This window comes from Arachis hypogaea, chromosome 17 (assembly GCF_003086295.3).
Source record: "Arachis hypogaea cultivar Tifrunner chromosome 17, arahy.Tifrunner.gnm2.J5K5, whole genome shotgun sequence".
Classification (NCBI taxonomy): Eukaryota; Viridiplantae; Streptophyta; class Magnoliopsida; order Fabales; family Fabaceae; genus Arachis; species Arachis hypogaea.
Window position 1 is genome coordinate 123,443,879 of NC_092052.1, and position 71,845 is coordinate 123,515,723.

General features: G+C 38.5%; 4 protein-coding genes across 5 annotated transcripts; all 4 read right to left on the reverse strand.

Moving 5' to 3' along the window:
- Nucleotides 1-492: 492 nt before the first annotated feature.
- Nucleotides 493-11,134, reverse strand: LOC140181058 (uncharacterized). Its single transcript, XM_072223521.1, has 2 exons — nt 2,242-11,134; nt 493-1,169 (listed from the first exon to the last, which is right to left on the reverse strand). Exon 1 carries the CDS (start codon nt 4,749-4,751, stop codon nt 3,234-3,236), a length of 1,518 nt encoding a protein of 505 aa, XP_072079622.1. The 5' UTR covers nt 4,752-11,134; the 3' UTR covers nt 493-1,169; nt 2,242-3,233.
- A 670-nt stretch (nt 11,135-11,804) lies between these two features.
- On the reverse strand, nt 11,805-29,718 carry LOC114925660 (disease resistance-like protein DSC1). 2 transcript variants are annotated; one of them, XR_011875654.1, is made up of 6 exons: nt 29,247-29,718; nt 28,868-29,143; nt 27,934-28,737; nt 26,290-27,813; nt 22,112-22,457; nt 11,805-12,424 (listed from the first exon to the last, which is right to left on the reverse strand). XR_011875654.1 is itself a non-coding variant. In XM_029294307.2 (4 exons), exons 1-3 carry the CDS (start codon nt 29,367-29,369, stop codon nt 27,940-27,942), a joined length of 1,197 nt encoding a protein of 398 aa, XP_029150140.1. In that variant the 5' UTR covers nt 29,370-29,718; the 3' UTR covers nt 25,910-27,813; nt 27,934-27,939. The 2 variants fall into 2 exon arrangements, 1 of the variants encoding a protein (XP_029150140.1); XM_029294307.2 differs by lacking the exons at nt 11,805-12,424; nt 22,112-22,457 and having other exon boundaries at nt 25,910-27,813.
- Nucleotides 29,719-30,166: 448 nt separating this feature from the next.
- Nucleotides 30,167-49,561, reverse strand: LOC140181059 (toll/interleukin-1 receptor-like protein). Its single transcript, XM_072223522.1, has 2 exons — nt 48,936-49,561; nt 30,167-36,394 (listed from the first exon to the last, which is right to left on the reverse strand). The coding sequence occupies exons 1-2, from the start codon at nt 49,382-49,384 to the stop codon at nt 36,352-36,354; spliced, it is 492 nt and encodes a 163-aa protein (XP_072079623.1). The 5' UTR covers nt 49,385-49,561; the 3' UTR covers nt 30,167-36,351.
- On the reverse strand, nt 35,471-36,016 carry LOC114925661 (disease resistance-like protein DSC1). The gene has a single exon (XM_029294308.1). The coding sequence runs from the start codon at nt 36,014-36,016 to the stop codon at nt 35,471-35,473; it is 546 nt and encodes a 181-aa protein (XP_029150141.1).
- Nucleotides 49,562-71,845: the final 22,284 nt, after the last annotated feature.

Genomic DNA, 71,845 nt, shown 5'->3' on the forward strand with positions numbered 1-71,845 from the left:
ATCTTCACCCAATCAGTCTTACTCCTTTCCATGGCTGGCTTTATGCAAGGGCATCACCGTTGTCAGTGGCTACATCCCCTCCTCTCAGTGAAAAATATGCTCACATGCTCTGTCACAGCACGGCTAATCATCTGTCGGTTCTCGATCATGCTGGAATAGGATTCACCCTCCTTTTGCGTCTGTCACTAACGCCCAGCACTCGCGAGTTTGAAGCTCGTCACAGTCATTCAATCACTGAATCCTACTCGGAATACCACAGACAAGGTTTAGACTTTCCGGATTCTCTTGAATGCCACCATCATTCTAGCTTTCGCTACGAAGATTCTGGTTAGGAGATCTAAGAGATACTCATTCAAGCTTATTTCATGTAGAACGGAAGTGTTTGTCAGGCACGTGTTCATAGGGGAGAATGGTGATGAGCGTCACACATAATCATCACCTTCATCACGTTCTTGGGTGCAAATGGATATCTTAGAAGCAAAATAAGATGAATTGAATAGAAAACAGAAGTACTTTGCATTAATCTTTGAGGAACAGCAGAGCTCCACACCTTAATCTATGGAATGTAGAAACTCTGCCGTTGAAAATACATAAGTGAAAGGTCCAGGCATGGCCGAGATGGCCAGCCCCCTAAAACATGATCAATAGTCTCCTCAGATGAACAATAGATTAAAACTGAGACCAAAGATACCTAATACAATAGTAAAAGGTCCTATTTATAATAAACTAGTCACTAGGGTTTACATGAGTAAGTAATTGATGCATAAATCCACTTCCGGGGCCCACTTGGTGTGTGTTTGGGCTGAGCTTGAGTGTTGCACGTGCAGAGGCCATTTGTGGAGTTGAACGCCAGGTTTTGATCCATTTCTGGCGTTCAACTCTGGTTTTGGATCCTTTTCTGGCGCTGGACGCCAGATTTGGGCAGAGAGCTGGCGTTGAACGCCAGTTTACGTCATCTATTCTTGGCCAAAGTATGGACTATTATATATTTCTGGAAAGCCCTGGATGTCTACTTTCCAACACAATTGGAAGCGCGCCATTTCGAGTTCTGTAGCTCTAGAAAATCCACTTTGAGTGCAGGGAGGTCAGAATCCAACAACATCAGTAGTCCTTTTTCAACCTCTGAATCTGATTTCTGCTCAAGTCCCTCAATTTCAGCCAGAAAATACCTGAAATCATAGAAAAACACACAAACTCATAGTAAAGTCCAGAAATGTGAATTTAACATAAAAACTAATGAAAACATCCCTAAAAGTAACTAGATTCTACTAAAAACATACTAAAAACAATGCCAAAAAGCGTATAAATTATCCGCTCATCAGCAACCTACGTCCAGTCTCCTCCACAACAGTGGAAGAATTTTCACTATAGTTAACAGTATTACATACACCAATTCCACAGGATTGACACAATCCTTTCACACTCAAGTTCTAACCTAACTTGACATTGGCTATGCTAATACCTAACTATTCACTCTTAGTGCTAACGCAACTAAGAAAGGGATACCTCACAGGTACAAGATACAAGACACATACATACCTAAAGAAATCTGAAAATAACTCTAGGCTTTTCTCTCAAGTGTTTCACTCAGCCTTTTCCTACTCATGGCTTTTACTTGAGCTTTCTCACAATGCCTTTTCTCACAAGAAATTACAGAAAGATAAACATAGAAAAGTACATTACAATCAGTAAAACATGAAGGAGATTGACTTCAACAACAGCCTCTTTGCTATGTGCAAAACCAGATTTGCAAACCTCGGCTTGAGTTCTTCAGTATTGGCCGAATGCTTCTTTGAAAGAAAGCATTATCCAAGTAGAGGAACCTCTTTTCAGAACACAACTCTCAAACTCTGGTTTTCTCTCCTTGGTTTCTGAATGAACAGCAAACCTCTTTTATCTCCTTACATGTTGCTTGGTTCTTCTTCCAAGGTCAACACCTTGAGCCTTGAGCTTCACCAACCCACAGATTCACTTTTTCACCTTAATCCTTAGAGTAAAAACTCTCCTTCTGACTTCCTCATTTTGACCGAAAACCATAAAACAGCAACCATAGAAATCTTCCAATGGTCAACTTGATCTGAGCCCTTAAAAACCAACTTGGTCCCCCAAGTCATGTTTAAGACCGTGAATACACAGCAGAGAAGAACAGAAACCATCTTTCATTTGTATCCCATTTCGGATAGAGCAGAGAGTTGGGAAGAAGAGAAGAAAATCTGATGCATGCAAGAGGAAATGGGTTACCTTTAACCTAAGCTTGATTTGGTTTGAATTTTCTGATTAGACTTTTGTGTTTCAAGCTTAATCCTTCTCTCTCTTGCTTCTTTGGTGATAAGCTTATGGAAGAAGCTTTCTCTTTCTCTTTCTCACTTTTCTGAGTTTGTGATTTGACATGGTCAGAGAGGAGAAGAACGTTGCTTCTGATGTAAGATCAAGTTTGGAGGAAAATGAAATTAACTCGGGCTTGGATCAGACATCCATTAAGCAACCCGTTTGATTTTGGCTTTGTTTCTTTTGGGCTTTATTTGTTTGACCATCCCACCAACTTTGCTGATTGCTTTTCATTCCATTTGGGCTATTGAATTTTGGCCTGCAACAATAAGCAATTAGTAATAAGTAATTATAATTAATCAACACTAATTATTTATTTTGCCCAAAAATAATGTTTGTCATCACTAATTAATTTGGTTAATTTCTTAACTCAACAATCTCCCCCTTGATGACAAACATGGTTTAAGCAATAATCAAAAGAAAAGGAATTTGAGTAAGTTTAGAAACTCCCTTTGATTTTTGTCATTTGCTCTTGTGTTGCTCCCCTTTTCCTATTCAAGATTAGCTCCCCCTGGATTTATGCTTTCCTCTTTGTTCCTATTTTACATTACACTTAAAGAGAGCACAATGAAGAGCTATACACAACAAATAAGCAACACCATATAATCAGCCCAATCATCAAGCTAATATCAGCAGCAAAAGGGATTCAGCATGTGAAATCAAGTTTTAATGCAGCAAAGCCAAAAACTTATCCTAACACATTGATCATCCTATTATCCTACTCCCCTTTTTGTCATCAAGGGCGGATAACAAGCAAGACCAACAAAAACAACATCTTGAACCTGTAGAAAAGAGTTAGACCATAGTCCAAAGTACAATGAAGAGCAGTATTTAGAGTTATTACAGTTATCCAAAATAAAAACAGTTCAAAAATAGCTAAAGAAACAGAATTCATGAGACAAATCCTAGTCATCAGAACCATTCCCCTTCGAATCAGCTTCCTCTTCAACATCAGTGGCAGGGTCTTCATCTTTTTGAAGGTTATCAATGAAGGTCATGAACACAGCCACTCTGTCCCTTGATTTCTTTAGGAAATTCTCATGCTTGCTAGCTAATTTCCTTTGCTCTTTGTTCATTGCAATCAAGTGATTTGATTGGGAAACGAATTCCTGAACTACATCTTTTACCACATTTAGCAAAGCAGATTTCTTCCCAGTAGAGATAGATATACCCTCAGTGGAGAGAGAAGGAGAATCTTCAGGAACAAAATCATCATCTTCATCATCTAAGACCACCCTTTCAGATCGAGTAGGTCCTTTGTTCTGTTTCACTGAACTACCCCCTTTTAGGTATGAATGTCTGTTTTCATAATCCTCATTTGACAGGTCAACACCAAAATGCTCAAATATGCAAGTTAAAAACATGCTATAAGGTAGTGCTTTATCTTTCACACTTCTAACAGAATCAAACATGTATCTAGCCATAAAATAGGCAAAAGAGATTTCTATTTTAGTGATTAGGGCATACAAAATAAGTGTGTCTGTGTAAGAAACCCTTTGATATGAACCACTTTGAGGAATTAAGATGTGGTTGACAATACGGTGCAACTGAGCACGTTCATATCCTAGGCCTTTGTGAGTGGGTGTGATGCCATCAATTAAGAAAACATGTTCACAAATGTGAGCCAAAGCATCATGGTAAGATATACCAACTCCATCATCCCACTTTACAGATGTATAAGCACACGGCCCAACATCAGTGTACTTCAAGGAGTCACTGATAGTTTCATTATTCAAGATAATGTCTCTGCCCTTAACATAAGAATGCACACTTCCTTCATGGTAAGTCATGTTTGCATAAAATTCTTTGACCAACTGAGGATATACAGGTTTTTTGATTTCAAAAAGGTGATTCCAGTCTAAAAATTCCAAATTTTCAACAAAAGGAAAACCTTTCTTTTTCAAATCAGGTAAATTCACAAGAAAAGAGGGACATAGAGTACGATACTGAATAACTCCCTCATAAAAATCGTGGTTCATGGCAGATTTAAAATGATGGGGGTTATAGTCTGAGTGAGATGTCATGAAGTGTGATTTGTGAGCAAAAGGATCAATGTCTGGTTCTCTAACAGATTTGAGAGGGCGATGAGAGTTACCTCTTTGTGAGCGCATAGGAACAGACCTTGACTTAGGTTTTGTTGTCTCAGGAACGGGTTCTTCAACAGCAGAACGCTTACCCTTGGATGAACTAGGTTTCGAGGAGCTTGGTTTGGATGGCGTTGCCTTAGGTGGTGACGTCGGTTTGGCAGGAGCATGGTACCTTGGTGTGGTCTTGGTTCGCGCTATAGGAGCAGTGCGAGGAGGAGAGGTAAGAGGAGAGGGTGAAGGTGTGAAGGTTCGGTCTTGGGAGCGAGTGGAAAGCTTTGTGGGAAGCTTGTAGACTTTTTCACGAGGAGGCCTTTTAGCAATGGTTTTCTTCCTCATTTGGTTAGTTTCAGTCTTTTGAGGGAAGAGAAGCAGTAAAGTGAGTGGGAAGAAACCGAAGAGTTTGAGGAGAAGTTATGGAGGGAAGAGAGGTAGTGTTGGTAACTGTACCCAAAAGTAGATTTCCAAAACCATACAACTGCATCACCTTTTGAAATGACATGAATAGACCTGACCTCATAAAAGAAAGATTTTATTTGATTTAAAAATAAAACAGGAAATTGATTTTAAATTTTGAAAAACCTTTTAAAAAATTAAATCAAATTGAAAATCTTTTTGGATTAAGAACATTAAATGAAAATCCTTTCAAAAAATAAAGTACACAGCCCAACAAACATATCAACAAAAAAATGTATAATTCATATTTGGGTCCTGAGGTGATTTGGATTTAATGAAACATATAGGACTACCCAGATCCGATTTGAGGTTGGTCCAGATCAATTATTCACTTGAAACAAGCCTAGAACACACTGACTTGAAGGAAACATTCATCACCTGCCCAGAATTATCTCATACCTGTTCATGAGACAAAAAGCTCCAGCAAGTACATCAGCACTTTTCAAATAAAGAATCATAACTCAAAATTCCTAAACAAGTCCTAAGCATGCAAAATCTGTCTTCAACTAATGGTTTTGTGAAAATATTTGCTAATTGTTCCTCTGATTTAACAAATTGAATACTAATATCCCCCTTTTGGACATGTTCTCTTATTGAGTGAAATTTCACTTCAATATGCTTAGTCCTAGAGTGCAAAACTGGATTTTTAGAAATATTAATGGCACTCATATTATCATACATCAAGGGAATATTTTCAGCATTTAATTTGTAATCAGCAAGCTGTGTTTTTAACCATAAAAGCTGAGAACAACAAGAAGAAGCAACTATATACTCAGCCTCTGCAGTGGATAAGGCCACTGTTGGTTGCTTCTTACTTGACCAAACATTTAAGGACTTTCCAAGGAAGCAACATAAACCTGAAGTACTCCTTCTATCAACTTTATCACCAGCAAAATCTGCATCACAATAACCAACTACAGAAAAATCATCAATCTTAGGATACCAAAGACTAAAATTGGATGTGCCATGAACATATCTAATGATCCTCTTAACTGCAGAAAGATGTGACTCTTTTGGTTTGGATTGGAACCTAGAACACAATCCAACACTTTGCACAATATCGGGTCTAAAGGAAGTTAAGTACATAAGAGAACCAATCATTCCTCTATACCTAGTCTCATCAACATCTTTCTCAGTTTCTCCCTTATCTAATTTTGAATTAGGATGCATGGGAGTACCCATGGGTTTGGCATTTTTCATACCAAATTTCTTAACTAATTTCTTGGCATACTTCTCTTAATGAATGAAAATACCAATTTCAGTTTGTTTAATTTGCAGCCCAAGAAAAAAATTAAGTTCACCCATCATACTCATGTCAAATTCACTTGTCATGAGTTTTCCAAATTCAGAGCAAGGGGATTCATTGGCTGATCCAAAAATAATATCATCAACATATATTTGGACTAGAATAAAAGAATCATTAGAATTCTTGATAAATAGAGTTGTGTCAGTGGTGCCTCTTTGAAAACTATTTTTCAAAAGAAAAGAGCTAACTCTCTCATACCAAGCTCTAGGAGCTTGTCTTAAACCATAGAGAGCTTTAGATAATTTGAAAACATGATTAGAATGCTCTTTATTTTCAAAATCAGGAGGCTGCTCCACATACACTTCTCTATCTATAACACCATTCAAAAATGCACATTTCACATCCATTTGATATAATTTAAAACCACAAAATGCAGCATAAGCTAAGAGAAGTCTTATGGCTTCCATTCGGGCAACAGGGGCAAAGGATACATCAAAGTCTATTCCTTCTTCTTGGTCATATCCTTGTGCCACTAGCCTTGCCTCGTTTTTTGCAATGCTACCATCTTCTCCCAACTTGTTCCGGAATATCCACTTGGTGCCAGTCACTTTCTTTCCACTTGGCCTTGGAACCAAAGTCCACACTTAGTTCTTTTCAAACTCAAGAAGCTCATCCTCCATAGCTTTAACCCAAGAAGGGTCACTAAGTGCTTCCTTGACATTTTGAGGCTCTATTTGTGAAAGAAGGGCAATGTTTGATCCTTCATTTGCCTTTCTAGTGGAAGACCTTGTTTGCACTCCATGAGAGACGTCCCCAATGACAAATTCCTCAGGATAATTCTTCAAGAATCTCCATTCACGAGGTCTGGTGGACTTGGAGGCAGATTCAGTCACCAAGGGATTCTGGGTGCTGCTGGCTTCAGGGTTTCCTTCAGATTCGTGAGACAAAATGGAATTGTCTCTTGAATTTTCAGCAACAGCAGTTTTTGGTTCAGCTTGACCAGAATTTCCATTTTCTTGATTTTGCACAGTTTCAACTTCTTTTTGAGCTTGATTTCCTGCATCACAATCTTCTAAAATGCTTTGCACCAAGTTAGTATCACAAAATGTAATATGTATGGACTCCTCAATAATCCTAGCATCTTGATGATAAACCCTATAGGCTTTACTAGTTGTGGAATATCCTACAAACAAACACTCATACGCCTTTGGATCAAACTTACCCAAATTTTCTTTGTTGTTTAAGACAAAACATTTGCATCCAAAGATGTGCAAGTAATCTAAGTTTGGTGGGTAGCCTTTCCAAAGTTCATAAGGGGTTTTCTTCAAAAATTTCCTTATGATTGTTCTATTCAAAATGTGGCAAGCCGTGTTAACTGCTTCAGCCCAAAGGAATTTTGGAACATTACTCTCACAAAGCATAGCTCTTGTCATCTATTGTATGCTTCTATTTCTTCTTTCCACAACACCATTTTGTTGTGGTGTTCTTGGACAAGAGAAGTTGTGAGATATTCCAAATTCCTCACAAAAGGATTCAAATAAATTATTTTCAAATTCAGTTCCATGATCACTTCTTATAGAAGAGATTTTAAAATCCTTTTCATTTTGAATTTTCTTGCAAAAAGGTTCAAATGCCGAAAAGGCTTCATTTTTGTGTGCAAGAATTAAAACCCAACCAAACCTAGTATAGTCATCCACAATTACTAAACCATAATGTTTACCACCTAGGCTTTGAGTTCTTGTTGGACCAAATAAATCAATGTGTAGCAATTCAAGTGGTCTTTTAGTAGAGATGTCTTCCTTTGGTTTAAAAGAACTTTTTGTTTGTTTTTCCATTTGGCAAGCATCACAAGTGATGTCTTTGTCAAATTTTATCAAAGGAAGGCCTCTTACTAATTCTTTCTTTACAAGTTTGTTTATTTGAAACATACTTGCATGGCCCAATCTCTTGTGCCATAACCACTTTTCAGATTCTTTAGAGTGAAGACAAGCTACATTTTGATCTTTTAGTTCATCAAGAGTAAGTCCATACATATTATTAAAACGCTTGGCAATAAACATCACTTCATTTGTCTTTTCATTAACAACACAACATTCAAATCTTTTGAAAATCACTAAATATCCTAAATCACACAGCTGACTTATACTCAAAAGATTGTGCTTCAAACCACATACCAAAAGTACATCATCAATGAAAGTAGATTGCTCATTACCTACTTTTCCAACAGCTATGATTTTACCTTTACCATCATCTCCAAAGGTCACAAAACCTCCATCATACTTATTTAGTTTGATGAAGTAGGTTGACCTTCCAGTCATGTGCCTTGAACATCCACTATCCATGTACCACATGTCCTTTTTGTTCTTAGATGCTAGGCAAATCTGCATGATGAGTTTCAAGTAGCCTTAGGTATCCAAATTAATTTGGATCCTTTGAAGTTAATCCATCTTGGTTGCCCAAGTGCATTGAAATCACAAACAACATTGTAAACTTTGTTTCCTACAACTCTCTTTTCAATGAAGCATTATGCATATGAGTGACCAAATTTTTTGCAATTAACACAATGATTTTCTGATGTGTGTTGCTAAAATTGAGGTGAGTTATATTGCTTGAAACGATTAAATGGTTGAAATTTTCTGATTTTTGGAGGAGATGCTTTTCTTTTGACAAACTGATTTTTATTAAAATGATTCCTCTTTGCAAAAGCATTTTTGCCAGAATTTCTTTGAGCATTTGGACTTTTCGAATATGAGATTTTGTTGTAAAATGGTAGTTTCTTGAAAATAATCTCATTTTTCGAAATGTAACCCAAACCTGGCCGGTTTGAACTCGGTTCAGTTCTTGGTGAAGGCTCAGTTTCACTTGTGTATACTTCATCAAATTTATCTTCAAATGTTGGAGCATTTTCAATACCAGATTTATTTGGTATGGTTTTGTTATTTGATGAAGAAGCCACAAATTTTATAGAGGAAGTGTTGGAAACTGCATCTTCCTTGGCTGTGTAACCTAAACCAGATTTTTCAAACAATGGTCTTTGACTTGCAAGTAATTTGTCCAAGTTACTAGAGCCTTGAGCAAATTTTGCTAAGTCACCATTCAGCCTTTTAATCATATCATTTAATCTTTCATTTTCAGCAATTAACTTATGAGAAGGATCCATAATGTGCTTTCCTTTTAATTTTTCAAGTTCAGATTTTAGAAATCTGTTTTCTTCAATAATGTCCAAAGCACATTCAGTTTCCTTCACTTTTTCTTTTAAAAAATCATTTTCAGCTCTTAACACATCTCTTTCAGATCTGCATTCATCGTACTTGTCAAGCAGTTTTGAGGTGTTTAAAGTGAGATCATCAATAATAGCATGTAAGTCCTCAATGGTCAAATCATAATAATTTACCTCATCAAGATTGTTGTTTCCAGCCATGAAGCAGTCTTTGTCATCTCCTTCAGATTCTTCTTCTTCATTTGAGTCATTCTCAAGATCCTCCCAAGCTGCCATGAGTACTCTCTTCCTTTCTTTCTTTCCTTTTTCCTCCTTTTTGAGCTTTGGACAGTTTAGCTTGAAGTGTCCAGTCTCATTGCAGTGATGGCACGTCACTTTGCTCAAGTCGATCTTGTGCTCCTTTGAACTCGAACCCTTGTATTTGCCCTTGTTCTTCATCATCCTTCTAAATCTCCTAGCAAAAAACAAAAGCTCGTCATCTAAAATACCATCACTAGACTTACTCTCTTTCGGTTCTATTTGTGACTTGAGGGCTATTCTCTTTTTCTTTGAGTCTGTGTTTGTGTGTGTGGCTTCATAGGCAAGGAGTTTTCCTCTCAGCTCATCATAGGTTATGGGACTTATGTTGTTACTCTCGGTTAGGACAGTGGCAGTGTTTTCCCATTCTTTTGTGAGGCTTCTAAGGAGTTTTCTCACCAAGGTTTGTTCTGCATAGTTTGTACCCATAGCATCAAGGTTGTTGATTATGATTGAGAATCTCTCAAACGCTTCATCAATGCTTTCTCCATCCTTCATGCTAAACATCTCGTACTCTTTTCGCAGCATATCAATCCTCGTTTCTTTGACTTGTTTAGTGCCTTCGTGTGTAACCTGAAGTTTTTCCCAGATTTCTTTGGCTGTCTTGCATCTAGACACCTTCCGGTACTCTTCAAAGCTGATAGCATAGTGAAGAAGGTTGATTGCTTTAGCATTCAGCTCTATCTTTTTCTTATCATCTTCATTCCATTCAGCTTTTTCTTTTGGAGTCACCACTCCATCAGCACTTATTTTTGTTGGGATCTTGGGACCGCTCACAACAATCTTCCATATGTTGTAGTCAATAGATTGGATGAAGATCCTTATCCTTTCTTTCCAGTAGGAGTAGTTCTTTCCGTTGAAGAAAGGTGGCCGGTTGTTTGACTGGCCTTCAATGAGGGTGTAGGCAACTGTGGTTATGCCCAAGTTGTTCACCGTTGGATCTTTGCTCCAAGCAGTTAAGCTTGATGCTTGAGACCTTAGCTCCTGATACCAATTGAAGGTTGTGGTAGGATTAGAGAAGGGGGGTTGAATCTATGCCTTCCTTTTTAAGTTGCTGTTATGACCCTTTTAAACAATCTTTCAATTCTGATTCTGTTTGAACTCAGTAGCGAAAATTTATGAGACAATTTATTTTTGTCTCATGAATATCAGAAAACAGAACACAGCAGAGAAGAGAAAAGCTTACACCAGCATGTATCCTGGTTCGGTTGCCTTGTGCTATGCGACCTACGTCCAGTCTCCTCCACAACAGTGGAAGAATTTTCACTATAGTTAACAGTATTACATACACCAATTCCACAGGATTGACACAATCCTTTCACACTCAAGTTCTAACCTAACTTGACATTGGCTATGCTAATACCTAACTATTCACTCTTAGTGCTAACCCAACTAAGAAAGGGATACCTGGTGCACGAATTGTGAATCACACTTTTCACAACTTGTACCACTAACCAGCAAGTGCACTGGGTCGTCCAAGTAATACCTTACGTGAGTAAGGGTCGAATCCCACGGAGATTGTTGGTTTGAAGCAATCTATGGTTATCTTGCAATTCTTAGTCAGGAAGTCAATTGTATTTATCAGTTGAATTGCGAATAAACAAGAGAGCATGGGTTAAAGGTTACTTGTTATGCAGTAATGGAGAATATGTTGGAGTTTTGGAGATGCTTTATCTTCTGAATCTCTGCTTTCCTTTGTCCTCTGATTCACGCACGCACGTCCTTCTATGGCAAGCTGTGTGTTGGGGCATCACCGTTGTCAATGGTTACATCCCCTCCTCTTGTGAAAATGGTCCAAATGCTCTGTCACAGCACGACTAATCATCTGAGGTTCCCGATCATGCTGGAATAGGATTCACCCTCCTTTTGCGTCTGTCACTACGCCCAGCACTCGCGAGTTTGAAGCTCGTCACAGTCATTCAATCCCTGAATCCTACTCGGAATACCACAGACAAGGTTTAGACTTTCCGGATTCTCATGAATGCCGCCATCAATCTAGCTTATACCACGGAGATTCTGATTAAGGAATCTAAGAGATATTCATTCAATCTGATGTAGAACGGAGGTGATTGTCAGACACACGTTCGTGGATTGAGAAAGGTGATGAGTGTCACTGATCATCACCTTCTCCATAGTTAGGCGCGAATGGATATCTTAGATAGGAACACGCATGTTTGAATAGAAAACAGAAGTACTTGCATTAATTCATTGAGACACAGCAGAGCTCCTCACCCCCAACAATGGAGTTTAGAGACTCATGCCGTCAAAGAGTACAAAGTTCAGATCTGAAATGTCATGAGATCCAAAATAGGTTTCTAAAAGTTGTTTAAATACTAAACTAGTAGCCTAGGTTTACAAAAAGTGAGTAGACTATGACAGATGGTGCAGAGATCCACTTCTGGGGCCCACTTGGTGTGTGCTGGGACTGAGACTTAAACAATTCACGTGCATAAGGCTGTTTTGGGCGTTCAACGCCAGGTTTGGATCCATTTCTGGCGTTGAACTCCAACTTTTAATCCTTTTCTGGCGCTGGACGCCAGAATTGGACAGAGAACTGGCGTTGAACGCCAGCTTACGTCATCTATCTTTGAGCAAAGTATGGACTATTATATATTGATGGAAAGATCTGGATGTCTATTTTCCAACGCAATTGGAAGCGTACCATTTTGAGTTCTGTAGCTCCAGAAAATCCACTTTGAGTGCAGGGTGGTCAGAATCCAACAGCATCAGCAGTCCTTTTTCAGCCTGAATCAGATTTTTGCTCAGCTCCCTCAATTTCAGCCAGAAAAATACCTGAAATTACAGAAAAACACACAACTCATAGTAAAGTCCAGAAATATGAATTTTTCCTAAAAACTAACGTTAACAAACTAAAAACTCACTAAAACATACTAAAAACTATATGAAATTAACCCCAAAAAGCGTATAAAATATCCGCTCATCAATACCTCACAGGTACAAGATACAAGAAACATACATACCTAAAGAAATCTAAAAATAACTCTAGGCTTTTCTCTCAAGTGTTTCACTCAGCCTTTTCCCACTCATGGCTTTTACTTGAGCTTTCTCACAATGCCTTTTCTCACAAGAAATTACAGAAAGATAAACATAGAAAAGTACATTACAATCAGTAAAATATGAAGGAGATTAATATCAACAACAGCCTCTTTGCTATGTGCAAAACCAGATTTGCAAACCTCAGCTTGAGTTCTTTAGTATTGGCTGAATGCTTCTTTGAAAGAAAGCTTTATCCAAGTAGAGGAACCTCTTTTCAGAACACAAATCTCAAACTCTGGTTTTCTCTCCTTGGTTTCTGAATGAACAGCAAACCTCTTTGTTCCGAGGGTTACCTGAAACTGTAGGTCGATCTCGGACGAGATCTTCTGTGCTGGTCGGAGATGATGTGTCCGACTGGTGGGTGGCGGCTGGAGCTGTCGTGTCCGACTTGTGGGACTGGCTGCACTGCTGATCCTTCATCACCGGAGAGTGGGGGGTACCTGCAAGGGACTCTGATGCTTAAGTTAGCATGGGTATTAAACAGGTTTTTAGTAGAATCAGAGTATGAGTTATACCTGGGTGCTCCAGTGTATTTATAATGGTGTGGAGTGACCTTCTTAAATAAGATAAGTTAGTTATCTTATCTTATCTTATCTTTGAATGAGGTCATCTTATCTTCTGGGGAACCGCCTTTATCTTTCTAGGCTTTGACTGCCTTTAGATTGGGCTGTGTCCCTTCGTTTGGGCCTGCTTGGGCCTCTTATGGCGATTTGGCCGAGCTCTTTGTGAAGAGGTCGGATAGTCTGACCTGAAAAGGTCGGTCGACTTGTCGCTAAACATCCCGGGTCGGACAGCTTGACCCAGGGTATGAACAGTGCCCCTGCTTGAGTTCGATCTTTCCGTGAGATCGTGCTTTTTAGAGCTTCGATCTCTTTGGGAGTCGTGCTCAAGCATCTGTCTGGTTTGTTTCTTCATTACTTTGCAATCCTTGCAGATTTTCTAGAGGTTTGGTACTTCACATTCTGATGAGCGGATAATTTATACGCTTTTTGGCATTGTTTTTACATAGTTTTTAGTATGATTTAGTTAGTTTTTAGTATATTTTTATTAGTTTTTAATTAAAATTCACATTTCTGGACTTTACTATGAGTTTGTGTGTTTTTCTGTGATTTCAGATATTTTCTGGCTGAAATTGAGGGACTTGAACAAAAATCAGATTCAGAGGTTGAAGAAGGACTGCAGATGCTGTTGGATTCTGACCTCCCTGCACTCAAAGTGGATTTTCTGGAGCTACAGAACTCCAAATGGTGCGCTCTCAATTGCGTTGGAAATTAGACATCCAGGGCTTTCTAGCAATATATAATATTTTATACTTTGCTCGAGTTTAGAAGACGCAAACTGGCATTCAACGCCAGTTCCATGCTGCATTCTGGAGTTAAACGCCAGAAACAGGTTGCAAAGTGGAGTTAAACGCCAGAAACAGGTTACAAACTGGCGTTCAACTCTAAGAGAAGCCTCTACACGTGTAAAGCTCAATGCTCAGCCCAAGCACACACCAAGTGGGCCCCAAAAGTGGATTTCTGCATCATTTACTCATTTCTGTAAACCCTAGTAACTAGTTTAGTATAAATAGGACTTTTTACTATTGTATTTACATCTTCGGATCAGATCTTTGATCAGTTTTATGCTATCTTAGACCTTTATGGGGGCTGGCCATTCGGCCATGCCTGGACCTTATCACTTATGTATTTTCAATGGTAGAGTTTCTACACTCCATAGATTAAGGTGTGGAGCTCTGCTGTTCCTCATGAATTAATACAAAGTACTACTGTTTTTCTATTCAATTCAAGCTTATTCCTTCTCTAAGATATCCATTCGCACCCAAGAACATGATGAATGTGATGATTATGTGACGCTCATCATCATTCTCACCTATGAACGCGTGCCTGACAAACACTTCCGTTCTACATGCAAACAAGCTAGAATGAGTATCTCTTAGATATCTAATACAGAGGACCGAGTCCAAGATATTAGAATCTTCGTGGTATAAGTTAGAACCCATGGACGGCCATTCCTGAGATCCGGAAAGTCTAAACCTTGTCTGTGGTATTCCGAGTAGGATCTGGGAAGGGATGGCTGTGACGAGCTTCAAACTCGCGAATGCTGGGCGTAGTGACAGACGCAAAAGGATAGTAAATCCTATTCCAGTATGATCGAGAACCGACAGATGATTAGCCATGCAGTGACAGCGCATTGGACCATTTTCACAGAGAGGATGGGATGTAGCCATTGACAACAGTGATGCCCTACATAAAGCTTGCCATGGAAGGGAGTAGAAATGAGTGGATGAAGACAGCAGGAAAACAGAGGTTCAGAGGAACGAAAGCATCTCTATACGCTTATCTGAATTTCTCACCAATGAATTACATAAGTATCTCTATCCCAGTTTATATTTTATTTATGTTTTTATTATCAATTCACCATAACCATTTGAATCCGCCTGACTGAGATTTACAAGGTGACCATAGCTTGCTTCAAGCCGACAATCTCCGTGAGATCGACCCTTACTCACGTAAGGTTTATTACTTAGACGACCCAGTGCACTTGCTGGTTAGTTGTATCGAAATTGTGAAAAAGAACTAAAATTATGAACGTGCGTATTAAGTTTTTAGCGCCGTTACCAAGGAATGAACGATCACGATTTCGTGCACCACAGTCCAACCTCTTTTGAGTGGTAGTGTGGGTTTTCTACCCTTGCCTTCTGGATCGCGCCTTGCTTTAAGTTTGTGTTAACAACCCTCTGCTTTGGCGAAGTTATCCCTGCGGCTTGATATCCAGGCTTTTAGTGACTTGTCCAATGATTTTTTAGTGTTCTTTATATAGAACATTTTTTAGTCTCGGATGACGTTTATAGCCCTGTTTGAGATAGTGCCTTTTTTGAGTGGAGTTGTATCCCTTTTAGCTAAGCACATTTGAGCTTTAAGTTGTTTCCCAGCCTTTTGGCTTGTTCTTTTCTGAGATCGTTCTTGCGCCTTTTCTTAGCTGACGTTGACCTGTACGACTTTGCCCCTGCTTGAGTTTGGACCTTTCCGTGAGATCGTGATTTCAGAGTTTTGATCTCTTTGGGGAAGTCGTGCTCAAGCATCCTGACTTCGGTCGATCTTAAGTAGTTTCTCCTTGGTGCGAGTTTGGTATTGCCCCTTTTTAGTTTGTTTGAGAGGTATTTTCAGCCTTCTTCCAACTTGTTTGTCTTCACTGCTCGGGCTTTTTAGTCATAATCCAACAACATTTTAGGTAGTATTTCGATGGGGAACCTTTTTATAGTTTGTTTGGACGACTTTTTAGCTCCGTCTTTGAGGCCGTGCTTTTTGCTTTTTAAGTAGTGTCCTTTTTCAAGACTTTGTACTTTTCAGCGAAGCACTTCTGGCTTTGGTCTTTTGACCTTTCCTTGGCCTTTGTGAGATGTTTATAGAGTGTTGGTACTTTGCTGTCCGACCTCTTCTTGTTTAGTCTGTCTTCTGTTTAGGCGGGATGACCTTTGGGGCTAACTTGTCCGACAACTTTTTAGTGTTCTTGGTAGAACCTTTTTAGTTGGTCTGAACATTTTTGATAGCCTTGTCGTGGAGCCGTGGCTTTTTGGGCAAAGTTGTGTCCTTTTTAGTGCACGCTTTTCGTTGGTCCGACTTCTCGTGTCGATCCGAGCTGTAGCTTTCGTTGGTCTGACTTCTCTTGTCGGTCAACTCTGTAGCTTTCGTTGGTCGACTTCGCTTGTCAATTCTTTCTGAGTTATTTTTAGTAATCCATTAGACCTCGCCGGATCTTTTTTATGGATTTACTTTTTATAACTCTGTAGCTTTAATTGTCTTGGGGCCGACTTCTTCATGTCGGTCGTTTCTAAGTTATTTCTAGTAATCCATTTTTAGTTGGACCTTGGTGGGTCTCTTTTATGGATTACTTTTTATAACTTTTTGTCACGCCGACTTCGTTATGTCGATCCCTTCTAAATTATTTCTAGTAATCCTCTTTTTTGGACCTTTGTCAGGTCTCTTTCAGGGATTACTTTTTATAACTTTTGTAGTTTTGTTGGGCCGACTTCATTATGTCAGTCCCTTCTAAGTTATTTTTGTAATCCTCTTTCTTGGACCTTGTTCAGGTCTCTTTCAGGGATTACTTATAACTTTACGTTCTGGGCCGACTTCGTCATGTCGGGCCCTTCTAAGTTATTTTCGTAATCCTCTTTCTTGGACCTTGTGCAGGTCTCTTTCAGGGATTACTTCTATAACTTTATGTTTTGGGCTAACTTCGTTATGTCGGGCCCTTCTAAGTTATTTTTGTAATCCTCTTTCTTGGACCTTGTTCGGGTCTCTTTCAGGGATTACTTTTATAACTTTTATGTTTTGGGCCGACTTCGTCATGTCGAGTCCTTCTAAGTTAAAGTAATCCTCTTTTATAGGGTTGGCCAGACCTCTTTCCAGGGTTTACTTATAACTTGGGTTGACTTGGTCCGACTTCTTAACGTCGGCCAGTCATTAAGTTATTATTTAGCAATCCATTAAGACCTCGTCAGGTCCTTTCTATGGATCACTTTCGATAACTTCTTGCATTATTCCGTTTTCATCTTTGCCGATTTGTAGAAGTTGGGTTTGATCCCCGTTTGGTCGACCTTTTGATGAATTTGGTTTTCATCTTTGTTGGTCTTTATTGTGATCGTGCAGTGAAATTGATGTTCACTTTCTGCCGATCTGTAGCTTTATAATCGGGCGATGAATTCTGCTTTCACTTTTTTGCCGACCTTGTCGAAATCGGGCAATGAATTTTGGTTTCATCTTGGCCGACTTTTATCGTGACCGGGAGGTGAATTTGGTTTTCACCCCACCAACCTTGTCATGATCAGGCAGTGAAATTTTGCGTTCGGATTAATGCGTAAATTGGGCAATGAATTTTGGTTTCATCTTGGCCGACTTTTATCGTGACCGGGAGGTGAATTTGGTTTTCACCCCACCAACCTTGTCATGATCAGGCAGTGAAATTTTGCGTTCGGATTAATGCGTCTTGGTATGACAGTGAATTTTGTTTTCACTTTGTCGACCTTTGTCGAAATCAGACGATGAATTCGGTTTTCATCGTGGTCGGGCGGTGAAGTTGGTTTTCACCTTGCCGACTTGTCGCTTTGTAATCGGACGATGAATTTGGTTTTCATCTTGCTGACTTTGTCGTAATCGGGCGGTGAATTTGGTTTTCACCTTGCCGACCTGCCGTAATCGGGCGTCTTGGTAGGAAACTTTTTAGGGAATCTACAATTTTTTAAACAATAAAATGAGGATAAGAGTGTGTACATGTTAGTGCTTACCCTTCTAGGTCGGGCAATCTTTTTAGATCTCGGCCTGGCGCCCTTTTTAGATTGCAGGCATGCAATGACCTTGGTAGCTCTTGCCCTTCGAGTTCGGACAGTCTGTAGTAGCCCTTTCCAAGTACTTCTATGATTCGGTAGGGTCCTCTCCAGTTTGCTGCCAGCTTTCCTTCTCCAAGTCGAGTTGTTCCGATATCATTTCAGATTAGGATGAGGTCGTTGTTGGCAAAGCTTCGCTGTACTACCTTCTGATTGTATCTTGAGGCCATTCGACGTTTTAACGCCTCTTCCTTGATCCGAGCTCTCTCTCGGACTTCTAGAAGTAGGTCGAGTTATTTCCTTTGGATTTGGGAGTTGACCTCTTCATTGTAGAGGATCATTCTGGGGGATCCTTCTTCGATCTCTACTGGGATCATTGCCTCCATTCCGTAAATCAATCGGAAGGGTGATTCCCCCGTGGTGAAGTGTGGAGTTGTTCGATATGCCCATAGGACTTGTGGGAGCTCTTCAGCCCAAGCTCCCTTTGTGTCGTTTTAACCCAACTAGTATGACTTTGTTGGCAGCTTCTGCTTGTCCACTGGCTTGTGGGTGTTCTACGGATGTGAATTGGTGCTTTATTTTCAAGTCAGCCACCAACTTCTTGAAACCTGTGTCCATGAATTAAGTGCCATTGTCTGTGGTGATGGAGTAAGGAACCCCAAACCTTGTAACAATGTTTCTGTACAAGAATTTCTGACTTCTTTGAGCAATGGCATTATCTAGGGGCTCTGCCTCAATCCATTTTGTGAAGTAATCCACCCCTACAATGAGGAACTTGACTTGTCCCGATCCTTGGGAAAATAGTCCGAGGAGGTCGAGTCCCCACTTTGCGAAGGGCCAAGGTGATGTTACACTGATGAGCTCCTCTGGTGGGGCAATGTGGAAGTTAGCATGCTTTTGATGTAAAGCTTTGACTTTGTATTTGGGTTTTTGCTCTGTTGTTGCCTCCAAAGGGTGCCCCTGGACTTTCGTGTGAGTCCTGGGGTTTCCCTTTTACTGTTGTATCTGACACTTGATGTTTTGCTGTTATTGTTCGAGTTGTTTCCTTATTTGCCCGAGTTGTTTGGTAGTAACCCCATAGTTGACCTATGCCTTCTTGTAAAAACATTGTTGAGATGTCTACTGAGATCCCAGACGGCATGTTTGATTGGCTAGATTCCATAGTTTTAATGCGTGTTACTGTGGCGGACCCTGAGTACTGTGTGCGACTTAGGAGGTAGATCGACTTGTTGTGGTCTTGTAATGTAGCCTGGATGAGGCTTCTGTTATTGCCCGCTGGTTTGGTGTTGGCTAGTTTTGAAAATGCATCAGCTCGGGCATTCTGCTCTCGAGGTATGTGTCGGACCTCATATCCCCCGAAATGTCCGAGCTGTTTTCTGTTTTTGTCTAGGGTCCCCCGAATTGTCTGAGTTGTTCTCTGGTTTTGTCCAGGGTCCTGATTCTTCCAGCTAAGTTTGTTTTCTGTAGGATGCCTTTTATGGGCTGGTTGGTCCGAACTCTGATAGTGTGAGCTTGAAAGTATGGGTGGAGTCGTTGAGAGGTGAGTATGAGGGCGTAGGCGAACTTTTTCTATCTTTCGATAGTTTAGTTCGGCCCCTTGTAGAGCTTTGCTGTAGACGGGTTGTTACCCCCTTTTCGTCTTCCTTGACTAGTGCCGAGGCTATTGCCCGACTTCCCACTGCGAGGTATGATATGAGTTCTTCACTTTCCCTTGGTCGGGTAAGAATGGGTGGTTGCCCCAAGAATTTTTGAAATCTCGGAAGGCTTGTTCGCACTCCGTTGTCCTTTTCAAACCTCTCTTCCTTCCTTAATATACCTCTTTGAGGTGTCTTTTGCGAGATGATTTAGAGATCCCTCCTCCTGCGAATCCTCCATTTATCATATGAACATGTCTCTCAGGGTGTGAGATGGACGTTCAACTCGTCCGACCTCTTCAGTGTGAGGTAGACGTTCAACTCGTCCGACCTCTTCAGTGTGAGGTGGACGTTCAACTCGCCCGACCTCTTTGGTGTGAGGTGGACCTTCAACTCGTCCGACCTCTTTGTTGTGAGGTATACCTTCAACTCGTCCGACCTCTTTGTTGTGAGGTGGACTCTCAACTCGTCTGACCTCTTTTGTATTTGATTGGGCGAGGTGGTGGGATCCTCTCAGTGTTGCATATTTCTCGGTAAACATCCACAAGAGACACCCGAAGAAGGGTGTAATTGTGGTATTTTCTAGGCTTCTCATCGGGTTGATCTTCTTTTTTTCTTGGATTCTTTGTCCTTGTCCCGTGGTGGGTTAGGAGAATCCAATTTTGAGCTGTCTCCCGATCGGGAGTTTTCCTCCATATTGATATACTTTCTCTACCCATTCCTGTACCTCGTTTAGAGATGTTGGGTGCTTCTTGGATATTGAGTGGATAAAGGTCCTCATCGTAGGCCATTGATGAGACCCAATGATATCTGCTTCTGTTGGCAGACTTTGTATGTCCAGGCACGCTTGGTTGAATCTTTCCATGTGGTTGCGAAGACTTTTCCGATCTCCTTGCTTGATTCCTAATAGACTGGGGGCGTGCTTAGCCTTATCTTTTTGGATGGAGAATTTGGCCAGGAACTTTTTGGCTAAGTCGTCAAAGCTTGAGATGGACTTTAGAGGTAGGTTGTCGAACCATCTAATTGCTATCTTTGTGAGAGTTGTTGGAAAAGCTTTGCAGCGAACTGCATCTGAGGCGTCAGTGAGGTATATTCTACTTCTGAAGTTGCTGAGGTGATGGTTGGGATCTGTAGTGCCATCGTACAAAGCCATATCCGGAAGTTTGAAGTACTTAGGGATTTTGGTCTTCATGATCTCCCTAGTGAATGGATCTTGATCCTTGCGAGAGTTGTCCTCAGGAGTGGATCGAGCAGCTTTGGCTTTGAGATCAGTTTCTAGTTTTAGAAGTTTGTCTTCTGATTCTCGGCGTCGCCTTACCTCCCTTTGTAGATCCTTCCCAACTTCTCGTTGATGCTGGCTTTCTTTTTCAAGTTGCTTTAAACGATCTTGAAGCGCTTCTATCATTCCCAGATTTTCTGAGTTTTTGTCCCTGTTAGATTCCGGGATATCTTTCAGTGTAATGTCCGCGTTTTTGTGCGGTGTTCTATCCTCTAGATCTGAATCGTGGTCGTTGTCATGGTCGTCCGCCATGGTGATGGGATGACTTCCAGGTTCCCCGGCAACGGCACCAATGTTCCGAGGGTTACCTAAAACTGTAGGTCGATCTCGGACGAGATATTCTATGCTGGTCGGAGATGACGTGTCCGGCTGGTGGGTGGCGGCCGGAGCTGTCGTGTTCGACTTGTGGGACTGGCTGCATTGCTGATCCTTCGTCACTGGAGGGTGGGGGGTACCTGCAAGGGACTCCGATGCTTAAGTTAGCATGGGTATTAAACAGGTTTTTAGTAGAATCAGAGTATGAGTTATACCTGGGTGCTCCAGTGTATTTATAATGGTGTGGAGTGACCTTCTTAGATAAGATAAGTTAGTTATCTTATCTTATCTTATCTTTGAATGAGGTCATCTTATCTTCTGGGGAACCGCCTTTATCTTTCTAGGCTTTGGCTGCCTTTAGATTGGGCTGTGTCCCTTTGTTTGGGCCTGCTTGGGCCTCTTATGGCGATTTGGCCGAGCTCTTTGTGAAGAGGTCGGATAGTCTGACCTGAAGAGGTCGGTCGGCTTGTCGCTAAACATCCCGGGTCGGACAGCTTGACCCAGGGTATGAACACTCTTTTATCTCCTTGCATGTTGCTTGGTTCTTCTTCCAAGGTCAACACCTTGAGCCTTGAGCTTCATCAACCCACAGATTCACTTTTTCACCTTAATCCTTAGAGTAGAAACTCTCCTTCTGACTTCCTCATTTTGACTGAAAGCCATAAAACAACAACCATAGAAATCTTCCAATGGTCAACTTGATCTGAGCCCTTGAAAACCAACTTGGTCCCCAAGTCATGTTTAAGACCGTGGATACACAGCAGAGAAGAACATAAACCATCTTTTCTTTGTATCCCATTTCGGATAGAGCAGAGAGTTGGGAAGAAGAGAAGAAGATTTGATGCATGCAAGAGAAAATGGGTTACCTTTAACCTAAGCTTGATTTGGTTTGAATTTTCTGATTAGACTTCTGTGTTTCAAGCTTAATCCTTCTTTCTCTTGCTTCTTTGGTGATAAGCTTATGGAAGAAGCTTTCTCTTTCTCTTTCTCACTTTTCTGAGTTTGTGATTTGACATGGTCAGAGAGGAGAAGAACATTGCTTGTGATGTGAGATCAAGTTTGGAGGGAAATGAAATCAACTCGGGCTTGGATCAGACATTCATTAAGCAACCCGTTTGATTTTGGCTTTGTTTCTTTTGGGCTTTGTTTGTTTGACCAGCCCACCAGCCTTGCTGATTGCTTTTCATTCCATTTGGGCTATTGAATTTTGGCCTGCAACAATAAGCAATTAGTAATAAGTAATTATAATTAATCAACACTAATTATTTATTTTGCCCAAAAATAATGTTTGTCATCACTAATTAATTTGGTTAATTTCTTAACTCAACAACACTATAACTCAATTTTTATTATACATGATGAGTCATAACTTGGTTTTATTTGTCATAATTTTAAATTTGTAACGGACGATCTTAATAGTCATTATTTTCGACTTAATGACTAACTGTCATAATATCAATTTTATTCATCAATTCTATGCCTATAAAAAGACACTTATTTTTATACCTCAAGGTGAAGATGACATGATAAGTTTTATAAGTTCTATTTCATATCTAACATTCTATATTCATAGAATTATTGTATGGATCATTCTAGTATGACTATGCTACGATGACTACAGTAGCTATGATGTTTCAAAAAATGTTGCTAAAATTAAAGTAACACTTTTTTATTGTTAAATAATGGGACACCTTCCAAGCCGTTCAAGATGGAAAGGGGACTAAGACAAGGAGACCCACTTTCGCCACTGCTGTTTGTACTTGTGGTGGATGTTCTGCATAGGATGTTGGGGGTAGCCATCAGGAATGGGCGGATTGCTCCACTGTTGGTTGGAGGAGATCACATTGAACTGTCACATCTTCAATTTGCAGATGACACGATATTATTCTGCCCGCCAGAGATGGAAACAATCGTAAATTACAAGAGGCTGCTGCGGAGTTTTGAGCTGATGTCTGGGCTGAGCATTAATTTTGATAAGTCGAGTTTGATCTCACTGAACTGCGAGCAAGAGTGGATTGACCAGGCGTGTGGCTTACTGGGGTGCCAGCAAACTAATCTACCGATTAGATACCTTGGGATTTCCTTAGGGACAAATCCGCGCCTGGTGAAGACGTGGAGACCAATTATAGATAAGGTGGAAAAGAAGCTCAGTTTATGAAAAGCGAAGGTGTTGAATAAAGCAGGGAAGCTTGTCCTCATCAAATCAGTACTGAATAGCCTACCCATGTATTACCTGAGTTTGTATAAGATGCCGCAGGCGGTGGCGGACAAGCTGATTGCATTGCAAAGGAACTTTCTGTGGTGCAAGGAGGACAGAACCAATGGTATGCCGATGGTTAAATGGGAGCTGGTCCAGGCTCCAAAGAAGGTTGGGGGCTTGGGGGTTGGGGATGCTGTTCTTCGGAACACCGCACTTCTGTTTAAGTGGTGGTGGCGTTTTTCAAAGGAGGATTGCCCGCTGTGGAAGAAGATTGTTTGCTCTTGCAACAAGTTGAATCCTTCTGTCATGTTAGCAACTCAATCTTTACCGGTAAAATGGGGGCCTTGGAAAGACATATGTTAGCTAAATGTAAAAGAGCAAAGGGTCCGAGAAAAATTGGTTAGTGGACTGGCGATGGAGGTAGGTAGTGGTAGAAAACTCGGTTTTGGGAAGATAACTGGGTTCGGGATGGTCCTCTGAAAGAGAGATTTCCAAGACTCTTCTCTATATTAGGACAACAAGGGGTTGTCATTGGGGACTGTGGGTTCTGGGATGGGATGGAGTGGATCTGGAACTTCCAATGGAGGAGGGAGTTATTCCAATGGGAATTGGAACTTGTCCATCAGCTACATGAGCGGTTAGGGCCAGTGAAGCTGTCATCTGAGAGCGAGGATAACGTTGTGTGGAAGTTTGATAATAAAGGTATCTTTTCTAAAAAAGTCCTTTATGCAAGTCATACAATCGGAGACGCTGCCAAATGAGATCACGAGCTATAGCTTCACAAGTGCACTCTGGAGAGGCTGGGTACCCCCAAGAATTGAGCTTTTTGGATGGTTTGTGCTAGTTGGTAGAGTTAAGACTAAGAAAAGGTTAACTAGACTAGGAGTTGTTACTAATGGTGATAATATTTGTGTCTTGTGTAACAAGGGGGTAGAATCTGTTGAGCACTTATTCCTTCTGTGTGAGGTAACATGGCAGCTGTGGTGCTTTTGGTTGCGGTCCTTTGGTAGGGAATGGGTGATTCCTGGAACCCTTAAAGAGCTGTTTGAGAGTTGGGGTGCCATGCCCAACAGACGACAAGGGCAGAAGATGTGGATGACGGCGTTCTTTGCAGTGATTTGAAACGTCTGGTTGGAACGTAATGTCAGAATTTTTAATCATCAAGGAGTAAACATTGACATCATTCAAACAAGGACGTTGTCCACCTACACCGAGTGGAATGGTGGGGATCCTGTTGGTGGTTGAGGGCAATATAGGAGATGCCAGGAGATTAGTTTATCTGTTTTTATTGTTTTTTATGTTTTTATATTTGTATGTTTGCTCCACTTAAATGTGTTGAGCTTGAGGTGCTTCAAAAAAAAAAAAAATAATGCTTTTTAAAAAGTGTTATCAAAGTATAAGAAAGTGTGATTTTAATTTTAATAATACTTGCATAGTCACTATAGTCATTGTAACATAGTCATAATAGAATCTACCTTATTATATGTCTTTTAAACATTTTTTACTTCAATGTTAGAGTGTCTTTTGCAAATACTTACATTTCGTTTTTTTGTGAAAGTATAACTTTTTTGAAAAAGAAGAGACAAATTTAATTTTCTCTAAAATAAAAAATACTTTGAAACTATTACCATCACTGAACAAAAATAATTGATTTTTCATCAAACAATTGATTTCTTTATTATTAGTTGTTATATAAATAATTAAAACTTTTTTTTATCTAATATTGATTTCGTAGTCTTAAGAATCGATTTCTAACTTGGAGAATCAATTCTTTAAGCTTACAAAATTTTTCCCATTTTGTAATCAAAAGAGAATCAGTTCTTTCACTAATGAATATACAATCGATTCTTCCTTTTACTTTTGACATTCTCTATGTTTTAAAAACGTTTAGACCAGTATTTTTCAAAACCTTTGTTTATGAATCAATTTTCAATATATTTTTATGAAATCTTATACTTAAAAGAAGTATTCTAACACTTATATGAGAGATACTTAAGTTATAATTCTTAAAAGAATTAACTGAGACTTATATACTAAACTCTATGATATTATTAGACTGACATTTTCGTTTTGGAAAATTCTAGGGCGTCAGCAACTTTATTAAATTTTGGCCAGCATGTAATCAACAAAAGAAAAGTGAGTAATCCTACACTATTGGATGAAATTTCACACCATTAAAAACATCATTAATAACTACTTGATGGTTACAAATCACAAAAATTACTGACCCCTAGTACTCCTCCTCTAAAATATTTGAGTTTATCCATACACATATATTTACAGAAAGAAAATCCAAAAAATAAACAAATAAAGAGAAGAGACCAAAATGATTAAAAGAAAGAGAAGAGACAAGAAAAAGAGAGAGAAAAGGAGGCCCCAGGTGTGGGGATTGGTGGTCGGGTGTGTTGGTTTGGAGATGACAAAGTAATATAAAAAAGGAAAAGGGGAAAAGAAGCTGAAGCTAAAACCAAGTTCATACTTGATACACGTCTTCACGAGGTCCATTACATTGATGGAAAAACACAAATGAAACATAACCAAAATAACGTGAAAACTCAGCACGTAAAGTTGATAGCTGAGAGCCGTTATATGAAAATTTAGTTAAATGAGTCAAATCATCTAACAACTCTCAAATATCAACTTCACGTGAAGTCGACTACACCTGAGTTTCCACCGCAAAATAAATAGTTATAAAAGAAACTCAACATGCAAACAACACAAGAACAAGAACAACACACAACATACACACTTATAACCAGCGAATAAGACAACAACAGCTGATATAAATATAAAAATAATGATCCAAAACAGAAATACTTATATTCAAATACGCCAAGCAAGTACCTGAAGCATATTATTTGAGCTTTGAGGCTTGAGCATCATCTGGCTTCTGCACTGAGCTTAGTTCTCCACCCTTATTTTCCCGTAAGGTGTCTTCTCGAAGCGAGGTTCGGACTCTACCGATCCAAACATATTTGTTCCTGATGCTCTCATCATTTCATATATCAACAATTCAAACCCTCCCCATTGTGACATCCCTCTTATCTCCGCATTTTCTTTTCCTCTGATAAGCATGAATTCCGATGTATATTCTTCAGAAATGAGATCATCAGCATCGTCAGTTAAGATAATACATGCCTTCATCTTCCCATATGACGTATTGAAGCGCATAGCATATTCCTCTATCTAGCTTAATAATTCTTCCAACACAGTATCATTATTTTCTTCTTCTGACGATTCCCCTTGGCCCGTGCATTTCAAGAGAACAGCGGTTGCCTTCTCTTTTATCGTTGTACTGCCGGGATTCCAAAATCCCCACGCTAGTTGGGTTGTCTTCCTCAAAATTGCTTTGGCGGTTATCTCTTCATGCTTTATGTGCAGTCTTCCCCAATAACGACGGGACGGAGGTTTTCCAGAACGCTGTTGCTCTAAAACGATTGCCATATCAATATCCATCCTCTCTTGGCCCTTTTCCTTCAACAATTCCATGCGTGCCCTCATCATTTCTTCTACAAATCGCCATGCTTCTCGTATTTCATTAGAGTATGCATCAGCAATATCTCTAGGCACATCATCCTTTATCAGGTTCATCACCCTCGAAACATTCCAATTAGATTCTTCATGTTCCTGCTTTAAGCTTGCACCATAGGCCGAAGATTCCGGCATTGTTGTTTCAGCCTTACCAGTCCTCAACGATCTCAGCAATGCCGATGTAAAAGAGGGAACTTCTGTTAACTCTACAAGAGGCAAATAGTCACCAAGTAATTCTCTTGGATTCAAATTTTCTGCCACTTGTCTCATTATACTTTCCTGGGGTTCATGCGGACTTCTTTTTGGAACCAAGTCGGATAACGGAGATTTGGGATTGGGATTCTTGAATTGAATATCAACCGAGTTAGTGTCTTGCTTATACACATACACACCCCAATGGCTGAGAGTTAAGGGTGATTCACATTGAACCTGAATGGCTTTCCAACCATCGTCTCCAACTCCAAGATACGCATCAAGACCATGCCACTCTTCGTTACTGAACAAAGCACGTAGATCAAAAAGTAGTACATGATCTTCCCCAACACTGAAATATTTGGAATCCTTTGGAAATATTTGTTTGCCACCTATGAACAAGTGAAGGCGAACAATGGCGGAGATGGATGAACCAATTTGAGGGAAGAAACCCAGGATGTCAGTCCTTGTCTCAGCAACACTGTTGCTCACAGTGGATCTCCCAAACATGAATGCTAAAGCAACAACAGGGAACTTTCCGCGAGCCCAAAACAGAGGAATACCTTCACTGGAATCGCAGTCAAACAAATTGGGAATATCCTTTTTTGGCATCACAATTTGAATTCTTTCGGTCTCTAGCAAAACCTGTGATATCAAAACACAAATATACCAACATTTACACGTAAAATATAACCCGTAATCAGTCTAAAAGGAACTGCACATTGAAAAATCAATCTGAAAAGGTTATGGGGAGTGGAAAGATACCTTAGATCACAGTTCAGTTGAGGACCCTGAAGTTAAGGATAAGCAATATCTTGCATCTACTTTTTGAATGCTTGATGGCAGTTCTGAAATTGTCTTAAGATTCTTACAATAACTCATATCAAGACATTTTATGTGCAAAGATCGTTCGATGCAATTTGGGAGGGATACAAAATCTTTGTGTGATACATTGACGTCTTCCAACTTTTGAAGAACCTGAATAGTTGGATGAAGATCTTCATCTGATAGATTGGCACCAGTGAAGTTCAGTCTCTTTATATTTGGGCAGTCATCTAATGTGGAATGGCTCTCTTTGAACCTCTTAAATGATCTTCTAAGATGATAACATCCCTCAACGGTTAATGTGAAAAGTTTCGGCAACTTGAAGAAGCTACTTGTTAGATCTTTGAGTCCTCTGCATATTGAAATGTCTATATGCTCAAGCCCTATAAGATTACCAATGGAATCTGGGAACTCTTTGATAGCAGTATTTGCCAAGTAAATCTTTAATGGCTTATCCATCTTTTGCATGACATCTGGGAAGTTCTGAAGTTTCTTACAAAAGTAAAATGAAAGCACTTCGAGAGATGGCAAATACATTCTTGGCACAAAACTACGAAGCACCCTGCATTCTGAGGCACTTAAGTACACAAGATTTGGCAGAAACCCAACAGATTCATCAAACTTTACCAACTTATGGCATCTGTCTAGTGTGAAGACTTTCAAGCTTTTTGCTCCAGACACATTGGGAATTAGTGTAATGGACTGACATTGGGAGAGATTGATAAATGTCAAATCCTCAAATATCTGCAATGAAAGATGAATAAATTGATCATCATCATGTTCAATAATACCAAGTTTTATTCAATGCTTGCTTTAACAAAGAATTCAAAAAAGACCCGCTTTTATGAGGTGTGTAAATTAGAAAGGTGTGTACCTGAAATGACTTTTCCAATTTAAGAGTACTGTGAGGTAGCTTGAGGTCAACAATTTTGTTGGGATGAAAATCAAGTGGGAATGACTCTGATGGATACCCTTTCCACTCCAATAGTCGCAAACTATTTGGAAGACGACTTGGAGCTGTTGAAAATATTGTATTCCGAACAATTAGAATCCTAAGGTTTTCCATCTTGTCAAAGGCAGTAGTAATCCAATGATCTACTTCTTCATGGGTAGCAGGGTGAAGCATTATTCCTTCAATTGAACTACTTCCCTATAAAACACATGCAGAGAATTAGCAACAATTACTCAAGTATTATAATATCTGTAGGTGTAAAAAATACGGTAACTGACAGGGGGTTGATTGAATTTCTTACTGTGTCATCTTTGAGAACCTGAAGAATGTCTTTATGAGACCATAATCTATTACGTTCACCAGGGTTTGTTGGCGAGTCACTCATTACAATCTCCTTGCCCATGTCTTGCACTAGATTATGCATTTCCAAGCAGCCATTTTGATTTACAGTGATTGTTGTGGTTATGGTATGAGAAGATGACAAAATCTTATATTTGTGTTATGGTTTCAAGGCACGATTAAATCTCTTTCTTTAGAGAGATATTTGTCCCCACACTTAGTTGCTATAGGGTTGATGACAATACTCTCCCAGGATACAATGAAACCAATGAATTTCTTAGTTAGCAATAATAAGAAATTCTTAACTCTCTTGAACAAAGAAAACTCTCAATAGTTAAAATCACATGTACACTTAGTACTTGTTATTTTCCCTTTTGTTACACACACCATTAAATAGTGGGTAATTCATATATATATATATGCTGTATGTATTAGAATTAAAAGTCACGTAAATCAAGAGTCACGTAGCTTTTGAACAGATGTAACCTTTGGTTATTGAATGGTTATATATATATATATATATATATATATATATATATATATATATATATATATATATATATATATATATATATATATATATATATATATGCTGTATGTATTAGAATTAAAAGTCACGTAAATCAAGAGTCACGTAGCTTTTGAACAGATGTAACCTTTGGTTATTGAATGGTTACATAATGAAAAGATATGACTTTTTGATTATTTCTTGAATAGGTACAAAGTACCGTTAATACTTAACATACACTAACAAGCATTCATAAAATATATATATATGTAGGTACACAACCATTAGAGAAAGAGTTAAACCATAAACGGTAATTATTTAATTGTTTATATTTAATATTAATATATTAATTTGTAAATACTCTTCAATTCCCCACTATTTACAAAATTTAAATATTATACAAGTATATGCATAAAGAATGTATCACTAAAATTAAACATTCTTTTAGTGTAAATTTTAAAGTTCTAACGAAGTTATAGGTGTTTAATTGATTAAACATATACTCCATATGCTAGTACCAAAAATCACACACATTACTTACACCCTCCAAGTTCAAGAGTTTATAATTTTAAGCACTTATATGGCCTTGTGCTCATCCTGGTTTCATGAATATTTACGAGAATAAAACCTCTAAAATTCTCGATTAGAGCGACACCACTCCTATATTCATATAGGTGGAATCTTTTGATAAATAATATTATCATTCCATTAAGAGTTTTAACTCACCCTCCTAATTTATTGTAAATAGCACTAAATCCTATACCTTAGTGCTCCAATTGCTAAATAACTTGTTGTCACCCATTAAACCTTGAAACTAGTGGTCTACTAGAATAAGGTTGGGTTCCCATCATTTAGCAATAATAGGTTTTAATCTCATTTTAACAGTAGTCTCTTTGATTTTATCCCTTGACAAACCTTTAGTCAAAGGGTCTGCTAAATTTTCTTGAGATCTTACATAAGTGATGGTAATTACACCATCATCTATTAAATGCCTCACAAATTCATGTCTCAAACTTATATGTCTAGACTTTCCATTATAAACCTTATTATATGCTCGAGACATGGTTGATTCACTATCACAGAAGATTGAAATGGCTGTCGTCTGCTGTGGCCACAGCTTTATATCATATAACAAATTTCTTAACCATTTCGCTTCTTTACCTGCGGCTGATAAAGCTACAAACTCAGCCTCCATAGTAAAATGTGTAATACATGTTTGTTTCTTTGAGGTCCAACTTATTGCTCCACCACCTATGGTGAAAATCCATCCTGAAGTGGATTTGTTATCACTAAGATTTGTAATCCAACTTGCGTCGGAATAACCTTCTAAACCTGCGGGATAATCACTATAATGTAATCCCAAGTTTATGGTTTTCTTGAGATAACCAAGAACTCTTGTTATAACTTTCCAATGTTGATTGCTAGGCTTTCCTGTAAACCTTGATAATTTGTACACAGCAAATGCTATATCAGGTCTAGTACAATGCATTGCATACATTAAACTTCCTATAGCACTAGCATATTCTAATTGTGCTATAGGTTTTCCCATGTTTCCTTCTAATTTAAGATTAGGATCATACGGCGTATTGGATTCTTTAATTGTGAGATGATCAAACTTTTCCAATACCTTTTTAATATAATGAGATTAACTTAAAGTAAAGCCAACTTCATTCTTATGCACCTTTATGCCTAATATTGTATCAACTTCATTCAAATCATTCATCTTGAATTTAGAAGTTAGATACTCCTTCGTTATACGAATTCCTTCTAAATTTGTTCCGATGATTAACATATCATCAACATATAAACAAATAATTACTCCATAATCTTTAGTAAATTTTGAGTAAATACATTTATCCGCACTATTATGTGAGAAGCCATTTGATAACACCACTGAATCAAACTTCTCATGCCATTGTTTAGGCGCTTGTTTTAGACCATACAAAGACTTAATTAATTTGCAAACTTTCTTTTCATTTCCGGGTAGCACATAGCCTTCCGGTTGCTCCATATAAATTTCTTCATTAAGATCTCAATTTAGAAAAGCCGTTTTAACATTCATTTGATGTATATGAAGCTTATGTATGGATGCTAATGCTATAAGAGCCCTAATAGAAGTCATTCTTGCCACAGGTGCGTAGGTATCAAAATAGTCTAGACCTTCTTGTTGTCTAAACCCCTTGGCCACTAACCTTGCTTTAAAGGTTTGTAATGAACCATCAGTATTATACTTTTTTTTTAAATACCCACTTACATCCTATAGGCTTTGATCCTGGAGGCAAATCAACCAAGACCCAAGTATTGTTAGATAATATTGAGTCCATTTCATCATTTATTGCTTCTTTCCAAAAAGCAGAATCCCTTGAAGCCATAGCCTCTTTGAATGTTTGAGGATCACCCTCTATGTTCATAACAATAGGAATCTTGTTTGTTACAGAATTCCTAGTTCCTTCAACCAAAAAGGTGATAGCCTGAGAAGAAATAAAATCTGGACCCAAGTCCTTTTCTTTTCTTACTCTCAAGCTCTTCCTTGGTTCAATAAATTCTTTGTCGCTTAGACGTTTATTATTTTGATTATTTATTTCGTGTGAAATATTAGTATCATTTTGGGGATACTCTGAATTAGAAGTTGAATCATTGATAAATTTATTTTCAATAAATTCTACTTCTCTTGATTCAACAACTACATTAGACACTAAGTCTAATATTCTATATGCTTTAGAATTTTGAGCATATCCTATAAAAGTGCCTTTTATGGCTCTTGGCCCCAATTTGGTTCTCTTTTGATCAGGAACTCGATAAAAAGCCAAACACCCCCATACTTTAAGAAAATTTAAATTAGGTTTCTTTCCTTTCCAAATTTCATAAGGAGAAACCTTTCTATGTCTTGATGGTATCCTATTATGGATATGACATGATGTCAATAATGCTTCACCCCACAAATTGTAAGGCAATTTTGCATTTAGTAACATTGAATTAACCATATCCACTAAGGTACGGTTTTTTTTTCTTTCCGCCAAACCATTTTGTTGCGGAGTATATGGAGCGGAAGATTCATGCACAATACCATGTAATTCACAAAGTGATCAAATTCATTAGAAAAATATTCTCCACCTCGATCACTACGAAGAACTTTTATTTTCTTATCATGCATATTTTCTACTTCCATTTTATATTTCTTAAACATTTCAAAAGCTTCATCTTTATTTCTAAGCAAATACACATAAGTAAATCTAGAACAATCATCAATGAAGGTTATAAAGTATCTTTTTCCTCCTCTAGTAATATTGCCATTTAGCTCACAAATATCACTATGAATCAATTCTAATAAATGTGTATTTCTTTCAACCTTAGGAAAAGGTTTCTTAGTAATTTTAGATTGTATGCAAATATCACATTTCTTATTAAAGTCCTTGTTACTAAGATCAATATAGTTATTCTTTTGCATATATTAAATTGATTTGTAATTTAAGTGTGCTAATCTACTATGCCATAAATCACAAGAATCAACAACATACAAGGAAACATTCACTTTATTAATACTAAGTTTAAACATGCCTTCAGTATAATATCCTTTTCCTATGAATACATCATTCTTAAGCAAGATCACTTTATCGGATTCCATTACAACTTTGAATCCTTTCTTACACAAGAGACTAACAGAAACTAAATTTTTTTCTCAAATCTGGAACATGAATTACATTTATTAAACTTAATTTCTTTCCAGATGTAAAATTTAATTCCACACTTCCTTGACCACAAACTTTGGCTGAGTTGTCATTGCCCATCAAGACTTCTCTATTGTTCACTTCTTCATATGTTTTGAATTGGTTGCGATCATTGCAAACGTGAACAGTAGCCCCAGAATCTAACCACCACTCAAGTGATTTTCCTTGTATTGCTATGTTGACTTCTGTAACCATGCCAATATGCATGTTTTGTACTTTTTCTACAACCATAGCAATTAGATCCTTCTCTTCCACTAAGTTGGTCTTTGGTGCTTCCCTTTTCAGAAGTCTACATTCTTTGATATAATGTCCTTTCTTGTGACAATGATAACACTCTCTTTGTCTCTTCTTATCTTGCTTTGAATCTTTTGAGAACTTTCTTTTCTTCTTATTGGTGTTGTTTTCACCAATATGATTCACTTTAGAACTTTGAGAAAGATACACAGCATCACGTTTTCGAGTTTCCTCCTCTATACGTATATGCCTTAGTAATTTCTCAATTGTGAAGTCCTCACCAAGATGTAAAAGTTTCTTCCTATAACCATTCCAAGATGAAGGCAATTTTAAAATAATTGCTCCAACTTGTAATGATTCAGGGATCACCACTTGTAGATCACGAAGTCTACTTACAAGGATTTGTAATTCATGAATTTGATCCATGACAGGCATAGTATCATTCATAATAAATTCAAAATATTTCATCATAATAAACTTATCTGTTCCTTGTCGTTCGGTATTGTACTTTTCTTCTAAAGATTTTCAAATCTCTAATGGTGATTGAATTGACATGTAGAGATCATAGAGTCGGTCGGATAAAGTATTGAGAATATGACCTCGACATGCAAAAGTATCTTCATCACGTTTCTTTTTCAATTGAACAATCTTTTCTTTCTCTTCCGGTGTGGAATTTTCAGCGGCATCGGCAATTGGTGTAGTCTTTGAGTCAATCACATATGCAAGATTGAGAACTGAAAGAAGAAACATCATCTTGTCTTTCCAACGGTTGAAGTTCGTTCCATCAAAGCGATCTAATTTGACAAACTCTTGATTCATGACCTTGAACATAGTGTTTTGATCTTGTGCCATCTTCAAGAAATATCTCTCTAAAATTGTTGTGGTTATGGTATGAGAAGATGACAAAATCTTATATTTGTGTTATGGTTTCAAGGCACGATTAGATCGCTTTCTTTAAAGAGATATTTGTCCCCACACTTAGTTGCTATAGGGTTGATGACAATACTCTCCCAGGATACAATGAAACCAATGAATTTCTTAGTTAGCAATAATAAGAAATTCTTAACTCTCTTGAACAAAGAAAACTCTCAATAGTTAAAATCACATGTACACTTAGTACTTGTTATTTTCCCTTTTGTTACACACACCATTAAATAGTGGGTAATTCATATATATATGCTGTATGTATTAGAATCAAAAGTCACGTAAATCAAGAGTCACGTAGCTTTTGAACAGATGTAACCTTTGATTATTGAATGGTTACATAATGAAAAGATATGACTTTTTTATTATTTCTTGAATAGGTACAAAGTACCGTTAACACTTAACATACACTAACAAGCATTCATAAAATATATATATGTAGATACACAACCATTAGAAAAAGAGTTAAACCATAAACGGTAATTATTTAACCGTTTATATTTAATATTAATATATTAATTTGTAAATACTCTTCAGTGATGAGACATTTACTAATGAACACTCGAACAACTGGGTAGAAGTCGCAAGCTTTCAATACCCTTTTAACATACTCCCATTTCTCTCCTTTGAAGAAACAAGCAATGTCCAAGAAAGTTTTCTTGTCAAGTTCATACAAGCTATCGTAGCTTCTTTCAAGTACTCCTTGAATACTTGGATCAATTCTATACTTGTCCAATTCATCTTCCCAACTATCCACACTTGTAAAACCCCCTAAATGGGAGCCTATTACTTCTAAAGCAGTGGAAAGCCCTTTGCATAACTTATTGCATTTCTTGAAACATTTTTAAAGTTCTCTGCAGGCTCCTTGCTGTTGAAAGCATGCCAAGAAAAGAGTTCCAAGGAATCATCATCATTTAGCTCCTCCATCTTGTATTTCTTGGTGACAACATCACCCATCACATGCTTGTCTATCACATCAGTATCCCTTGTTGTTACAATGATTTTGCTGCCTGAACCAAACCAATCATGCCCTCCAGCCAGTGATTCTAGTTGCGTTATTGAATTAACATCATCAAGAACTAGAAGTACTCTTTTGTGGTGAAGCCTTCGTTTGATTTCAGATCCTCCCTTAAATTCACTTCCAAACTCAGTTATTGTCTCCTCACCCATGTCATCTAAAAGTGACTTTTGCAGACTTTCTAAACTTTCACGACTTTCAGATTTTTCTCTGACATTAGCAAGAAAGCATGAAGCTTCGAACTGCCGCTTGATCTTGTCGAATAGACATTTGGCCAATGTGGTTTTGCCTATTCCACCAGGTCCATAAATTCCCAACATGCAAACATTTTCATTAGATTCAATATCTAGCCGTGATTTTACTTCTTCACAGCGAGTATCCAATCCAACTACATGATCAGTTGGTTCAGGCAACGGTAATCTGCCGGCAGTGTCTCTAACAATAACCTTGATAAACTCCGGTTCTCAACATGATGTTTTTTCATACTTTATTTACTTATAGCAATGTTGCACCATATATACGATAAATTCTGCCCAATTTCCTCTCTGACAAGGATTTATCATCTTTTATAACATGTTTTATGATTATGGGAGAAATTTGATTGAATCATCATAGTTAATATTAGAAGTAGTGTCTAATTTGATTCCTAAAATTTTCAGTGCGCATCAATGTTTTTTGAAGAAAGGAGCTCAACACACCTAGGTGGAGCAACAAAAAATACAAAAAAAACTAATCAGAAAAACAAAAAAATAGAAACAAAAATCAATCCAAGATTATTCTATTAACAACCATTAGGATCAACTCTATTCCACTCGTAATAGTTCGTACGAGACCTATTAATAAATTAAATCTCTTTTGACCCCTTAAATTAAAAAATATAAATTCATATTCATCCTAAATTGCCATTTAAATTTTAAATTGTATTGATATATATTATTAAGTGTTAGTTTAGCATTCCAACTATATATTAACGGGAATAAAATTTGAATCTGGCCCAAATTAATGTCTAAAATTAATTTAGAATACTCTATTTTTAACCAAAAACTACAAGCGTAATTACAATTACAAGCCACCACCTGGATTGAGCGTCGTATCTATGAGTCTTAAGTGCTGCTATAGAGTATAGATATTATCAATATCTCAAAATATATTAATTATTAAACATAACATAGCTGATATTTTTATCAAATGATCTTCTCTACAACAAAATATGACCGAACTGAATTATGAGTTTCGTTTTTAAAAAATGAAAAAAAAACTACTAGCAATAATTAGTTAATATAATATTACTGATGAATTTTAAAGTATCAATAATGATAATCTGTTAAATTACACATGAAGTTTGTACTCTATTTATTATCCACAAAAATAATTTCCTTTAAAGTTTGTTCAGAACAAAAATTTAATCATAGTTGTGCTGTTTCATATATATATATATAGGATAAAAGATTAATTGACTTATATATATGTATATATATTCATTACCTACTTTTATTAAAATATTATAATTTAATTAATAATTATCATTTTAACTATTTTATTTAATTATTAAATAAAATAAATATATTTTTTTGGTGACTACATAAAATAAATATATAAAATAACAAAAATTACCCTTAGAGTTAGTAATAAGTAATAACAACAATTTTTTGGTAGATTAGTAACAACAATTATCAAATATATAAGCAATCCACAAAAAAAAAAAAGAGTAAGTAATAAGTAAAATCTTAAACATGATACTTTTAATAGGAACTAGGTATGAAGATATATCTACAAGGTTTAAAAAAAAAGTACACTATAACTAATATCGCAATAAAATTATTTAAGAGAAAGTATAGAAAGTATAGGGAGTCAATGGAGTATATGTACAATGTGTACAATGGGATTTAGGGATGTTCAATTCAGTAGGATATCAGATGTGTTAAGTCTAAGTTGATTTTGAGTTTATAAATGATGACAAACATTCAATTTGGGTTGAAAAGCCCAATATGATTTAATGTGTGTTTTATTGTGGCAGGCCCATTAATTAGTTTTTCACAGCCCAAGGCTAGCATATACTTCAGCCATGTAAAAGAGCCAATGCTCCTCATAGCACCGTTCAGCAATTGAATGAATATGTTTTGCCAAATGTTATAAGGAGACAACTGTATCATGCAAGGACAGGTGTGGCTCTGTAAAAACAAGAAAGGACACTAGGACACCTACCACTCCAAGAAAAACAGTAAAGCAAATTTCAGAAATGGGAGAACAATACACAAACTTGCAAAGGAGCAGAGTTAGTGGTGCAACTCCTTGGACAACAAAGGAAATGGAGCAAAATGAAAAAGAAGAGCATGCCAAGGAAGAAAGAATAACAAAGGACAGCAGAGGTAGTGGTCGAGCTCCTCGGATAGCAGAGGTAGTGGAGCAGGATGAAGAAAGGACTGCATACCAGCAAGGACAGCTCCAACGAGCAGCTGGTACAAGGAAATGGAAGAGGCAAAAATGAAGGTAAGCTGAAGATATATAAGAAGCCTCAATCCATCACTTCAAAGCAAGAAAAAGAGAGCACACACTCAGAGCACCATCTTTAACACAGAGCTGGAATCTTTTTCTTCTACTCAAGCTTAATTTTTGATCTTTTTGTTATGGCTATCTTGTGTCATTTTCTGTTTTGAGAAAAGGCTAATCTTGTGAGGTTGAAAAGCCAATGAGTGAAAAGACAAGAGTGATGCAAAAGAGCCACTGATTTCTGATGTAATTTTAGTTTTTGAACTAGGATTAGTTCCCCTTACCAAGTTGGGTTAGCACTTGGGGAAATTGAATCTGTTTGATTCCCCTTCCAAGTTGGGACAGCATTATGAGAAGCTAAGCTTTGGTGATGAAAGCTTAGGGGGTAGATACTAGTTGAATTAGGGAGAAATTCAATAGTATTGGTGCATGTAATCAGTGAATGATTAGTGAAAATTCCACCATGGTTTGTGGTGGAAACTGGACGTAGGATTCATTGCACAAAGAATCCGAACCAGGATACATGTTGGTCTTCATCTTCTCTTCCCTACTCTTTACTTGTTCTGCGTATGAGATAATTTCAAATAATCTCCTGCAACTCGAGCTACTGATTAAACAGAGTTTGAAACTTTAAGTTTTAAGCCAACTTGATTCCACCCCCCTTCTCAAGTTCAACTAGAACCATCAATTGGTATCCAGAGCAAGGTCTCAAGGAGTTAAGCTTCACAGCTTAGAGCAAAGATCCATGGCCAACAACATGAGTCCTAACATCGTGGCTTTCACTCTCACTGAAGGGCAGTCTAATAATAGACCTCCCTACTTCAATGGCAGCAACTACTCTTACTGGAAAGAAAGAATGAGAATCTTCGTGCAGTCAATCGACTACAACATCTGGAAGATCATTCTCAACGGACCAGACCTTCCTACTAAACAGAACGCTGATGGAGAAGTTGTGGCAAAGGAAGACAGCGAATGGACAGATGAAGAAAAGAAGAAAGTTGAACTCAATGCCAAGGCAATCAACCTGATGCACTGCGCAATCAGTTTTGAAGAGTTCAGAAAAGTGTCAAGGTGCAAAACGGAGAAAGAAATATGGGACAAGCTCAGACTCACTCATGAAGGCACTAAGCAAGTGAAGGAAACCAGAATTGACATGCTGATGAAGGAGTATGAAATGTTTAGTATGAAGAAGGATGAGAGCATCGATCAAATGTTTGAAAGGTTCTCAATAATCATCAACAATCTGGACGCATGGGAAGGAACTACTCTGAAGAAACTCTAGTAAGAAAGATTCTGAGAAGTCTTACTAAGAAATGGGAAGTAAAAAGCACAGCCATTTTCGAAAGGAATGATTTGATCAAAATCACTTATGATGAGCTAAGAGGCAAGCTGCTGGCCTATGAAACCACTCACATGTCTCAAGATAAAGATGACAAAAAGAAAAGTATAGCATTAAAATCAAGAATGACAGCCCAAGGAGAAGAATCTGATGACAGTTTCTCAGATGAAGAAATGGTACTCTTTGCAAGAAAAATGAGAAGACTACTGAGATACAAAAGCAAAGGCAAAGGAAGCTCTTCATCCAAAGACGTCAAGAAAGATCAAGTCAAGTTCACATGCCATCACTGCAAGGAACCTGGTCACTTCAAGTCAGACTGCCCTCAACTTAAGAAAGGCGAAAAATTCAAGAAAGACAAAAAGAAGGTGATGATGGCAACATGGGAGGACTTGGAGAACGACACTAGCTCAGAGAACTCAGATCAAGAAGCTCAACTATGTCTGATGGCAGATCATAATGATGAAGATGAGGTAGATCTCTCTGACTTATCCATTGATGAACTACACTACATTATCAAAGACATTTCTGTAAACTCTAAGAAACTCTTGGATAAGTATGCTAAATGTAAGAAAGAAAATGAGGCATTGAGGACAGAAAATGATCTTCTTTTGAAAAAGGTTAAGGCTAATGAAATTGGTAATGAAAAGTTTTTAAAAGAAGAAAATAGTGCTTTACGAGCTGAATTAGAGAATTCAAACTCAAGCATGAAGTTACTGCTTCCACTGATTTGATTTCTGAAAACAAAAAGCTGAATGAACAAATAAAAAATTTGAATAAAGACTTAGCAAAGTTTGTTCAAGGTTCTCAAAATCTGAACAAACTGATTGCTTGTCAAAGGTTTGAGTCTGAAAAATCTGGACTTTGATTCAAAGAGGAAAATAAATCTGTTTTCAAATCAAACTTTCAAAAATCTGAATCCTCCTCTTCCAAGTTTTTCAAACCAAAAGAATTCAGCAAACCTTAGAAATCAGTGGGCAAGAATCATTGCTACAAGTGCAATAGAAATGGTCACAATCCTCCTCAATGTTTCATCTTTCTTAAGTCTTTTGGTAATGATAGTAAATTATATAAAGTTGTTCATGATTTTAATGCTCTTGGGCAACCAAGAAGATTTCACATCAAAGGATCCAAATGGATTTGGATACCTAAGGTTAGTTGAAGAACATGCAAGTTTGCCTTACATCCAAGAAGAAAATGGACATGTGGTATCTTGATAGTGGATGCTCAAGGCATATGACCGGAAGGGATACTTTCTTTATTAAACTCAACAAGTATGATGGAGGATTTGTCACTTTTGGAGATAATGGTAAAGGTAAAATAATTGCCATTGGTAAGGTTGGCAAAGATTTTTCAACTTGCATTGATAGTGTCTTTTTAGTTGATGGGTTAAAGCATAATCTATTGAGCATAAGTCAATTGTGTGACCTTGAATATGCTGTAACCTTTAGAAAATCTGATTGTAGAGTCATAAATGAGAAAACATGGGCTGTTTTATTTGTTGCCAAAAGAAGTGAAAATGTTTACGGTATCACTCTAGATGATCTAAAGTTCAAAATGTAACTTGTTTCTCTTCAATGGAATCTGAAAAATGGATGTGGCATAAGAGGTTAGGACATGCTAGCATGTTCCAAATCTCTAAGCATGTAAAGAGAGGCTTAGTTAGAGGTCTTCCTAATATAAAATTTGATAAGGACATCATTTGTGATGCTTGTCAAATGGGAAAACAAATAAAAACCTCTTTCAAACCCAAGGAAGATGTCTCTACTAAGAAACCATTGGAGTTGTTGCATCTTGATCTGTTTTGACCAACTAGGACTCAAAGTCTTGGAGGAAAGAGTTATGGCATGGTAATTGTGGATGACTATACTAGATTTGGCTGGGTGTTCTTTCCTGCTCATAAACATGAGGCCGTTTCTGTTTTTGATAAATTCAGCAAAAAGATTCAAAATGAAAAAGGTTTAAAAATTGTTTCAATTAGAAGTGATCATGGTAAAGAATTTGAAAATCAATACTTTGAATTTTTTTGTGATGAACAAGGCATATCAGATAACTTCTCTTGTCCAAGAACACCTCAATAAAATGGTGTTGTAGAAAGAAGAAATAGAAGTTTACAAGAAATGGCTAGAGCTATGTTATGTGAATATGAAATTTCCAAGTTCTTATGGGCTGAAGTTGTGAATACAGCCTGTTATGTTTTAAATAGAACCATCATTAGGAAGTTTTTGAAGAAAACCCCATATAAACTTTGGAAAGGGTATCCTCCCAATCTTAGTTATTTTCATGTGTTTGGATGCAAGTGTTTCATTCTGAATATCAAAGAAAATTTAGGAAAATTTGATCCTAAAACACATGAAGGCATTTTTCTGGGTTATTCCACAAATAGCAAGGCCTATAGAGTTTATAACAAGAACTCCAAAACTGTTGAGGAAACCATGCATGTCACATTCTGTGAGTCTAACAATGTTCCCAGTGTTTGAATTGATGATAGTCCAGGTTTTGAAGCTGAATTACCAAAGAACTCTGAACCAGTTCCACAAAATCCAAGTTCTCATGAAGTTGCACCTGTTAGCTGCGAAAATTCCAATTATGCAGGAGACAATTTGGAATTATCTCCTATCGCAGCTGAAAACACTGATGCAGAGGCCATTGTTAATCAAGAGGAACTTGAATCTTCAACTCAAATCAGAAGGCCTAGGGAATGGAAGTTTCTGAAAAATTATCCTGAGAAATTTATAATTGGTGATCCCTCCAAAAGCATTTCAACAAGGTCATCTTTGAAAAGAGCTGAATCCAACAACTTAGCTCTTTTATCAAAGATTGAACCTCAAAACATCCAAGAAGCTCTTGCTGATCCATCTTGGGTGTTAGTTATGGAGGAGGAATTGCAGCAATTTGAGAAAAATCAAGTCTGGTCATTGGTGCCTCGCCCAAACGGAAAGAAAGTCACTGGCACTAAATGAATTTTCAGAAACAAACTGGGTGAAGATGGATCCATAGTCCGAAATAAAGCTAGATTGGTTGCTCAAGGATATGATCAAGAGGAAGGGATTGATTTCGATGAATCCTTTGTACCTATAGCCCGAATGGAAGCCATCAGATTGCTCCTTGCATATGCTGCTCATTGCGGCTTCAAGCTATTTCAAATGGACGTAAAGTGTGCTTTCCTCAATGGCATAATAGATAGAGAGGTCTATGTGGCTCAACCACCTGGGTTTGAAAACAAATCGTTTCCTAACCATGTTTTCAAACTAGCTAAAGCCTTATATGGTTTAAGACAAGCTCCTAGAGCTTGGTATGAGAGGCTTAGCTCATTTTTATTGAAAAAAACAACTTTCAAAGAGGAGCCGCTGACACCACTTTATTTATTAGGAACTGTCATGATCATTTTATTCTTGTGGAAGTTTATGTTGATGATATTATATTTGGTTCGGCTAATGAGGATTTGTGTGCAGATTTTGCTAAGCTTATGACCAATGAATTTGATATGAGCATGATGGGAGAGCTCAACTTCTTTCTAGGCTTGCAAATAAAACAAACTGCTGAAGGCATATTCATCCATCAAGAAAAATATGCTAAGGAACTTGTCAAGAAATTTGGGCTGGACTGTGCTAAGCCAATGGGAACCCCCATGCATCCTAATATCAAGCTTGATAAGGATGAACATGGTAGAGATGTTGATAAGACACGCTATAGAGGGATGATTGGATCTTTGATGTATCTAACCTCCTCAAAGCCTGATATCATCCAAAGTGTTGGAGTTTGCTCAAGGTTTCAATCAAAGCCTAAGGAGTCCCATCTCTCAGCTGTCAAGAGGATCATCCGATATGTGCTTGGTACCACTGATTATGGCTTATGGTTTCCTAAGACTGATTCATTTCAATTAGTAGGTTTCTGTGATGCAGATTTTGTTGGGACAGGATTGATAGAAGAAGCACAAGTGGCATGTGCTGCTTTCTTGGAAAATCTCTCATTGTTTGGTCTAGTAAGAAACAGGCTATAGTGGCACTTTCAACAGCCGAAGCTGAGTATATTGCAGCCTCCTCTTGTTGTTCTCAATTATTATGGCTGAAAACTCAACTAGCTGACTATAAACTGAATGTCTCTAATATTCCATTATTTTGTGATAACATGAGTGCTATTAATATTTCGAAAAACCCTGTTTTGCACTCAAGAACAAAGCACATTGAAGTTCGATTTCATTCTATAAGAAAACATGTGCAAAATAGAAATTTAGATATTCACTTTGTTAACTCTGAAGGTCAGCTAGCAGATATTTTCACCAAACTATTGATAGAGGAGAGGTTCTGCAAGTTACGAACTAAACTGGGAATTCTTGCTTCATCATTGTTTTCTTAATGATTCTGATCATGAGATCTTTTATGTTTTGTCTCATAAATCGCGGTGAGATTTTTTTGGCAGATGATGAGTAAACTTCATTAAGTCACTATGAAGCTACTGGATTCAAATCTGACCATAATGAATGATGGACCTCAAGGTGCTGGAGCAGTTCACGATAAATGGGCTTTCTTTACTGAATCCATTGGGCCCATTTCATTGTTGCTTTTTCATTTTTTGGCAGTAAGTATTTCACTCATTTTGGGCCTCATTTAAATTTATTTTCAAATTCATTTTTGTTTTCTTTTGTTCCTTTTATTTTAAACGTACGAGGGTTACAGCTGTAACTTTTAATACTTTTTCAAATATTGTATTTTTATCCTCTTTCCAAGGCTCAACCTTTCCACTCCTCCAGGCTTATATTAACTCCCCACTACATGCATCCATTCACACTGCTCTCTCCACTCTTTCATCTTCTCCAAACCAGTGCTCTATAACTATGGCACGAAAGAAAAGAGCTGCCCGCAGAGGCTCCCATAGTGGCACCCACCGTTCTGATCACACACACTCTTCTCCCTCACAATCACCTATTCATTCTTCACCTCCATCACCACCAAACCCTTCTCCTGACATGGCTCACACTAAGACCACTGCTCGCTGCCCTGGCATTGCTCCTTGCCCTTTTCCTCCTCCTCCGCCAAATACCTCTCAGCCTAGTTCATCCAAACCTAGTTCCTCCAGAGAAAAGAGGCCTCTTCACGAAGACGAAGAGAATCCCCCCACTCAGACTCGTCATACTCGCGGTACAGTCATTGACTTTCATCTTCGTCCTGTTGCTGAACCTAGACTCTCCAATCCTATTGATTACAAGTCCTTTTATGCTGATTTTCCTTATGAGTCTTATGATCGTCGCCGTTTTCAATCTCTCATGAGCTACCTGTTTTTCTGCAAAGATGTTTACAAGCGTACTCTCTGTCCCTCTAAGCTTGTCAATCTAGACAAACTCCATAGGAAAGGTTTGAACTTTACCCCATTGTTTGCATGTCAAGGTTGGACACCCATCCTGTCCATCAAAGAGAAAATTTACGCTGATTTGGTAAAACAGTTCTATAGCAACATGTCCTACAAAGAAGGGAGAATCGCTTCTTTTGTTAAAGGCAAAGTGATCATTCTTGACAAATATCACCTAGGCAAAGCCTTAGACCGAGGACCTGATGTCTACACCTCTGGTAAGTGGGACGAAACGCTCAATGTCTCTTACTTTGATGCCCTAAGCACTGTCTGCATCAATATCCCTCTCCTTGAAGGTAACACTCCTACTCATAAGTCTCTTGGTCCAGTCCGTGCCCAGCTGCATCGGATTGTAAATCACATCATTTTACCTCAGAGCAGCTCTTTTCAACGTGTCTCATTTTGTGACACACTGGTTTTGTATGCACTGCTTTCAAAAATTTCCATTTCTTTTGCTTACTTGCTTGTGAGACATATGTATGCTTGTGTTAGTACCAAAAATGCGTTACCCTATGGCATGCTTCTTACAAAAATTTTTCAATATTACAATGTTAATTTTGGGGCTGAAATTGCAAAAGATTGTAACTCATATATCAAAGGGGGTGGTGCAGTAAAGAAAACAGCTCCCAGGCATCACCGAACTGATGACAGCACTGATGTTTTCTCTGTTGATGAGGATCCTCTGATTCTCCCTTCCACCTCCACTACGATCAAGGTCATGACCCGCATTCTGAAGAATGTGCTTGAAGAATTCATCAATCTGATAGACCTTCTTCTCACTCATGGTGCCGAGCGCAAAAGGAACCATGTTTTGGAGGAAAATGCTCTCAAGAAGACCAAGGGAAGGATTCGGATTCTGAGGGACTTTGTGGAGGATGTCGACATTGGCCTCACCACTTCTGACAATGAAGGGGAGGATGATGGAACCTCCGATGAATCCAACTCTGATGCCTAGCTCATTTTATCTCATCTGTGATTATGACTTAGTTTACTTTTGGACTTGTTTATTTTTTTGGATGACTGTAAAGACCTTAATTACTCTGCTACTTATACTCTATGCACCAGCCACTAACAAATTTTGTGCAGGTTTTTCCTTTCCTCCCTTGATGACAAAAGGGGGAGAAAAGAAAGGGAATTTTAGCTTTGGCTTAAGGGTTAATAGTGATAGTTAAGAACAATGATGCTTTGTGGTGCTATAATTAAGTTAATTTGTCCTGTGATGCGATCATGCCTAGTGTTAGTTGCTTTGTGTCATTATTACTGTGATATATTGCTTGAAAATATTAGTCTTGGCCATTTTTAAGCTTTGTCTAGGTAAAGATGTAAGCCATGATCAAGGGGGAGCAATGCTAACATTGAGGGGGAGCAACTCGCAATCCAAATATCATCAAAGGGAAGTGTTCTTAACTCTTTCAAATTAGTCTTTAATTTCCCTATTTTATCATGTTTGTCATCAAGGGGGAGATTGTTAAGTCTAAGTTTATTTTGGGTTTATAAATGATGACAAACATTCAATTTGGGTTGAAAAGCCTAATATGGTTTAATGTGCGTTTCATTGTGGCAGGCCCATTAATTAGTTTTTCACAGCCCAAGGCTAGCATATACTTCAGCCATGTAAAAGAGTCAATGCTCCTGCGGATACAAAAAAAATTACATTAACCAAATTTGCCCGATGTAGAGGCAATCAAGAACGTTGCATAAGTAAATATATAACCTATAGAAAAGTGGGCTAATCCAACCAATCTGCTTGCACAATGGAAAGAGCCACTGGTTTATCTCTCCAGCGAATCAAATTAGCCAAAGGTGTGCGTTCATGAGCCCATGCTAAAGTTTCAATCAATTCCTGCCAATATCCGCGCCAGGAGATTAAGAACATAAATCCAGTAGCCCAAACAAGATGTCCAAATAAGAACATCCATGCCCAGATAGCACCGTTCAGCAATTGAATGAATATGTTTTGCCAAATGTTATAAGGAGACAGCTGTATCATGCAAGGACAGGTGTGGCTCTGTAAAAGCAAGAAAGGACACTAGGACACCCACCACTCCAAGGACAACAGTAAAGCAAATTTCAAAAATGGGAGAACAATACACAAACTTGCAAAGGAGCAGAGGTAGTAGTGCAACTCTTTGGACAGCAAAGGAAATGGAGCAAAATGAAAAAGAAGAGCATGCCAAGGAAGAAAGAATAACAAAGGACAACAGAGGTAGTAGTCGAGCACCTTGGATAGCAGAGGTAGTGGAGCAGGATGAAGAAAGGACTGCATGCCAGCAGGGACAACTCCAACGAGCAGCTGGTACAAGGAAATGGAAGAGGCAAAAATGAAAGCAAGCTGAAGATATATAAGAAGCCTCAATCCATTACTTCAAAGCAAGAAAAAGAGAGCACACACTCAGAGCACCATCTCTAACACAGAGCTGGAATCTTTTTCTTCTACTCAAGCTTAATTTCTGATCTTTTTGTTATGGCTATCTTGTGTCATTTTCTGTTTTGAGAAAAGGCTAATCTTGTGAGGTTGAAAAGCCAATGAGTGAAAAGGCAAGAGTGATGCAAAAAAGTCACTGATTTCTGATGTAATTTTGGTTTTTGAACTAGGATTAGTTTTCCTTACCAAGTTGGGTTAGCACTTGGGGAGATTGAATCTGTTTGATTCCCCTTCCAAGTTGGGACAGCACTATGGGAAGCTAAGCTTTGGTGATGAAAGCTTAGGGGGTAGATACTAGTTGAATTAGGGAGAAATTCAATAGTATTGGTGCATGTAATCCGTGAATGATTAGTGAAAATTCCACCATGGTTTGTGGTGGAGACTGGACGTAGGATTCATTGCACAAAGAATCCGAACCAGGATACATGCTGGTCTTCATCTTCTCTTCCCTACTCTTTACTTGTTCTGCGTATGAGATAATTTCAAATAATCTCCTGCAACTCGAGCTACTGATTAAACAAAGTTTGAAACTTTAAGTTTTAAGCCAATTTGATTCAACCCCCCTTCTCAAGTTCAACTAGAACCATCAAGATGTTTATTATCCTGGTATTCGGATGGTTATTCTGGATAATATGGGTGTATTGTATTTGAGAAATTAGTAGTATTTTACTCTGGATGTTCATTTTTTAACTCATATTGAGCCAAATAAACAGCTCATTGTACACATTGTACAGATACTCCATTAGCTTTCTAGCGAAAAACGTAATTAAATGTTAGTAAATATTCAAATTCATTTGGTGTTAAGACAGTGATATACTAATATATATAAAATTTTCGGTCTTGAAAACAAATTTGTTTTTTTTTTTTGTATATTTTCAAAAATAAAAACAAATATATTTGTCTGTCTACTATTTTTCTTCCATACAAAATTCAATTGAAATCTTAAGATCATTGGTGGTTTTCAATCTCGTAGTGTATATAAACTACTAAAATAGTACTAAAAAAATTAATATCGCAGATAAAAAATAATCTTAGAAAATATAAATAATAAATAAGTTTTTGAAAAATTAAAAAATGTGATAAAAATAATTATATATTAAATATTTATTTTTAAAAAAATTTAAATATTAAATTTTAATGTAATTTTTTGTAAATATTTTAGAAGAATAAAAATATTTTATTTTTAAAATTTGGTAATTTTATATTAAGTGAATTTTATTAAGAAAATTTTTACGGTAAATGACCAAGTTCTTTTAAAAAAGAAAAGATTTTAGAGATCAAATTTTACTTTAATTATTTGTTTGCACCTTTTAAATAATTATTCAAATATCGTTACCAAAATTTGGATCAAAACTAATAAGTCATTTGTTACATATAAAATTTTTTAAATTAAGACTTATTTGTTGTTTGTATTTTTAAAATTTATTTTTGTTAGCGGTATAAACTTTCGAATAACATTTTAATAGTTTAAGAATAATAATTATTTTGGTTCTTAAAAAATCAATTATCACTTTATATTATATTTTTTTATATTATAATTAATAAATTGAAAGTTAAAACTAATATGCAATAATTTAACTTATAGAGCAAATAAATTTCTGCACTTATTTTAAAGAAAAAATGAATGTAATGAACTTACATGTCCTCCGTGCAGTGCACCCATCCTAGCTTTTGTACTTTGGACAAAGCTAATCGCCATGCTTTGACCTTCTCAGGGTCTTCCCTCCTCTCATGTTTAGCCATGGCTGTCTCATAGGAACCCTTCTGATCCCATACATCTGAAGGATTCACTCTGTAAATAATTGGTAAAACCTGCTTCCCTTGCTTTTCGTGACAGTCAATGATCTTGACTAGCTCACGAAGGCACCATGTCGAAGATGCGTAGTTCTCACAAAGCACCACTATTGCTATTTCGCTATTTTCGATTGCCTTCATAATAAGAATAGGTTCCAGTTCATCCCCTACCCTCAGATTTTCATTATCTCTGAACGTGTCGATTCCATTTTGCCGCAAAGCACCATACAGATGATCCGTGAATCGGTAGTGCGTCCCTCCTCTAAAACTCAGGAATACATCATTTGCCGCCATCACAATTTCACACTAGTTTGGTACTGAGTTTGAGGAAGCTAACGTTATTAGGTTTTGCAATGGCAAAGCAAATGTTTGCAAGTATACTTGGTATTGGAATGAAACTTCGTACTACATACAATACCACCGGGTCTTCCAACAATTATTTAAAAAGACTTAACTAGGAAATAAAAGTCACCGGTTATTCATTGTTCTTCTTTTCTTATTAATAATTCGTAGTATATCACATGACACTTTTCAGACAGCTAAACCTATAGACTAGTTTAATAATAATCCACCAACCACCATCCCTGCTAGTGGAACAAAACAATACAGAAAAAATTTCAAGTGTGCCGATACAGTTTAATTTTGAGTGATTTTTAACCGTTAATTTTAATTGGTTAAAAATCACTGATGTATAAATATACTTCAAAGCTATATATATATATAACCACTGTCTTTATAAAATGACAATTATGTCTTTTGAAAATATTCTTCAATTAAATTATATTAGGTTCATTGGATGGAGCGGGTGTTTTTACTTCGGGGAATAATATGACAAATAAGTTTATGGAAAATTTTGTAAAAGACTTGTAAACAACATAAAAAACAACGACCTAAAGACTTGAAAGTTGAAACCTGTTCATACCCTGACCCAATGCTAAGGCCCAGGTTTAAACGAAAGATCCAATCCAAAGGATTGAGCCTCACCCAACACCGACCTTCATCCTACGAAGTCGGTTCTCGCTACAACTTGCTCTAAAGAAGTCGGGAATGGCGATTAGCTGGCAGATAAACACTCATTCAAATGGGTAACTGCCCCTAAAATCTCTCAACCCACTTCCTGGAGCCATATCTCAACTTCCCTAAGATAAAGGGACGGTTATCCACCTTAAAAGATGGAACTACTTCAACGGTGGTTATTGGCTCACCACTATAAGTACCCTGACACCCCTCAGGTATTTCTAAGCCCAATACTCTCGAGACTTGCTCACACCCTTGCTGACTTAGGCATCCCTGTGCCTTCTGCCAAAGTGTCAACTTCTACAGTTCCTCTAGTTGAGGTCGGTCATTCCGTTTCTAATCCGGACTGTCAGATCCTGAATCGGGATGATGGTACCGTGGATGCTGTGCCTATTCAGACTCGCCCTCCTTCTTCCCGTACTGATGCTGCCGAGAAGGCTCCCGATCTTAGCTGATTTTTCTTGGATGTTTGTGCAGATAGCTCGACTTGTGGGCTTTTAAACTCTTTATTTTGTAGTTTGAATATTTTGCTTACTGTTGATACTCTTTCTGGTTGCTTGTTTAGCAACTTTTTATTTTGAAAAAACAACAAGTAACTTTCAAGCTTTTGGGCCTGACCCTGAAGCTTGTTATAATATTGTATTTTATATCATGCTTGTTTGCACTTGTCTTGGCACCTTTCTGGGTTTTGAGAATGCTGGAGCCTTGCTGCTCGGCCTCTTTGGATTGCTTTGTACTTCTTGCTTGTAGCTTGGATCCTTTGAGGTCGTGGATGTGTGGATCCAACTTGTATTTCGGTTTTCTCGCTCTTACTTGTATTAGCAACCCATAACCGATTTCTTTACGTTGGTCCTCTTTCCAGTTATTTTTATAGTCCTCTTTTTTGGACCTTTGTCAGGTCTCTTTCAGGGACTACTTTTATAACTCATTTGTGGGAGACCGACTTCTTTGCGTCGTCCTTTTCCAAGTTATTTTTGTAATCCTCTTTCTTGGACCCTTGTCAGGTCTCTTTCAGGGATTACTTTTATAACTTGTTTTTTTTTTGTAGGGGACCGACTTCGTCATGTCGATCTCTTCTAAGTTATTTTGTAATCCTCTTTCTTGGACCTTTGTCAAGTCTCTTTCAGGGATTACTTTTATAACTTGTTTTTCGTAGGAGACCGACTTCGTCATGTCGATCTCTTCTAAGTTATTTTGTAATCCTCTTTCTTGGACCGTTGTCAGGTCTCTTTCAGGGATTACTTTTATAACTTGTTTTTCGTAGGAGACCGACTTCGTCATGTCGATCTCTTCTAAGTTATTTTGTAATCCTCTTTTTTGGACCTTTGTCAGGTCTCTTTCAGGGATTACTTTTATAACTTGTTTTTCGTAGGAGACCGACTTCGTCATGTCGATCTCTTCTAAGTTATAGCAATTCCTCTTTTATAGGGTTGGCCAGACCTCTTTCCAGGGATTTGCTGATAACTTGGGTTGACTCGGTCCGACTTTTTTAATGTCGGCCAGTCTTTAAGTTATTATTTAGCAATCCATTAAGACCTCGTCAGGTCCTTTCTCCGGATCACTTTCGATAACTTCTTGCATTATTCTGTTTTCATCTTTGCCGATTTGTATAAAGTGAATTAAATCCTCGTTTAGTCGACCTTTAGATGAATTTGGTTTTCATCTCTCTTGGTCTTTATCGTGATTGGGCAGTGAATTTGTTTTTCACTTTTTACTAATCTGTTGCTTTATAATCGGACGATGAATGTTTCAGATTAATGCGTCTTGAAAACTTGTAGAATCGTCTAATATATTTTATTTAAAAGGTAATGAAAATATGTACATATAGATTTTTTATTTTTTTGAATTGGATAATTTCTGGATCTCAACATGGTACCTCATTAAAAAACTTTTCAGGAAAAAGAGTGCATCTCATGCTGGTATCCTTTATTTCTAACTATAGTACCTTCTTAAGTTGCAGGCGTGCCACGATCTGAGGAACTCTCGCCCGTCGAGTTCGGATAATCTGTAGTAGCCCTTCCCAAGTACTTCTATGACTCGGTAGGGTCCTTTCCAGTTTGCCGCCAGCTTTCCTTCTCCGGGTCGAGTTGTTCCGATATCATTTCGAATTAGGATGAGATCATTTTCAGCGAAACCTCTTGGCACTACTTTTTGATTATATCTCGAAGCCATTCGGCGCTTTAGCGCTTCTTCCCTTATCCGAGCTCTTTCTTGGATTTTCGGAAGTAGGTCAAGCTCTTCTCTTTGAAGTTGAGAGTTGGCTTCTTCATTATAGTGGACCACTCTAGGCGACCCTTCCTCGACCTCCACTGGGATTATTGCCTCCACTCCGTACGCTAATCGAAATGGTGATTCGTTTGTGGTGGAATGTGGCGTTGTTCGATATGCCCATAGGACTTGTGGAAGTTCTTCGGCCCAAGCTCCCTTTGCATCTTGCAGTCTCCGTTTCAGCCCAGCCAATATGACTTTATTGGCCGCTTCGGCTTATCCATTGGCTTGGGGATGTTCGACGGAGGTGAACTGGTATTTTATGTTCAAGTCGGCTACTAACTTTCTGAAGCCTGCATTTGTGAATTGGGTGCCATTGTCTGTAGTGATGGAGTATGGAACCCCAAACCTTGTGACGATGTTCCTATATAAGAATTTCCGGCTCCTTTGAGCAGTGGCGTTGGCTAGGGGCTCTGCCTCGATCCACTTTGTGAAATAGTCTACCCCGACTATGAGGAATTTAACTTGTCCCGATCCCTGGGGAAAGGGTCCGAGAAGATCGAGTCCCCATTTTGCAAATGGCCAAGGTGAGGTTACGCTGATGAGTTCTTCCGGCGAGGCGATGTGAAAGTTGGCATGTTTCTGGCATGGTGGACATGTCTTTACAAACTCTGTAGCTTCCTTTTGTAGAGTTGTCCAATAAAACCCCGCCCGGAGTACTTTTTTGGTGAGAGCTTGTGCTCCGAGATTATTGCCACAAATGCCACTGTGTATTTCCTCTAAAACTTCCCTTGTGTTGGAGGTCGGCACACATTTTAATAATGGTATTGAAATCCCTCTTTTGTATAGGGTGTTGTTTATGATAGTGTAGTACTGTGCCTCCCATTTTAATCTTTTTGCCTCCTTTTTATCTGTGAGGAGTGTTTCTGTTTTGAGGTAATTAATTATGGGGGTCATCCATCCTTGATCCTGACCTGTTATGGCTAGGACTTTTTCCTCTTCCGAGACTGACGGGTTCTGTAGCATTTCCTGGATGAGGCTTCTATTGTTGCCCCCTGGTTTGGTGCTGGCTAGCTTTGAGAGTGCGTCAGCTCAAGCATTTTGTTCGCGGGGTGTGTGGTGGATCTTATATTCCCCGAGTTGTCCGAGCTGTTCCCTGGTCTTATCCAAATACTTTCTCATGGTGGGGTCTTTGGCTTGGTAGCTCCCTATTATTTGTGAGGTGACTACTTGTGAATCGCTGAAGATGTTGAGTTTTTGAGCTCCCACCTCCTTAGCCAGCTTCAAGCCAGCTAGTAATGCTTCATATTCCGCCTGGTTGTTTGAGGCCGGGAACCCAAATTTGAGGTATAATATGAGTGGCTCTTCCTCTCGTGGTCGAGTTAGGATAGGTGGTCGTCCCAGAAAAACTTTTGAAATCCTGGAAGGCTTGCTCGCACTCCATTGTCCATTCGAACTTCTTTCCTTTCCTTAAAGTAGCATAGAAGGGGAGAGATCTTATCGCTGATCCTGCTAAGAATCTGGATAAGGCTGTCAATCTCCCGTTGAGTTGTTGCACCTCTTTGACACAAGTTGGGCTCTTCATGTTGAGTATGGCCTAGCATTTATCCGGATTTGCCTCAATTCCTCTTTGTGTGAGCATAAAACCTAAGAATTTGCCTGCTTCTACTGCAAAGGTGCATTTTGCAAGATTGAGTCGCATGTCATGCTTCCTTATAGTGTCGAACACTTGGGCCAGGTCGGACAATAATGTCTCTTCACTTTGTATCTTTATTAACATGTCGTCCACGTAGACTTCCATGATTTTTCCGATATGATCTGAAAAGACTTTATTCATTAGCCTTTGATAAGTAGCTCCCACATTCTTGAGACCAAAAGGCATCACAATGTAGCAGTAATTTGCTTTTGGTGTTAAAAACGAGGTCTTTTCGTGATCTGGTGGATACATGGGGGTTTGATTGTATCCGGAATATGCATCCATAAACGAGAGGTATTTATATCCGGATGAGGCATCCACCAGAGCGTCGATACTTGGGAGTGGATAAGGATCTTTTGGGCAGGCTTTGTTGAGATCGGTGTAGTCGGTGCACATTCGCCACTTCCCATTTGATTTTTTTACCAAGACGACGTTAGCTAGCCATAGTGGGTACTTGACTTCTCTTATGAATCCTGCCTCCAGTAGTGCCTGTACCTGTTCTTCCACAGCTTGGGGTCGTTCTGGCCCAAGTTTTCTTCGTCTCTGCTGTACCGGCCGAGATCCTGGATAGACCGCCAACTTGTGACATATTATCTTGGGGTCTATGCCTGGCATGTCTGCGGCTTTCCATGCGAAGAGATCGACATTATCTCATAATAACTGTACTAGTAATTCTTTTGCGTCTCCTTTTAGGATCGTGCCAATATTAGTTGTTTTGTCCGAGGTGTCTCCGATCTGAACTTTCTCTACTTCACCTTCGGGCTGTGGACGGAGTTCTTCTCGTCTCTGAGCTCCACCAAGCTCAATTGTATGGAACTCTTCTCCTCTGCCTCTGAGGTTTAGACTTTCGTTATAACAGCGGCGTGCCACCTTTTGATCTGCTTTTATTGTAGTTATCCCTTCTGTAGTTGGGAATTTCATGCATAGATGCGGAGTTGAGACTATTGCGCTGAGTTAATGTAGTGTTGTCCGACCTATTAAGGCATTGTAAGCTGAACTCATGTCGACCACGATGTAGTCTATCTTGAGTGTTCTGGATTGGTTCCCTTTTCCGAAGGTTGTATGTAGCGACACATATCCCAGTGGTTGTACTGGGGTATCTCCCAGTCCGAACAGGCTGTTCGGGTATGCTCTAAGCTCTTTTTCTTCTAAGCCGAGCTTGTCGAAGGCAGTTTTGAATAAGATGTCGGCGGAGCTCCCTTGGTCTATTAGTGTGCGGTGGAGATTGGCGTTTGCCAGTATGATGGTGATGACCATGGGATCGTCGTGTCCTGGGATGATACCGGATGCGCCTTCTTTGGTGAACGTAATTGCAAGGATGTCAGGCGCTTCCTCCTTTCCTTCGACATGATATACTTCTTTAAGATATCTTTTGCGGGATGATTTGGAGGTTCCTCCTCCTGCAAATCTTCCGTGTATCATATGAACATGTCTTTCTGGTGTACGAGGTGATCACTCAGTTCGTCCGACATCTTCATCCCTTCTTCTCTTTCTTTGCTCATCATCTCGGGTGGCCAGAAATCGATCTAGTTTTCCTTCTCTCACTAATTTTTCTATGACATTTTTTAAGTCAAAGCATTCGTTGGTGGAATGTCCTCGGACTCGATGATATTCACAGTATTCGTTCCGATTTCCTCCTCCTCTTTTGCCTTTGAGTGGTCGAGCTGGGGGTATCTTTTCTGTGTTACAGACTTCTTTGTAAATATCCACAAGGGACACCCGAAGAGGGGTGTAATTATGATACTTTTTTATTTTCTCCCTCGTTCGATCTTCCTTCCTCTTGGATTCTTTATCTTTATCTCGGTAGGTGAAACTGGATCTCGAGGCCTCTCCAAGTCGGGAATTTTCTTCCATGTTGATGTACTTCTTCGCCCGCTCTTGCACCTCATCCAGAGATGTGGGGTATTTCTTTGATATAGATTGGCTAAAAGTCCTTCCCGTAGGCCGTTGATGAGGCCCATGATAGCGGCCTCTGTTGGTAGGCTTTGTATGTCTAGGCATGTTTTGTTGAATCTTTCCATGTAGTTGCGAAGGCTTTCCCGATCTCCTTGCTTGATTCCTAAGAGACTGGGGGCGTGTTTAGCCTTATCTTTTTGGATTGAAAATCTGGCCAGGAACTTTTTGGCTAAGTCGTCAAAGCTTGAGATAGATTTCAGAGGTAGGTTATCGAACCATCTGATGGTAGTTTTGGTAAGGGTTGTTGGAAAAGCTTTGGAACGAACCGCATCTGAGGCGTCGGTGAGGTACATTTTGCTTCTGAAATTGCTGAGGTGATGGTTGGGGTCTGTGGTGCCATCGTACAAAGTCATATCCGGAAGTATGAAGTCTTTTGGGATTTTGGTCTTCATGATCTCCCTAGTGAATGGATCTTGATCCTTGCGAGAGTTGTCCTCAGGGGTGGATCGAGTAGTTTTGGCTTTGAGATCGGCTTCGATTTTTAGAAGTTTATCCTCCAATTCCCGGCGTCGCCTTATCTCTCTTTGTAGATCATTTCCTGCTTCTCGCTGATGTTGGGCTTCTTTCTCAAGTTGCTTTAATCGATCTTGAAGCACTTCTAACATATTTTATGAGTTTTTGTCCCCGTTAGGGTCCGGAGTGTCTTTCGGTGTAGCGTCCGCGTTTTTGTGCGGTGTTCTATCCTCTAGATCTGAATCATGGTCGTTGTCATGGTCGTCCGCCATGGTGATGGGATGACTTCCAGGTCCCCGGCAACGGCGCCAATGTTCCAAGGGTTACCTGAAACTGGAGATCGAACTCGGACGAGATCTTCTGTGCTGGTCGGTGCTGACGTGTCCGGCTGGTGAGTGGCGGCCGGAGCTGTCGTATCCGACTTGTTGCTCTAGCTGCACTGCTGATCCTTCATCACCGGAGGGTGGGGGGTACCTGCAAGAGACTCCGATGCTTAAGTTAGCATGGGTATTAAGCAGGTTTTTAGTAGAATCAGAGTATGAGTTATACCTGGGTGCTCCAGTGTATTTATAATAGTGTGGGATGACCTTCTTAGATAGATAAGTTAGTTATCTTATCTTATCTTTATCTTTTGGCGAGGTTAGCTTATCTTCAATGGAACCGCCCTTATCTCTATAGGCTTGGGCTGCCTTTGGATCTGGGTTGTATTCCTTGAGTTGGGCCCTTTTTTGGACTTTTCTGTCGATTTGGCCGACCTCTTTTAGGAAGAGGTCGGATAGTCTGACCTGAAGAGGTCGGTCGCTTTGTCGCCAATCATCCCGGGTCGGACAGCTCGATTCAGGGTATGAACATTAATAAAAAAGAAGAAAACTACTATTTAATAGAAATAAACAGGAAGGCATGCCATAAGACACATATATAAAAAAAAGTGATACATATTTCATTCCACTTCCATACTGTTTAATGCAATTAAAAAGTTAAAGTATATACATCTTTCATTCCACTTCCCTACTATTTAGTGTAATGAACGAAAAAAGTATAAATCATTCAATGTCGTCTTCGGAATTATCTTCTGATTCTGTGTTATCTTCTTGTGAAAGAAGAACTCCTTTTGAAGCATCTATAACAACTTCGTGCAAGTCACCCCCAATCAAATCAATTTCACCATTATCATTGGGTATAAAAGGACCCATTGACTGGTCAGATGGCTCTTTTTCATAAATAGCTTGGGGATCAACATCATCTTCATCAACTATGTTAAATAAATCCCTTGGAATTGACTTCATAACATAATGTTTATTTTGATCAAATGGATCTTGCACATAGAAGTATTGGTGTACTTGACATGCCAACACAAAAGGCTCTTCTTGATAGCATTTTCTGTTAAATTGAACATATGAAGAGCCATAGCCATCCTCTTGAGTCTCATACCAGTCACATCTAAACAATACAACCTTAAAATTGCCAAAGTAGTCTAACTCAAGTATATCATTTATTCTGCCATAGTAGGAAACTTTTGCACGAATTGGATTTGGATCTTTTGCACTTTCAAAGCTCGTAGTCAACGCAACTAAAGTTACACCACTATTTTGCGTCTTGCGTCTTGCCTCACGTTGCCTAGTATGAAATCTATACCCATTGATAAAATACCTCGAATATCTTTTTGCAATCTTGTTGGGCCCTCTAGAAAGCTCCTTAATCCAATCTGGAACATTCTGACGCATGGCACGTCCTTTAAACCATGAGGAAAAGGTCATACTATGGTTCTTAGCTTTCACCCAACTTGTTCCTTGTTGATCAGCCTCATGCTCTCTAAATCCAAAATTAGGATTTTCGTAAGTAAAACCTAGAGATAATACCATGATTTATAATTAAAAAAATTAAAAGAAATGGACAGTTACCTAACATAGTCTTCAATATTTCCACAGTTCAATAATATATAGCTATGGGCTTGGTTTCGAGACTTGTCGTCAAGAGAAAAAAGCTCACCCTTCTTTGCTCCCAATGGACCGCCTTTCTTAGGAAACAAAATTGAAAATGAATGTGGAATTTCCGCTTCAAAGTCATTAGCATCATTATTCTGGGGTATTCTATTCAATTTTGTTTGAACACCATCATGTAAATAACGTGTGCAAAAAGTCAAACACTCATCAACCAAGTAGGCCTCCGCAATAGATCCTTCAGGACGACTTCTATTTCGAACATATGACTTCAAAGTACACATGTATCTTTCGGGAGGATACATCCACCGAAATTGAACTGGGCCGCCTAGTCTCACTTCATTAGCCAAATGAATAGGCAAATGCATCATTATGTCAAAAAATGAAGGAGGAAAAATCCTCTCCAATTGGCATAGTTATCACAATCTCTGCTTCCAATTGATTTATCTCTTCTAATGTGATAACCTTTTGACATAACTGACGAAAAAAAGAGCCAAGCCGAATTAAAGGGATTGCGACCAAATCTGGAAGTATACTTTTGATGGGAATTTGCAGTAAATAATGCAGCATAAAATGGGCATCATGAGTCTTGTAACCAGATACTTTTCTTTCTGCAAGGTTCACACATCGAGAAATATTTGAGGCAGCACCATCAGGTAGCTTTGCTTTCTTCAAGACATCACAAAAAATTGATTTCTCAGCTTTAGTCATGGAGAAACATGCTTTTGCAAACTTCACTTTTCTATGACCTCTTATTTCTTTTGGATGAAGATTCTTACGAATGCCTATTTCTTGCAAGTCATATCGAGCATTTAGGTGGTCTTTTGTCTTGCCAGATATATCCAAGAGAGTTCCAAGAATACTATCAACTATATTCTTTTCTATATGCATTACATCAAGATTGTGTCTTGATGTGTTATACTTCCAGTAAGGTAAATAAAAAAAGATTGACCTTTTCCTCCACGGGCCTTCATTCACCTTTTTTTTGTCTTCCCAAAGGAATTCTCCATAGAATCTAAGTGACTTAAAACTTCCATGCCCTCTAGCAACGGTGGAATTTTCCGATGTTCTTCTTTTCCATTAAATGACCTCTTATTAGTTCTCCATGGATGTTCCTCAGGCAAAAAAACACGATGACCCATATAACACATCTTCCGACTATGTGTAAGATAACTAGAACAAGTCCCATAGTTACAAGAAGGGCAAGCTAGTTTCCCCTTTGTACTCTACCCGGATAACATTGCATATGCAGGGAAATCACTAATTGTCCATAAGAAAGTTGCATGCATTTGAAAAGTTTTATTTCTTGCGGCATTGTATGTTTCTATCCCAAGTTCTCATAACTCCTTCAATTCCTCAATCAATGGTTGCAGGTACACGTCAATATCATTTCCTGGCGATTTTGGTCCCGGGATCAACAGAGAAAGCATGAAGTATTCTAGTTTCATGCACATCCATGGTGGCAAGTTATAAGTCATTAAAATAACCGGCCATGTGCTATGAGATATACTCATGGTTCGAAATGGATTAAATTCATCGCTCGCCAAACCAAGTCTCAAGTTACGAGGTTCCTTGGTGAATTCTGAATGTCGATTATCAAATATGATGATAACAATACTGTTTATTCCAAGCTCAACTTTCTTTTAGACGTCTAAAGGAGACAGTAATTAGGGCCAAGAATTCTGGGGAGTGTTAGTGCTGAGATAATATCAGCTGCAACCAGTGGCACGGTATCTAAGTTGTTTAAATTCATTCCAACACCAGGATTGAACCAGTCTTTCAAGAAATGATGCTTCTAAGAATTAGTGTGAAAGTTGTTGTCTTAGTTATGTTACCACCTTTTATTATGTTGGAGGAAGAAGACTTTATGTTGTTTAGAATGGTTTCGTTTAGTTTATGTTGAAGAAAATAAACCTTCTTTTGACTTGATTTGGTTTGTGTTGCTATTGAAGCCAAATATTTGTGTGGTTAACATGTTTGGGATCTCAGGTTTATGTTACCATTTTGATAAATGAACAGACCAATGTCAATGTGTTTTTAAGGTTTGCGTTGAAATAAATATAGCTTCTTTTAACATCACGAATTATAGGTCAAATAGGTCCCCTAAGATACTATTATAAGGCAAATAGGTCCCCACATGAAAACGGCGCCGTTTGCATTCTTTGTTTAAGTGGGGACGAATTTGTCCTCCCTGAAATGACGTCGTTTTGCCCTTGGTTCCAATACGACGCCGTTTTGTCCAGCGTGGATGGGGACCAAAATGTCCTGGAGGTGACACGTCCCAGATAACCTGACATGTCACTACTTTAACCGGATCAAACGGTTTTGGCGACGTATCTGGTGAATATCTGAGAACTTCAGGGTAGAAAACTTAGTTAAATTTTGTGGGAGACAAAACTGTCGGATGGTAAATTTCTTGGGGACCTATTTGGGGTATTACTCATATCTTTATCTATGTCTCATCTATTAAATATAATTTTATGTCTCTTTATCATTATGTTAATATCCCGTCTTTATAAACAAATACAGCCAAAGATACTTGTAATAAAAACTGTCGCCAGTTGGAAAGTGTCTCAGCACAAAGTTGATACTTCTTAAAAAATAAATCTCAACATGCCAAATTTCAAGGCTGGTTCTATGGTGGTGAAAGTATATTTGGATCTTGGTGGTCTAAATAGAATCTTTCATCTTAACCATTCAAAAATAGTGATGAATGGTTTAGATTAAATGATTATTATATATTAAAAATTGTAATAATATAAATTAATTATTCAATATTTGTAAAATTTTTATTTTATTTTTTTCAATTTATTTCCTCTTTGTCCTATCATCCACTTTGCTATCTTTTTTTTCATAGAAAATGAGATTTGATTATGAATATTTTTCTCTAATTAATGTGAGCTTTGAATCAAAAATAGAAGCTCCTAAAAAAATAACACGCATCACCTACTTATCATGGGTATGAAGCATCCATAGCACTTTTGACCAAGTAAACTCGTCGTTTATTGAAGTTTAGTCTAGAATACAACATATTGGATATGTAAAGTGGCAACTGGCAAGGCATTGAAATTGTATATTAGTTATTATTTAACAAGACACAATCCAGTTATCAAGGATCAGTTTCGTTTGGTATTAAAAATTGTATAGAAACTAATTATTATTTTTTACTACTGTTTTTCTCCCAAACCAGTTTATGAAATCTATGATTGTGGAGCGTTGAATTGTAGCGAAGGAACCTTGTCCTAAGACTCCTAACGATATAAAAAGGGAAAAACAATAATTATTAATAATATTGTTAATAATGTTGGTTGTAACTTCTAAATATTGTGGTGATTGCTATTGTTAGAAAGAAACGAAAAGATACAGTAAGTGGCGTGATGGTGGTTATTATTATAAAAAAAATAAGAGGAAAAAGATGATGGTACTTAAGTAGTTAACTATGTTATTTTTTAATTTTTTTTATTTGAACCACCAAAATCCTTAATATACCTTTTCTCACCTAAGACAAAGCCGGTAAACAATCATTCCTTTATTGTTTTAAATTTGTAACTTTTTATGATGGTTTATCAATGGCTAAGAGAATAGGGGGTTAAATCTTAGCCCCTTTTTTCGCTTAATTACACTTGCTGTCTGTTTAGAATACTTGAGGAAATATTTCTTTTTTTTTTGTCTCGTGCCTAGTCAAGAGACTTTTTCTTTTTGTCTCGTAACCAGCCAAGAGATATTTTTCGATTTTGTCTCCCATACAGCAGAATCAGAAATGGAGTAGAAGAGAGAGAAAATCACACCAAGATGTATCCTGGTTCAGCTGCTAAGTGCAATGCAGCCTACATCCAGTCTCCATCACAATAATGATGGAATTTTACTATAATCATGATTACATACACCAATTCTCCCTAAGAACTACCCTTCCTATTCGGGACAAGTCCAGAATCTAACTCCCAATCCTAAACTTGACTTGGTAACCCACCAAGCTTTCAACTGCTAAGTGCTAACCCAACTTGCAAGGGGATTCCCACAGAATTATGAAACACAACACAGATGTACAAAGGACCTCTAAGGACATCTATGGCTTTTTCTTTTAATTTTGTGCACTCTGCCTTTTTTCGCTCTGTGGCTTTTTTTTACAAACCTCACTGTTTTCCTTTTTCCATGAGACTCAAGACAGACAAAATTAAACAGAAAAATACAAAATGAAGAACATTGAAGGAGAAGAAGTTCTGTTAGCTGGGGTAGCTATAGGAACACTGTGCTTTCACTCTTTTCCTTGCTTCAAGCCCTGGTTGTTCTCCCTTATTTATAGAAGGGGAAGCCTCCAAGGTTGAAACTCTTGAACCGAGCTAAACTTCTTCTTCTTCATGCAAAAACCAATTCGGCCAGAGAGAGAGGAGAGGGAACCGAATGTAAAGCCCAACATGCAATTACCTCTATGTCTTCCCTTGTCACCAATCTTCATCAATCCAGACCTTCCATCTTGACTTGCACTCCAAGAAGGATTTCTGGCCCTTGATGAGTCCTTGATGATGACAACTCCATCTGCTCTAACTTCTGCCTCTTCCTCCACGTAGCTACAGTAGCTACCTCCTGTGGTGGTTGATCAAAAGTAGAGATGAGCCATGCCTCCAAGGATCTTCTTCCTCTGACCGAAGTGGATCTTCTCTATTTTCGGGTATGGAGAGCTTGAGACTTCTTTCCCACATCTTACCTTTTGTGGTAAAGATCTTAGCCACTCCATACCTCAGATTTTCTTTTTCTTACCGCCATCATTACAATGGCTTCATGCTTGCTTCTAGCTTCTTCTTTTTGCTTCTGATAACTTACCTTAGCTTCCATTTTCTTCTCTGACTGTGAGGTGACCGAATGCTAAAAGAGAGAAGAGAGAGAAGAGTGAAGAAGGCTTCCAAATGAAATAAAGAAGGAAATTAAAATCAATTCAATTCAATTAAAAACCCACTTCCCTTTCTTTCCTGCCTTATAACATGTAGCACACATTTAATTGCCATCAAATCACTTTTGCGGTCTTATAACATGTAGCACACATTTAATTGCCATCAAATCACTTTTGCGGTTTTTGTCTCATGTTACCAAGGTAATTAAGGCTATTTCATAAAGATTTGAATTCCAACTAAAGAAAGAGAGAGGTAACAGAATAAAGCATGCAGATTTCCCTCCTTCTTTCTTTTCAATTCGGGCCAATCCTTTTGGTCTTTTACCAAAGAAATAATTTGGGCCTGCTTCTCAATTATCTGGCCCATATTACTCAATAATAATTCAGCCAATATTTTTAACATTTACTACACAAGGCTGAACTTCTTCAACATAATGGGCTTACTATTTTTCGGCCCAGAAACAAAATCTGTACAACAAAATTATTAATTAACACATGTGAATTGAAGTTCAAATTAATAATTTTGTAATTAATTATTTTAATAATGTTTGATCATCATCAATTTAATTTTGGAGTTTTCCAATCTCATCAATCTTCCCCTTGATGACAAACATTATTAAAAATTGAAATGGAAAGAGTAAGGATTAAAAGTACTCCCTTTGTAAATTAGGATTCCTCCCCCTTTCCAACTGTTACATAGCTCCCCCTTAATATATGCCATTTTATCAAGGAAAGCATTACCTGTAACATTTTTATCAAGCCTAAAGCCACCATTTATTCAACATATGGTATTTTGAAATGTTGAATGGCTTAATTTATGAGCAGAAGTGAAGTGATAAGTAAAACTAATTTGTTATTATATAAATGATTTTCTGCTCAATATGAAACAAAATGTTTGAGTACAAAGTACATAGCAACCAAAACACAATTAATAATTCCCAAACAATTTGCTGCAAAAAAAAATTGATTAATTGAACAACATTTTGCAGCCATCATATCAGAGCAGAAATTATCAGTTTATAGCAAGGAAAACATTTTCAATTGGCCAGAATCATATCAGAGCACAAAAAAAATTATCCAGCATATCAGAGCACAAGAGGATTATCATAACATAACTAAGTTCCAAATGCAGCAAACAAAACAGATCATAATCATTGGAACATAGAGTTTATGCACAGGGGTGATCATAAATCAAAAAATGATTTCAGCCCCTGTTTTTTCAATTTTTCAACCTTTCCTCCCCCTTTTGTCATCAAAGGGGAACCTGCAAAAAACAAAAGACAATGGTATGCAAACAAATATAACCAGAACCAGAATATTCCAAAAAAGTTTAACAAAATAATAGTGGTCCAGAGTATCCAACAGCATACAATATACTAAAACATAACCAGAGTTCAACAAGTGACAGATAGATCAATCATTCGACAGGTTATACTCAGAGCCAGATGCATCATTCTCATTTGCATCCCCTGTATCTTGTTCAAGATTCTGAATCATCAGATTCACTCTTTCTGTGCATTTGTTCCAGGCTTTTTCATTTTCATATGCCTGTTTTCGAGCAGCCTTGTAGGATTGCACCATCAATTTTGACATATTGGAGAACTCAATGAGGACATCTTTGATGGATTCTGCCATCTTTGCTGGCTCGGCAGGGCGACTTTCGAAATCACTATCAGAACATGCAGTTGGCACAGAGCGTTTTCCTTTGTTGCCTTTCATAGAGCCCGAAACTCCTCCTCCTTTGATTGTGGAAACTTTATTTTCTACAGCCTCATTAAGTAGATCAACATTAAAATATTCAAAGATGCATGTAAGAAAGATTCCATAAGGAAGATTAGCCTTTTTGTTACTTCTAACACACTCCCACATGTGTCTCACCATGAGATATGCAAAAGAGATAGGAGATGAAGTAATAATAGCAAAAAGCACTAAGGTATCAGAAACAGTTACTCTATGGTATGAACCACTCTGAGGCATCAGAATGTGAGTGATGATTCTGTGAAGTAACGCTCTTTCAGGGCCAAGAGCCTTGTGGGTTGGAACTGTTCCATCCAGACCGGAGAGGTTCTCGCAGGTTTGGTTCAGAGCTATCTGATATGTTACCCCAACTTGTGAATCCCATTTTTCTGTCATATAAGTGGCTGTTCCTTCATCAACATATCCCAAGGCAACACTGATTGTTTCTCTATTCATAGACATGTGAACCCGCTTGACATAGGAATGGATTGCACCATCAATAAACCTCATGTTCGCATAGAACTCGCGAACCAAGGCAGGATACACAAGTTTCTAAATACTGAACAAAGGAATCCATTTCAGATTTTTAAAAAGAGTGACAAAGTTGATTTCTTTTACAGCAAGGGATTCTAAGTTCACTATGTGGGATGCACATAAGTGACGCTTCTGCAGAACTTCATTATGAAACTCATACGAGGCACATGAGTTAAATCTTCCTGGATCAAAGTGTGAGTGGCCTTTGTTATATTTGTTTTTAAAATCAAGTGATTCCAAATTTGGTGGTTCCTTGGTGTTGCGCAGAGTATATCCTTTCCCACGCTGAGAGCTGCGACCCGAGGTATGAGGAGTTGCTTTCTTTGGAGGTGAATGAGGCAGAGATGATCGAGACTCCTCTTCTTCTTCTACAACTGGTTCTTTGTCCTTTCCAATCTTCCTTCGAGACGAAGTTTTCTGGGCAATAACCTATCTTCTCATGGTTTCAGTTTGCTTGGAAGAGAGTGATGGAGATGAGGAAGATGTAGAATGTATGTGAATGTGAGTATAAGTTTGAGGTATAGAAGTAAATGGAGGATTTTTAGAGAGAGGGGTTCGGCTACTTCTCTTTGGTGCAACCTTCTTTATCATGTTATGAAAATGAAGGAGGGAGAGGAAAGATGAAGAGAGGCCGAAGAGAGTGGAGAGAGGTGGGAGGTTATGAGGGCATTTAATGCTGAGTGGTGAGAGAAGATTAAGTGAGTAATGGGCATTAAGTGGCGCGGTTATCCAAGGAAAGAGTTTTTAAAATTAAAACTTGAGAGGTTAGCTCCTAGAATCAAGGGATGAGGGAAGGAAAAAAGATTTTGATTTGACAACAACTCCTTCCTACAATATTTGATATGACAACTTCCTAAAAAATATGATTAACAAAATGAGGAACTCAAAACGGGTCAAAGTAAGGTCAAAAAGATTTGGTGGGGCCCAAGATAATTAATATCAGTTCAGTCTCCCCCTGTATCATGGCAAGTTCATCACGTCCTAAGATTTGTCTCCTGCTTACCTACGAGACAAAACCAAATAGAATAAAAAATTTCACAAATTATCAACAGAACTTAATTCTATCATTCCCAAACTATTTCTCAAAGAGCAGAATCTGTCTTCACACAAGGGCTTAGTGAATATATCCGCAAGTTGTTCTTCGGATTTCACAAATTGAATATCAATAGTACCCTTTTGCACATGTTCTCTAATAAAATGATATTTGATCTCAATGTGCTTGGTTCTTAAGTGCAAAACAGGATTTTTTAAGATGTTTATAGCACTCATATTGTCACAAAACAAGGGTATACTATTGATCTTTAATTTGTAATCCTCCAACTGAGTTTTCAACCAAATTAATTGTGAATAACATGCGGAGGCAGAAATATATTCAGCTTCGGCTGTGGATAGAGCTATTGTGGCTTGTTTCTTTCTTGACCACATGTTGAGTGAGCTTCCAAGGAAGCAACACATGCCGGATGTGCTCCTTCTATCCACCCGATCTCCCTCATAATCTGCATCACAAAACCCCACTGCACAAAAATCATCAGATTTTGGATACCATATGCCATAATCACTAGTTTCCTTAATGTATCTAATGATGCGTTTAACGTCCGAAAGATGGGATTCTTTTGGGTGAGATTGAAATCTTGAACATACACCCACACTTTGAACAATATCCGGTCTAGAGGAGGTAAGATACATGAGTGAACCTATCATTCCTCTATACCGTGTTTCATCCACATCTTTGCCATCATCATCCTTTTCAAGTTTAGTGTTTGGATACATTGGTGTTCCCATTGGTTTGGAATTTTCTAGGCCAAATTTCTTGATTAATTCTCTAGAATACTTTCCTTGGTGAATAAAAGTGCCACTAGGAGTTTGTTTAATTTGGAGGCCAAGAAATAATGTTAGCTCTCCCATTAAACTCATTTCAAACTCACTAGTCATGAGTTTTCCAAACTCTTTACACAAGGATTCATTGGCCGATCCAAACACTATATCATCCACATAAACTTGAACTAGGATAATATCATCATTAGATGCTTTAATAAATAAAGTAGTATCGGTGGTATCCCTTTGAAATTAATTTTCCAACAAAAAGGCACTAAGACTTTCATACCAAGCTCTTGGAGCTTGCCTAAGGCCATAAAGGGCCTTTGAAAGTTTGAAAACACGGTTTGGAAATTCTTTATCTTCAAAACCGAGGGGTTGTGCCACAAACACTTTTCTATCAATAAAGCCATTAAGGAAAGCACATTTGACATCTATTTAGAATATTTTAAAACCCTTATGGGCAGCATAGGCAAGAAGCAAGCGAATTGCCTCCATTCTTGCTACCGAAGCAAAAGACTCATCAAAATCTATACCCTCTTCTTGATCGTAACCTTGGGCCACTAATCTAGCCTTGTTATGAACAACCTTTCTGTTCTGAGGGTTACCTGAAACTGTAGGTCGATCTCAGACGAGATCTTCTGTACTGGTCAGAGCTGACGTATCCGGCTGGTGAATGGCGGCCGGAGCGGTTGTGTCCGACTTGTTGGACTGGTGATGCAACTGATCCTTTGTCACCGGAGGGTGGGGGGTACCTGCAAGGGACTCCGATGCTTAAGTTAGCAAGGGTATTAAGCAGATTTTTAGTAGAATCAGAGTATGAGTTATACCTGGGTGCTCCAGTGTATTTATAATGGTGTGGAGTGACCTTTCTGGAAATAAGATAGTTATCTTATCTTATCTTATCTTTAAGTGAGGTCATCTTATCTTCTGGGGAACCGCCCTTATCTTTCTAGGCCTTAACTGCCTTTAGATTGGGCTGTGTCCCTTTATTTGGGCCTTCTTTGGGCTTCTCTGGCGATTTAGCCGAACTCTTTGTGAAGAGGTCGGTAATGGGCCAGCTTTCCAAGAGGTCGGTCATGGGCCAATCTTCTAAGAGGTCGGCCAATCCTCTAAGAGGTCGGCCAACCCGGTCCTTTATAGCTCGAACCGATGTATGAACAGTGCCCCTGCTTGAGTTCGATCTTTCCGTGGGATCGTGCTTTCAGAGCATCGATCCCTTTGAGGGAGTCGTGCTCAAGCATCTATCTGGCTTGTTTCTTCATTACTTTGCAAGCCTTGTAGATTTTTTAGAGGTTTGGTACTTCTCAGTCCGACCTCTTTTGAGTGGTAGTGTGGGTTTTCTACCCTTGCCTTCTGGATCACGCCTTACTTTAAGTTTGTGTTGACAACCCTCTGCTTTGGCGAAGTTATCCTTGTGGCTTGATATTCGGGCTTTTAGTGACTTTGTCCGATGACTTTTTAGTGTTCTTTATATAGAACCTTTTTTAGTCTCGGATGACGTTCGTAGCCCTGTTTGAGATTGTGCCTTCTTTGAGTGGAGTTGTATCCCTTTCAGCTAAGCACATTTGAGCCTTAAGTTGTTTCCCAACCTTTTGGCTTGTTCTTTTTTGAAGTCATACTTGCGCCTCTTCTTTAGCTGACATCGATCTGTATGACTTTGCCCCTGCTTGAGTTCGGACCTTTCCGTGAGATCGTGCTTTCAGAGCTTCGATCTCTTTGGGGAAGTCGTGCTCAAGCATCCTGACTTTGGTCGATCTTGAGTAGTTTCTCCTTGTGCGAGTCTGGCATTGCCCCTTTTTATTTTGTTGAGAGGACTTCAGCTTTCTTTCGACTTGTTTGTCTTCACTGCTCGGGCTTTTTAGTCATAGTCCAACAACTTTTTAGGTAGTGTTCCGATGGGGAACCTTTTTATAGTTTGTTTGGATGACTTTTTAGCTCCGTCTTTTAGGCCGTGCTTTTCGCTTTTTAAGTAGTGTCTTTTTTCAAGACTTCGTACTTTTCAGTGAAGCACTTCTGGCTTTGGCCTTTTGACCTTTCCTTGGCCCTTTGTGAGATGTTTATAGAGTGTTGGTACTTTGCTGTCCAACCTCTTTTTTATTAGATCTTTTTTAGTCCGTCTTCTGTTTAGGCGGGATGACCTTTGGGGCTAACTTGTCCGACAACTTTTTAGTGTTTTTGGTAGAACCTTTTTAGTTGGTCTGAACAATTTTGATAGCCTTGTCGTGGAGCCGTGGCTTTTTGGGCAGAGCTGTGTCCTTTTTAGCGCACGCTGTTCGTTGGTCCGACTTCTCTTGTCGATCCTTCTTTAGCTTTCATTGGTTCGACTTCTTCTTGTCGGTCCAAGCTGTAGCTTTCGTTGGTCCGACTTCTTCTTGTCGGTCCAAGCTGTAGCTTTAATTGGCTCGGGCCGACTTCTTCATGTCGGCCTCTTCTAAGTTATTTCTAGTAATCCATTTTATTTGGACCTTGTCAGGTCTCTCTTTATGGATTACCTTTTTATAACTTTGTAGCTTTGGGCCGACTTCTTCATGTCGGTTCCTTCGAAGTTATTTCTAGTAATCCATTTTATTTGGACCTTTGTCAGGTCTCTTTTTATGGATTACTTTTTATAACTTTGTGATTTTGTTGGGCCGACTTTACCATGTCGGTCCCTTCTAAGTTATTTCTAGAATCCTCTTTATTTGGACCCTTGTTAGGTCTCTTTTAGGGATTACTTTTATAACTTTGTGATTTTGTCGACTGGTCCGACTTCTTTATGTCGGTCCGTCTTTAAGTTAGTTTTAGCAATCCTCTTTTTTAGGGCTGGCCAGACCTCATTCCAGGGATTTACTTTTTATAACTTTGGTTATTATGGTCGACTGGTCTGACTTCTTTACGTCGGCCTGTCTTTAAGTTATTTTTAGCAACTCATTTTTATTAAGACTTCGTCAGGTCCTTTCTATGGATCACTTTCGCTAACTTCTTGCATCATTCTATTTTGTCGCCTTTTTATCTTTGCCGATTTTGAGTGAATTTGGTTTTCACTTTGTCGACTTTTTTCGAAATCAAACGATGAATTCGGTTTTCATCGTGGTCGGGCGGTTAAGTTGGTTTTCACCTTACCGACCTGTCACTTTGTAATCGAATGATGAATTTGGTTTTCATCTTGCCGACTTTGTCGTGATCGGACGGTGAATTTGGTTTTCACCTTGCTGACCTGCCGTAATCGGGCGTCTTGGTAGGAAAATTTTTAGGGAATCTGCAATCTTTTAAACAATAAAATGAAGATAAGAGTGTGTACATGTTAGTACTTACCCCTCTAGGTCGGGCAATCTCTTAGATCTTGGCCTGGCGCCCTTTTTTAGATTGCAGGCATGCCATGTCCTTGGTAACTCTCGCCCCTCGAGGTCGGACACTTTGTGGTGACCTTTCCCCAGTACTTTTGAACAACTTGGTGTGGTCCTTTCCAGTTGGCTACTAGCTTCCCTTCTTCTGACCAACCTTAGGTCCATTTGACACTTTAGTGCTTCCTCTCTAATCCGAGCTCTTTCTCGGACTTTTGGAAGTAGGTCGAGCTCCTCCCTTTGAGTTTGGGAGTTGGTATCTTTTGTTGTAGAGGATCACTCTAGGGGATCCCTCTACTACCTCCACAGGAATCATTGCCTCCATTCCGTAAGCAAGTCAAAAAATGGTGATTCTCCGGTGGTTGAGTGTGGTGTTGTCCGATATGCTCATAGGACTTGTGGGAGCTTTTTTGGTGGGGCTATAGGGATGTTGGCATGCTTTTGATGTAAAACTTTGACTTTGTATTTGGGTTTTTGCTCTGTTGTTGCCTCCAAAGGGTGCTCCTGGACTTTCGTGTAAGTCCTGGGGTTTCCCTTTTACTGCCGTTTCCGACACTTGATGTTTTGCTGTTATTGTCCGAGTTGTGTCCTTATTTGCCCAAGTTGTTTGGTGCTGGCTGGTTTTGAAAGTGCATCAGCTCGGGCATTCTGCTCTCGAGGTATGTGTCGGACTTCATATTCCTCGAATTGTCTAAGCTGTTCTCTGGTTTTGTCCAGGGTCCCCCGAATTGTCCGAGCTATTCTCTGATTTTGTCCAGGGTCCCCCGAATTACCCGAGGTATTTTTTTTCATGGTGGGATCTTTAGCTTGGTTGCTCCCTTCTATTTGTGAGGTGACTACTTGTGAATCACTGGACACGGTAAGCTCCTACCTTCTTAGCCAGCCTTAAACCAGCCAGTAGTGCCTCGTGTTTAGCTTGGTTATTTAGCTTGATCTAGATTTCCTGATCGCTTTCTATAATTACACCTACACCACTCTCAGTTTTGTTTGAAGAGTCGTCCACATAGAGATTCCATTTTGTAGGAGTTCCCGGGGTGTCAGTGTACTCTCTAATGAAGTCGGCCAGATAATGTGATTTTATGGCTGTCCGAGCTTTCATATCGAAGATCGAATTGGGATAACTCGACTGTCCACTGTAGGATTCTTCCAGCTGAGTTTGTTTTCTGTAGGATGCCTTTTATGGGC

What these genes read in the sequence shown, in the direction of transcription:
- LOC140181058 (XM_072223521.1), bottom strand. Translation starts at nt 4,751, where the DNA reads ATGAGGAAGAAAACCATTGCTAAAAGGCCTCCTCGTGAAAAAGTCTAC.
- LOC114925660 (XM_029294307.2), bottom strand. Translation starts at nt 29,369, where the DNA reads ATGCATAATCTAGTGCAAGACATGGGCAAGGAGATTGTAATGAGTGAC. An exon ending in AGGTTCTCAAAGATGACACA is followed by an intron (nt 29,144 to 29,246) that starts GTAAGAAATTCA and finishes TGTGTTTTATAG; the next exon opens with GGAAGTAGTTCAATTGAAGG. An exon ending in AATTGGAAAAGTCATTTCAG is followed by an intron (nt 28,738 to 28,867) that starts GTACACACCTTT and finishes CTTTCATTGCAG; the next exon opens with ATATTTGAGGATTTGACATT.
- LOC114925661 (XM_029294308.1), bottom strand. Translation starts at nt 36,016, where the DNA reads ATGTTGGGAATTTATGGACCTGGTGGAATAGGCAAAACCACATTGGCC.
- LOC140181059 (XM_072223522.1), bottom strand. Translation starts at nt 49,384, where the DNA reads ATGGCGGCAAATGATGTATTCCTGAGTTTTAGAGGAGGGACGCACTAC. An exon ending in GTGCACTGCACGGAGGACAT is followed by an intron (nt 36,395 to 48,935) that starts GTAAGTTCATTA and finishes TGCTCCACCTAG; the next exon opens with GTGTGTTGAGCTCCTTTCTT.